At 39.4% G+C, this 72089-nt stretch overlaps 2 protein-coding genes across 2 annotated transcripts; both read right to left on the bottom strand.

The window, feature by feature from the left end:
- Positions 1-18670: 18670 nt before the first annotated feature.
- On the bottom strand, positions 18671-19989 carry LOC128737340 (two pore potassium channel protein sup-9). The gene is made up of 4 exons (XM_053831958.1): positions 19863-19989; positions 19510-19792; positions 19064-19442; positions 18671-18997 (listed from the first exon to the last, which is right to left on the bottom strand). The coding sequence occupies exons 1-4, from the start codon at positions 19987-19989 to the stop codon at positions 18671-18673; spliced, it is 1116 nt and encodes a 371-aa protein (XP_053687933.1).
- A 14806-nt stretch (positions 19990-34795) lies between these two features.
- LOC128738388 (1-acylglycerol-3-phosphate O-acyltransferase Pnpla3-like) lies at positions 34796-66270 on the bottom strand. Its single transcript, XM_053833472.1, has 8 exons — positions 66098-66270; positions 64822-65422; positions 44744-44976; positions 43893-44542; positions 37385-37490; positions 36994-37317; positions 36813-36933; positions 34796-36090 (listed from the first exon to the last, which is right to left on the bottom strand). Exons 2-8 carry the CDS (start codon positions 64991-64993, stop codon positions 35699-35701), a joined length of 1998 nt encoding a protein of 665 aa, XP_053689447.1. The 5' UTR covers positions 64994-65422; positions 66098-66270; the 3' UTR covers positions 34796-35698.
- Between the last annotated feature and the right edge of the window lie 5819 nt (positions 66271-72089).

The raw sequence follows: 72089 nt of genomic DNA, 5'->3' as shown, positions 1-72089 counted from the left end.
ACAACAACAACAACACCAACAACTCATCTTAACGTGCAGCATCCGCCCACCCACCGCCCACCTAGAGCTGGACGGGAGCGTAGTTTCTCACTCAATAGGGCCACTCATCATCTTAACGAAACAGCCACTTCTCCTATTCATATTTATGTATGCGCATAAAAATATGCAAATTGGATACTTGCAAAAGATGGAAAAGTGAATTCCTCGTTTAGTAACGCTGCTACATTGCATCGTGGCATGGGGCTGCTGGCAGGCTGATGGTTCATCGCAGAACCCAGGGAAAGTTCCACTTCCGAATGGAACGATGGTATCGGTCCCGGTCCCGATCCCGGTCCCGGTTCGGGGAAACGCATCCTTCTCAAGATTCTGCAACTGCACTACACAGGAGGAGAAAAAAAAACTTCTGCCAAGTCCCGTTCAAACTTTTCCACTAAGGGCCAATATTACCGCGCCGTTAGAAAACGAGCGAGCAGCAGACAAAAGTTGCTCCTCATACTCTCTGTCGGTGGCGTTGTTAATGAATAAATAAGCATAATATTTCATAGCTCGCCAAGCTCAGCTCAGGGCTGCGATGCGCTGCGTGTTTATCTTTGGTGTAGGGAAATGTTTTGGTGAGCGGCGAAGCTTTCGCCGCCGCTTTATCCCAAAACGGGGACGGAAGACTGCAATATTTGAAATAGTTAGAACAACGTCGGGAAAACAAATGACGCTAAATGGAAGCCAAATATGTTTGACAAATGAAAAACGGTTGTCAGTTTGCCTTGGGATTACGGTTTCTCGTAGCTTGCATCTTATTGGTCGATGTGTTTTCGTCATTTCTGTGCCTTTTGGAAAGTTATAGCAATTGGAAAAATGTAGAAATATTCATGAAGGAGCTTACTAATAGAACCAATTCGTTTTTCAATGTTTCCAGTAATGGTTTATCAGCAGTCAGAACAAAGTAGGTAATGAAAGTGAAGTAATAAAATACGGTTTTTGTCGATATAACTCTTAGGCATGAATGACCCGTGAGCTAAAGCATAGCATAGTATAGCCATAGCATAGTTTAACCGCCCGTGAGTTGCCCGCGATTGATCTAGATGAGCTGAGATTGCGCAAAGATCCATCAGAATGATGCTTGGGAGTAGCAGATCATTCTCATTGTGCATTTTCTGGTGATCTAATTCTTTGTGATGATCAACAGCAAAGCTGGCCACGCCCACGCAGGTCAATTTTGGAGGGAAAGGAATGTTAGTCCGCAACTTACTGCTACTAGAGACCGAGGAATCCTCTGCATCATCCACAAGTGTCACAGGAAGGAGTTGTTGTTAATAGAAAGGAATTGATCTGGAACCACCGACACATGTGGTGCGATCGCTGTTTCGATTCGTTCGAAATCGCACGCGGTCAGTTATTAAATACCGATAGACATTTGTTGCTATACACGAAAGCTGTCCTGAGACAAACGTGTCTATTTGGCAATTCATCAAAAACATTCACTGTGTGAAATACCTTTTGGAATCCTTCCAACTTAAAAACTCTGACTACTTTATTAGGAAGCTGTATAAAAGCTATCAAGCTTTTGATATTTGATAATCATAAATTGATAGAAATAACGCGCGATGTTCCTAGGTAACCGATTTTACGATTAAAATGCACATTTATAAGATTTCAATAAAAGTTCCGGTTTGTAAACGCACCATTGCTAAGTTCTGAAATGAATTCAAAATGGCCTTCTAAAACAACCACTGTCAGAAAAATACAACGAGCGAGACACGAAAGCAAACGATGCCAAATTACCATACGAAACGATTCTCAGTATGTAAGCACCGGTTGTATAAGACTTACCTGTATATTCGGAAATTTCCTTGTAAAGCCAGTAATTAAAAAAATTAAATAATACACCTTTTTTAATAAATAAGATATAATAGTAATGGTACTACATAATCAGTCATAGTTTGAAAATTTATATCAAGAAATATTATGCACATGCGAAATTTACGGTGGCTCGAAAACCTTGTGACAAACTTAAATTTATTAAAAACTAGCTGACCCGACAAACTTCGTATTGCCACAAATTAACCTGTGTTGTACATAAATCATGAATCTCGGATGATCTTTGTCACTATCTCGAGTTTTGCAAGCCCCCCAGTGGGCGGCGCTTCCGACGGCGGGTCACCGGCAACACTCGCGACCGGCTCGTCCTGAATGATCTAGTGTTACTATAGATAGTTTTTGTGGTCTTGTTATTGATTAATGTTTTATGGAAGAGTCTCGCATTTCTCGAATTTCTCGAGTTGGATTAGTTTTTGAGTTTCGCAAAAATTTCTGTTTTATTTGTATGAGAGTCCATATCCCCCTACCACAGGGGTGAGAGGTCTCTAACTATCATAAAATAAATTCAAGACTCAAAAATCTCCTACATGCTAAATTTGGTTCCATTTGCTTGATTAGTACTCAAATTATAAGGAAATTTGTATTTCATTTGTATGGGAGCCCACCCTCTTAAAAGGGAAAGGGGTCGTAATACACCACAGAAAAAAAATTCTGCCATCTAAAACTCTCACATGCTAAATTTGGTTCCATTTGCTTGATTAGTTCTAAAGTTATGAGCAAATTTGTATTTCATTTGCATGGGAGCCCCCCCCCCCCTCCTAAAAAGGTAAGAAGTCCTAATTCATAATGGGAAAAATGGTTGCCTCCAAAAACACCCACATGCCAAATATGGTTCCATTTGCTTGATTAGTTCTCGAATTATGAGGAAATTTGTATTTCATTTGTGTAGAAGCCCCCCCTCTTGAAGTGTGGAAGGATCCTAATTCACCGTAGAAAATATTTTTGCCTCCAAAAACCTCCACATGACGAATTTGGTTCTATTTGCTTGATTAGTTCTCGAGTTATGGGAAAATTTGTATTTCATTTGTATTGGAGCCCCCCCTTCTAATGTGGGAAGAGGTCCTAATTTATCACAGAAAAAATTCTTGCCTCCAAAAACACCTACACGCCAAATTTGGTTCCATTTGCTGGATTAGTTCTCGAGTTATGAGGATATTTGTGTTTCGTTTGTATAGAACCCCCCCCTCCTAAAGTGGGGAGGGGTCCCAATTCATCATTGAAAAAAAAATTGTCTCCAAAAACACACATATGCCAAATTTGGTTCAATTTGCTTGATTAGTTCTCGAGTTATGAGGATCCTCTTAAAGTGGGGAGGGGTCCTAATTCACCATAGAAAATTTTTTTGCTCTCGAAAACCTTCACATGCCAAATTTGGTTGCATTTGCTTGATTAGTTCTCGAGTTATGAGGAAATTTGTATGGAAGCCCCCCCTCTTAAAGGGGAGAGGAGTTATAATTCCTCTTATAAAGAGGGGAGGGGTCTCAATTCACCATAGAATAAATTCTTGTCACCAAAAAAAACACCCACATGCCAAATGTTTTTCTATTTGCTTGATTAGTTCTCGAGTTAGGAGGAAATATGTATTTCATTTGTACAGGAGCCCCCCCCCCTCTTAGAGTGGGGAGGGGTCCTAATTCACCGTAGAAAATTTTCCTGCCCTCGAAAACCTTCACATGCCAAATTTGGTTCCATTTGCTTGATTAGTTCTCAAATTATGAGGAAATTTGCATGGAAGCCCCCTCTCTTAAAGGGGAGAGGAGTTACAATTCCCCTTATAAAGAGGGAGGGGTCTCAATTTACCATAGAATAAATTCTTGTCACCGAAAACACCCACATGCCAAATTTGGTTCTATTTGCTTGATTAGTTCTCGAGTTATGAGGAAATTTGTATTTCATTTGTATAGGAGCCCCCCTCCTAAAGTGGGGAGAGGTTCTTATTCATCATAGAAAAAATTCTTGCCTCCAAAAACACCTACATGCCAAATTTGGTTCCATTTGCTGGATTAGCTCTCGAGTTATAAGGAAATTTGTATTTCGTTTGTATAGGAGCCCCCCCCACTTAAAGTGGGGAGGGGTCCCAATTCATCATAAAAAAAAAATTTGTCTCCAAAAACACACACATGCCAAATTTGGTTCCATTTGCTTGATTAGTTCTCGAGTTATGAGGAAATTGGTATTTCATTTGTACAGGAGCCCCCCCTCTTAAAGTGAGGAGGGGTCCTAATTCAACATAGAAAATTTTCTTGCCCTCGAAAACTTTCACATGCCAAATTTGGTTCCATTTGCTTGATTAGTTCTCGAGTTATGAGGAAATTTGTATGGAAACCCCCCCTCTTAAAGGGGAGAGGAGTTATAATTCCCCTTATAAAGAGGGGAGGGGTCTCAAATTACCCTAGAATAAATTCTTGTCACCGAAAACACCCACATGCCAAATTTGGTTCTATTTGCTTGATTAGTTTTCGAGTTATGCAGAAATTTGTGTTTCATTTGTATGGGAGCCCCCCCTCTTAGTGGGGGGAGGGGTCTCTAACCATCACTAAAACCTTTCCTGGCCCCAAAAACCTCTACATGCAAATTTTCACGCCGATTGGTTCAGTAGTTTTTGATTCTATAAGGAACACAGGACAGACAGACAGACAGACAGACAGACAGACAGAAATCCTTCTTTATAGGTATAGATGAGGCGCAATGAAGCGTGCCAATATAGTCCCTAAGTTGATAAACATTTCCTCCTATCAACACTAATATGCAGAGATATAGCGCCCTGCGCGCGTACCCGTAGGGTTAAAGCATCTATTAGCGTAAAAAGTTTATATACCGCCATCCGGGGTGAGATTGTGCCACGGGGGTGAGATTGTGCCAAAAACCAAAAATGTTAATTTGTGAAAATTTATTATATCTATAGAAACTGGTGACCTAAATTCAAAATGATGATGAACATAACATATTTATTCATAACTTAGAATGGAACACAGATAATATTAGCACACTATTTAGCCTAAACAAGGTTTCAAAGTTCGCGATCAAAAATACTCGGAAATAACGCTTGTAAACAATGTCCCGCATAAACCAATCCAAACAAGAAATCGCATCAACTTGCCATTTTAAAGGTATATAAACTAATCATTTACAATGTATTGAAAGGTTATTATGCGTTGGATAAGTTTTGATTACGAAAATAATATTTTTCGAAACTTTGTACTTTTCGAGCTTCACGGGGGTGAGATTGTGCCAAGCCAGAATGATCGATCCAATTTGTGAATTTCACATACACCATATAAATACGTCAGTATACACCAGTATACTCACATTCTTTACTATTGAGCACAATATTTTGACAGATTAGATTGCATCATCAATTTTGGAGTAAATAGCATCAAAGATCTGCTAAATAATTTAAACTATTTTTTACTTTTGCTTTGGAATGTTCAGATGCTTTGAATAAACACTCTAATATAAGACGAATATATTATACCGTGTATAAACTGCCAGTTTTAAGGATGGGGGAGGGGGGTGGCATAGGCCACATTTTCTGCGGCCGCGGGTTCTCGAACGAAGTTAATGGTTACTTTTGTTAAATGATCAAATAGGTATGCCCTCTTAGGATACACCCCTTAATATATCTCCCCCTTGTTAACCCTAGAAACGCTACTGGCTATATAAATGCTGTCCATTGAGTACGGACTCATTTTTCGTTATTTCAGAACTCCCCGGGCTATTTTCGTTCATACTTTTTGTATGATGCGTTGTTTTTGGCCGACCCCCTGCCCCTAATAATCCACTTAGTTCATGGACAGCCCCATATGAACTACTTTATACTGATATTTATGTGTACTGTATATAAACATGTTAATGTTCACTGTTTAGTTTTTAGCCTAACTTTATGTTTTTGGCACAATGTCACTCCCTAGAAGGGGTGAGATTGTGCCAAAGTTCATGCACTTCCAGTAAAATGAGGTTTCATTGTAACTAAACCATCTCTACGGTAGTTGTTAAGGCGGAACCGAAAGTGGCTAACGTTATTGTGTTAGTGCGACAAACACTGTTCTATACATCTCATGTGTTCGTTAAAAACCTAAACGTTTATTTGAATATTGTATCAGTTTTGGTAATATATGTCAAATAGCGGAGCTTGCAAACATAAACAGCTGATCCGCAGCCAACCGCACTGACTACAAACATCGCGAAAAAGTGTTTGTTTTCTTTATCAAGGCATTCCGATTCAATCAAAATTAACAGCAGCAACTGAATAATGCGTAGGATCACTAGGATGTTTAATTAATCCGCTTGCATCGGATTGCGTTTCTGATTCCTGCGTTTGCGTTTTGCTTGTTTACTTCACTCTAAGCTCATCGATGCGGCGAAAGTTGAAAGCTCTTTAAAAGCTCATTGATGTGACGAAAGTTTGATACTGTGTTGCTGCTTTTCCGGAAATCGCTAGTTCAACGAAATATGTGCGCAACCAAATATCTATTAACTAATTCCAGATTATACGTTTTATGAACACTTAATGATCTATATGATCAATTAAATTTATTTTCCATTAGCAATTATGTTTTGCTGAGCGTTTATTGAGACATAGCAGATCGATAAATTGAATTACAAGTTTTAGGAAATTATAACAGCGCTGGAAGCACTGATTACGTGGCGAAAGCGTGCTCTGCCAATACAGATGCATTTTTAAGGCACAAAACAATACATGCTTCGAATGGTAGCCATTTACCCAGCCATCTTTGAGCCACTTTCGGTTTCCCCTTAATTGAACAATTTAGTATACATTGATAGGTTTGAAATCAACTTAGTTCCTAAATTGCGTGTACACTGACCTAAAGAACAAAAACATATGCTTTTTTGGCACAATCTCGCCCCGGATGACGGTATTTAAGAGGATTTTGTTTTTTTCAGCCATTTTTTTTATCCTTTTGTGTTTTGTGCACAAAGCTCAAATTTCAAAGGTCTGCTCCAAACTTCTACCCACAAAACAGTTTAGTTTCAACCACTTCGGTTCATTACAAAATTAGGATCAAAATAAGCAACGAACTCTGTAGAATTCAGATCTGAAATATAAAATTGTGACTGTGGATAACGAAACGTACCTATTGTTACAAAACTTTTTTGTATCTTACGGGGCAGAAATTTTACACTGCAGCTAAACGGAAAGATGCCTAGATGCTGGAAATACAAAACGAAATTTCCAAAAAAAAATATCTTGGCATGCAATCAAAGCTATTGTCGCGCTCTTGGTCAAGACCAAGGTTAGTCAAGAGAAGAGAAGTTTTCTGCTGTTCAAATTTGTTTTTCACCCCTGCTGGGTTACCCTTGACGATCACCGAAATTTTGAAAGCGGAAACTGTTGAATGTATAAACAACGTCTATGGTTGCTAACCAATCATACCGCGCACTTCTGTTCTACAAGCAGTGAAAACTAGATCACCTATTTTAACCCTTTATAAGGCAGTGGCAACTATATTGCCACCAACAAACATTTTTTATTCTGCTTCTATAATTATATTTGTGTCATTATAGACGCAAAACAAATATTTTTCGTTGGTGGCAAAATAATTGCCACGGCCTTATAAAGGGTTAACTCACCTTGGTCAAGACCTCCTTCGTTTCTTAAATACGTGTTCCTTCCAAGTTTATCATTTTGGATAAGATTTAAAACCGCCAACCAAATTCTTAACCTGCGCTAAATTCTGGATCATATTTTCTATCAGATTTGGTTCCAAATTTTGTGGCAAATTTTAGAACAAATTAGAATTAGCTTCTAAACCAGATTTCGGACCACATTTTTGATCAGATTTTGGACCTGGAGCAGATTTTGAGTCAATTTTTTTATCAGTTAACCACCAACCAGATTTTGGATCAGGATTAGACCTAGACTCGATTACGAACCGCATTTTTTAATCAATTTTTGCCTCAGATTTTGGACTCGATTCGGGACCAAACGATATTTTGTACCACATTTTTAATCCAATTTTAGACCAGATTCTATAGCTGGACCAGATTGTGGACTTTGCTCCGAACCTAGACCACATTTTTTATCAGATTTTTCATCAAATTTGGGTCTAGATTCTGGAATATAAACCAGAATTTGAATTTATAGAACCTGAATCAATTGTTGGACCTCCATCAGATTCTGGACCAGATTTTGGACCACATTTTTATCAAATTTGAACCAGGTTTTGGATCATATTTTGGATCAGATGTGGGACCAGATTTTAAGCCACCTACTGGACCAGGACCAGATTTTGAGCCAGAACCTGATTTTGGAGCACACTTTTTATCAGAATTTGATACCGATTTTGGATCAGATGTTAAGCCTGATTCTGGACCTGAACTTTTATACATAATTCGTACTACTCTTTATATTCAATACTTCGATACACTCAAGAGTGCCTTACTGAGGCCCATACCGTTTTTGGCGTCCCCTAGAGCTAGTGCCTTTGATGGGGGCCAATCTAATCAATTGCGCGCTACGGCGCTGCATGCAATATGTTATGGTAAGCAATATGTTCGTGCGGGTTGAAATCATAAACTTTCGTAAAAGTAAATACCGAATTCTGACATTAAAATCACATAAAAATTAATTCAAAAATGACATAAAATGACGCATAAATATCAATTACAAAGAAATAAAACAGATACAAAAAGAGTACAAATGTAATTTACAACTGATATAAAAATTACTCCAAAATGGCACAAAAATAATTTAGGACGAATGTAAAACCTATATTTTTTACCTTTGTTATACTATATAACAAAGGTTTAGAAATTGGTCGAAAAACACGAAATTGATCCAAGGCCCGGAGGGCCGAGTCACATGTACCAATCGATAGGGTTCGACGAACTGAGCAATGTCTGTGTGTGTGTATGTATGTGTGTATGTGTGTATGTGTGTTCGCTCCGAATTTTTTTATTGCCTGTTACTCGGAGGTGGCTGAACCGATTCGACCGCTATTACTTTTGTTTGAAAGGTATTATTGCCTAGTATATCACTATTGAATGGTTTCATGGTGTGACTTTTCGTTTGAAAGTTATAAGCAAAAATGTGAAAACTACGTGACACGGTTTTCTCCGGAACCACGCAACCAATTTTAACGATATTAGTACCAAACGAAAGCTCTTACTATTACTAAACATTTTGCTAAGTTTTATTGAAAACGGACAAGCAGTTTAAAAGTTAGCCTTGAAAAACCTGTTTTGACTAGGTACAAATGAACGCCTGTTTCTCAGAGATGGCCAAACCGATTTACGCGCTATTAGTTTCATTTGGCAGGTAATATAGCCGGATAGATCACTATTGAATGGTTTTCTGATTGGACGTTTAATTTAAAAGTTATGAGCAATCGAATACACCACACCAAAATTAACAATAATTTATAATGATTTTAACCAAGATAATTTACCTAATTTCAATTTTTTTAATATCAAACAAGAGGTTTTCACACTACAAATATATATGCAAAATTTCATAAGAATTGGTTTACCGGTCAAAAGATATTAACCCTCGAACACTCGCGCCAACTTTTATAACACGGTTACTTGCGCGCACAATAGCCCAAAACCAAAGAAAACGTGCGCACTAGAGTTTTGACTAGGAAAACTTGGTTTTAAGTTTATCGAACCTTTGGAAGAGTTTCTTAAAATTGAAAGCTCTATCGTCTGGTAGAATTTAAATTTTGATTAATCCTCCCGAAAGTGAAATAAAAAAATTATTTTCCTTCAGTTTCAATACAACACATTGATGTGTTCTGCAAACTTTTAGAGCATATTGTTACAAGAAATTTTACTGAAAACAGTAACCTTCTATCTCTTCAGTGAAGGTAGAAAAATCTTATTTATTGTATATGAATTTGTAAAATCAGTTTTTCTATTCTAACTCTTCTTGTAATTGTTGTATGACTTTTCCATGTATTACAAAGTTGTACAAATAATAAAAATACACAACTTTGCTGAATTTAGTATACCTCTATGTTTGCTTGTTTAGGAACTGTAGAACTTTAATTGTAAAAAATAACCTGATTTTGACCCCGAATTACTCTATTACCAACAGACGGATACATCTTAAACATTTTACATTTGCTGGTAGTTTTGCTGCATACAAACACCATTTTTCCATATGAAGAAACGAGAGAAAATTCCAGTTGGGGTCAATTGCGGTACACCTCACATGCTACTTGATTCGTTTCTGTGATGTCGGTTTATGCTAATCTTGTTTCCTAACAATTTAAAGTATTAATGCATTGAATAATTCTGACATTTTGCTCATAACAAGTTTACTGAAGAATATACGTTAGTATATACGTAATATACGATTTGTAACTTTATAACAATATGGCATTCAAAAACCTACACATGTTGTACAAAATACAACAGCGTGAGTAACCGAACGTTAATAAAAATTGATGAAATTTATTCAAGAAAACTTTATTGTTGTGAATCAAATAGAATGGCATTACAAGAAATTATGCATTGTTTAAAAACTTATAAACTAGACCTTTACTACGCAATGTATATGTTAAAAAATAATATTTCATCTTACAACTTACTTTTACTTGCACTTACCCTCATTAGTAACAACTTACTCATCAATTTCATGAGAAAAGGAACTATCAAAATTTATAAGTGCTTCTGTTTGGTTCAAATTTTGTAAACTTATTCAATTTCCAAAAATTTCATGTAAACCAAACGTGTCGATTTCTATCTCAAATAGCAAGTAAGACCGTATAACAAAGGTTCCTTTCACCACTAGGTGGATTAAATCAGGTTTTTAAATTAACGTACAGGTTAAAATTATATAAGTAATGCACAGTATGTAAGCAATCAATGTATAATATTAAGTAATATTGAATGTAGTCTACTTTTGCTTGACGAAATAAATAAATCAAATAAACGGTTTGAGATAATTTCATAATGATTGTTGGAAAAAGCATGCTTGGGAAAGCATGCTACTTCTCATTGTGCAACCTTATCAGATCCTTGCATGCTTATCAATACCGACGCCGGCCACGTCCTCATGCGAGTCTTTATAGGATGGGAAGGAATATTAGTCCAATACTTGATACTACTAAAAACCACGGAATCCTCTGCATCTTCAGAACCGAAACCGCTGAAACGTAACAGTATCTACAATTGCGCGATTATCTTGTTTATATCGATGCTTTGAAATTAATACAAATTTGCAATTTAACTAGCAATAAAATTTCAAAATTGTATTCTAATCTAATCTCATAGTAACGTAGTTGATTCTTGCAAGCATCCTGGAGCCTTGGGTTTAAACGTCTTTCTAAGACTTGACCCTTCTTTCTCGACAGACTGCGCAGCCCTCCTCTATTGGGTACTCTTACCACTGCGTCCAGTATAGTATTTTAAACTGTTATGGAATGCCCCGTTTATTTCTTTTACTGTACGCTCCAAGCTTACCTATCACTTATTGAGGCAGTGATAGGCTGGTAGCTGGAGCGAGACAGGTGCCAATCAGGGATGACATGGTTCATGAACCTTGTTATCCTGTTCGGCGACGCAAACCAGATCTCCCTAGGCTCTAGTAGGCCCTTTTAGAGATACTGCAGTCTGCGTCCTATTGGTGCTCCACAATTGCGAAGCAAGTGTTCCGAGGATAAATATTATCTTATACGAAAACGAGATTCCGAAGATGATATTTACTCGGACAATGTCATGTCACAAGACTGGTTAGCGTGTAGAGTTCTCTCTTATTGAGACTCAGCAACTTTTAAGTACCGTGCAAGCACCATATTCAAAACAGTGCCTAATTCAGAACAGTTGCAAATTTTTCTTAAATATTGACAAAACTCTAGCTATTTAAACCATTTAAATAACATGAAATAATCAGATGTAGTGATTAAATTGTTTAAATAGCTGGAATTTTGTCAATATTTATGAAAAATTTGCAACTGTTCAGAATTAGGCACTGTTTTGAATATGGTGTTTGCACGGTATTCTTAATTCTCGACGTTATAGATTTTTTTAGATTGTTTGAGTGATTGTACGGCCATCTAATGACTGTATGGCTCTCCCGTCTTACTACGAGTCGGCCTATTCTCCTCTCCACCTCCTTCGTTTCTTTGCTTTTCGGCAGAGAAAGGATGCTCGGTAAAAAAAGATCCGGCAGTGATCGGCTTAATGCAGCAAAGGCAAATTACTATGGAGGGTGCAATCTAGTCTAGGTCCAATCCTGATTCAAAATCTGGTTGGTGATTAACTGATAAAAAAACTGACCCAAAATCTGCTCCAGGTCCAAAGTCTGATCAAAAATGTGGTCCGAAATCTGGTTTAGAAGCTTGTTCCAAAATTTGCCACAAAATTTGGAACCAAATTTGATAGAAAATGTGGTCCAGAATTTAGCGCAGGTCCAGATTTTGGTTGGCGGTTTTCAACCTTATCCAAAATGATAAACTTGGAAGGATAACGTATTTAAGAAACGAAAAAGGTCTTGACCAAGAGCGCAACAATGGCTTTGATTTCACGCCAAGATACTTTTTTTAGGAAATTTCGTTTGGTATTTCCGGCATCTAGGCATCTTTCGTTGAGGCAGAGTATTTATAGAACTCCCTCCACCATTCATCCCTCGGCACGGGTCGCGTCACACCTTGGATTAGGGGTTTATCCATTCAAGTCTTTACGTAATAGCCATGAATAACAGCTATTAAAACCATCCTCCTTTTAAGGGTATTGGACCCTCTGCCATGGTTCTCAGTAGCTTAAGGTTCGTTCGAACATGCCTCTACAGAGATTCGTCATTTGTAGGCGGAGTTCAGCCAGCTGTTGGAGTACAGGACAATTACGGGGCTACTGCAATAGTTCTACTGACTCTATCTATAGCAAGCACCGCCCAGCCGATATTCGAACATACGATAACCAGCATCGTACCGTGAAGCTTACTGGATGGTTTCTATAGAAATATTGAAATATTTACAGTCCTTAGGAGTATCTTTGCAAATCAAGTGAACCTCCGGACCCTCGGGTATGCACTAATGGCATTTAGACCAGAAAGCAGGCTGCAACAGGCCAAGGATGACGCCTTGTTTCGCTTTTTTGAAATGATTAGAAATACCAGCTACCAAAAATATTTGTTTAAAAAATATACGGAAAACATTTGAAAAGTCGTATAGTGTAGTTCAATGGTTTGCCTAAAACTGCAGTTGTAACATCAGGAGCTGAAAGCCCGACCCCGCACCTCCTTGCTTAGCTACTTAATTACAAATTGGAGTATTTTCACTCGCTATGTACTCGGTAAATAAGACTAATCTGAATATTCGAAAATTCACTGGCCATATGGTGGTTACGAAAACTAATATCTCAAATTTACCAATTTTCATAAACTTAAGTAACGATCCGCGAATTCCCCCGTTTGGGTAGAAGATGCGAAACACAACTACTTAAGCTCCCTTTCCTAATTTTTCGCTCTTTCCCCTTCACGTTTTGTCCCGTTCTGTTTGGACACTATTAACGCCTTTGTTTCATTACCTTCTACTACCATCCTACCGTCAATTGTAAAAAAAACTACCGTAATAAAAAATTCAGAATTCGTTAATTTGTATCGAAAAAATACTATTCTGCTAATATGCATATGCGCGATTTACGGTGACTCGAAAACCAAGTGACAAACATGAGTTCATGATAGCCGAAAATAGTCCCCAAGTTAATGAGCAGTTGCTTTTACCAGCGCTCTTATGCTGAGATGTAGCGCACCACACGCTTTGTTTTTTGTTATCTGAGAGTTATGCCAGGAAACTCGATTTTCCCAAAAAAATACTGATTTTAAAAATTCATATCTCGGGAACCATGACCGCAGAGTAACTATTCTTGCATGAAAACATAAGTAAATTTTTTGAGCTATTCAGAAATAATATTATCTGGGACAAAATAACAAAATTTTTCCCGGTGATTAGTGTTTTCACCATTAAGATTAGAGTTTTTATTTTATTTTAAAGCAGGTTAAAATTCATTATGTTTACACAACTCATACAAAGCTGAAAAAAAATAATTTCAGATTGAAGTAAGCTTGAGATAAGTGCTATAAAAATAAAAAATATTGCAATGTCGGGACAGTATTCAAAACAGAATCTAAACACACATACAGGAGTCCCTCGAATAAGGCGATGGGTGGTGCTGTACGCCCATTGCGATATCTCAGCTGTCCACTAACCATTAACCACTAAAGTTGATTTTACAATGTAAGTATGAATATAGGACAGGTTCAATTCGACAGCTTGCTTTCAGAAAAAATGCATGTATTAGAATGTGTAAAGCCACACCGTGGACATTAAAAGTGCCTAAGGATGAAAAACAAAGTACAACTATTATAGGAACATTACCACAACTATAGGAATACAGATAATTGACACAAAAAGCAATATTTCTATTATGTTAACTAACCGAATGATATTTTCTCGGTATGCACTTAAAGATAACATGACGGAACACCATATTATTAAATGTTTTAGATGAAAACCTGTAAATTACAAGTTGCTATTTTAATGCTATGCTGTAACATAAACCCACTATTACTACAACTTACTTAAGTGGGTTGCCGTCCTAAGACAAAGCCTGTTGAACAAGGTTACTCGGTTGTGGGCGACCGCTCTCCAATTCCTTGGACGCCGAGTACTCTCCGCCAGATATCGCTACACCTGGTCTAACCATTTTGCTCGCTGTGCTCCTGGTTGTCTTGTTCCTACCGGAGATGGCGAACACCATTTTTGCAGGGTAGTTGTCTGGCATTCTTGCAACATGCCCTGCCCATCGTATCCGTCCAGTTTTAGTCACCTTTTGGATACTGGGTTCGTCATAGACCTGTGCGAGTTCAAAGTTCATCCTCCGTCTCCATACTCCGTTCTTCCGTATGCCGCCGAAAATCGTTATTAGCACTCGTCGTTCGAAAACTCCGAGCACTCGCAGGTCCTCCTTGAGCATTGTCCGTGTTTTATGCCCGTAGAGAACCACCGATCTAATAAGCGTCTTGTACAGGGTGCACTTTGTACGGGGACTTAGTCTGCTCGACCGCAATTGCTTGTGAAGCCCATACTAAGCACGACTTCCGCTGATAATACGCCTCCGAATCTCACGGCTGCACAGTGGTCCAAACAGCGAAATACGTGATCGTGTGATATAGCGCCAAAACGTGAAGTTTTTCGCATATAGTGTCTTTAGGAACATTTCTTGGTATAATAAGCCCCTTCTTGTGAGAGAAATCTTTGGGTGATTAATTCCCTTAAAAGTGAGATACGAAATTTATTTTCTCGTAAATTCGAGATACAGGTTTGGTACTTTCGGCAAAGTTGTAGTAAATATCAATACAAACAACTTTGTCAAAAACACCATATTTGTATCTCTTCATGGAAATTATCTATGAAGCGTTATTCGTGGACAAACCCTTCAAAACAGTTTTTAAACCCTAACTTACTCTGGTCAAATTTTACGTGTTCATAGTGTTCTAGAAAGTTGTTTATCTTGCTAAAATCAACGTTTTTGTAGAACATTGTTATACATGATTTTCTGAAGTTTCGGAGATTTTGAGCTTTTTTGATGAAAAATAGTACTTCTTTGAGTTTAACTAATTCCCAAGGTGGCAAATGGTGGCAGATCAAACAACTCGTACTTAAAAGTACAACAAAAAGACGTGTTGCTTATTTTATTTTTGGTTTGAGTAAAGTTAATTGTTAACTGCTTGTTAATTCGTGTTTTCTAACTAAATAGTTATTTAGTCATTCCGAGAAAATTCGGCCTTCTGTGAATGTTGTTGAAATTCGACCATTTGGATTTCAGCCATTCGTGATTCGACAATTTGTGTTTCTGCCATTCGGTACCAGCCCATCATGAGTACGATCTTTAGAAAAGACACCAATCGAAGGTATTGAACAAAATAGACTTAAGTTAGTTATTTGGAAACCTTACTCTTATTAATTGCGGCAAATAATTTTAAGTCTACATTCATTTTCGACTCGAAAATAGGCGAAAAAATTGCTGGTAACTCAACTTGTTAGAAAGAGATTGTCAATGTAAACAAAATGGCGTTTATTGCATCCGAAGTACATTTTAATTGTTCTATAAACATGACTGAGATGGATTTTTAAAACAACTATAACAGACAATTGACACTTGCTTTTAAAGGTTTTTTGTTGTACTTTTAAATACGAGTTGTTTGATCTGCCACCATTTGCCACCTTGGGAAATATTTAAGCTCAAAGTAGTACTATTTTTCATCAAAAATGTTCAAAATCTCCGAAACTGCAGAAAGTCACGTATAATAATGTTCTACAAAAACGTTGATTTCAGCAAGATAAACAACTTTCTAGAACACTAAGAAGACCTAAAAGTTGACCAGAATAAGCCAGGATTTAAAAACTGTTTTGAAGGGTTTGTCCACGAATAACGCTTATAGACAATTTCCATGAAAAGATACAAGTATGGTGTCTTTAACAAAGTTGTTTGTATTGATATTTACTACAACTTTGCCGAAAGTACCAAACCTGTATCTCGAATTTACGAGAAAATAAATTTCGTATCTCACTTTTAAGGGAATTAATCACCCAAAGATTTCTCTCACAAGAAGGGGCTTATTATACCAAGAAATGTTCCTAAAGACACTATATGCGAAAAACTTCACGTTTTGGCGCTATATCACACGATCACGTATTTCGCTGTTTGGACCACTGTGGGCTGGTATCATTGTCCGCCATTACCAGTGAGTCAAGATAGACAAATTCGTCGACTACCTCAAACTCATCGCCGTCGATCATTATACTACTGCCCAAGCGGCGTCGGTACAGCAAGTATTTACTTTGTTTTAGACGTATTTACCTTTAAGGAAAAGCTCGTCAGAGTCCAGTTGCTTTTTTACTGATTTTAGTACTTGCTGCCACTATCGTTTTGTTGAGAATAGAGTTGCTAATAGAAGGTAATAACCTGTTATGAACAATTATGAAACGTCGAATTACTTATTTTTGCTGTTGAACTAAATCCGATAGTAAAATTGTCACATAAAATGTTGTTTGCGGTGCATTTTATAAATATATTATAGACAATTGGTCAATTTCATGCTCAACTGTTTACGTTGGCATCACTCCATATAAACGTCCGTTCCCTTGGCAACGTACAACAACGACGGTCGCGGATTCGGAATTGCAATCGAAACGAAGTAAAGTTTTTCCTATCAATTCAAGTGAACAGTTTGGGCAAAATCATTATAATATCTTACTAAATTACTGTTCCGCTGGAAAATTGAAGTTTTCTGTGCCTCAAGTTAAGTTTCGCGAGTGATGTGACGAATGGAACGGCAGAAAAAAATTAATGAAAAATCGACGGCGAAAAAGTGAAAATATAGTGATGAATTTTAATTGGGCAGAAACCTCCATATTTAGTGTAATTTATGCCCCAAAAAGTAATAGAACCTATAGAATGCAATGTTTAGTACTTTGAGTTGCAAGATCTTATTACGGGTAGCAGGTTAGTTGAACTGATTTTTTTTTTGTGATGGTTTCCCGAGTCTATGGGAGCATGTTGGTACACTGAAGAAAGGATATTCGTGGCCAGTGATATTCGGTGCCATGCTGACTGTCATATATGTACTCTGATGACCTTCTCGTTAATCCTATCTTTTCGCCTTCGCGCATTAGTCCGGTGTGCTGCTCAGCCACCACCACAAATGTTCTTCCGATAATATCCATATCGTCGGCAAAGCAGACGAATTGACTAGATTTATTGAAGATCGCGTGTCAACCGCGTGTTGATATCCACTCGGTTCATAACACCTTGTAGCGCTATGTTGAACAGCAAGCATGAGAGACCGTCACCTTGACGAAGCCCTCTGTGTGATTCGAATGAACTCTCCCTTTTTATAGCTCGGGCAGATAGCCCCATCTTTTCACTCCTCCGGTAGCTGTTCCGTATCCCAAATTCTAACAATTGGCCGGTGCATACAAACGGCCAGCTTTTCTGGCCTATTTTTCGTGGTGGCGGCTTGCAAAGCCTGCTACACACCAACCTCATGTTTCGCCGGAGGGCCACCGAATCTCGAAAGAGCCCCCCTTCCCTGTCGGCATACGACCTTTGCTTCCACCGGGGTTGGTTACCCTATCTCCACCAAACTTGCTCGTATGTCGGCTGGTACCACGAGGAGGTAGGGATAAGTGTTGCTGAATTAGAGACTATGAACCACTGCAGGGTCTATTTTATGCCTACAGGTGCACAAGGCATCGGTGTACTGTTATACAGCCGTTTACAGCCTATTAACAGAACATATACCCTAAATAAATAAGATGTTCTGGATATGTATGTCGAAATCGATCGACCCTTCAGCCCATGTTGTACAACAATTTTGATAAACTCCTATACCAACCGCAATTTATACATTAAAACTTGGTGAAGTTTGGATCAAGCCGAATTAATCTTATGAAAAAAGCAACGAAAGCAAGTATTTCAGAGAAAATGGATTTTTTCACTCACACTATCACTTACACTCTCAAAAAATCAATCAAAAATCGAAAACCTGCATTAGCGAAATAAAATACACAAATTATTTAAAAGAAATGCCATTTATACGATTTTCTCAAGTTATTGTTTAATTTTTTGGACCTTCGATGATATTCAGCAATTTCTTAACATATTTTATCGCGAATTTTTATTTACGGAACCGATCGCCTTCAATCGCTTTTACTGAAAAAACTTGACAATAATTGTTTCTTATTAAAAAATTTAGACCCCGGAAATTCTGTAAGCTTAATTAATTTTATGTCTACACCGAGCTTTCCCTCGATTGCTATGCTTCCTGCTAAACTGACGCCCGTCCTCGGTTAGGCTGAAGATCGTACCGCAACGGACTGGCCAGCGCTTCGTCGTCCGTTTCCTCCAGTTCGAACGCATTGTAGTTCAAGCCGGGCGACCGCAGCTCGGCCATTTCACAGTCCACCAGCGGGTAACGGTAGCTGGGATCCATGATGTAACCGATGCTGGTGTCCGGTCCCTCGTACTTCCGCGGCAGGCCCGTGAAGCTGCGGGTGGGACCGGAAATTGACATTCGTTCATAGCACTTACGGTCCGAGTCACTTGAATTGCCCGTTATGATGTCACCATCTAGTTTGACAGCTATTTGCATTGCCTGGAAGAAGGAATCGATTCAGAAGTTTGAATTAAGCTAATCAGTTCAGTTGTTTCGTTTGGCTACCTGAATTGCTTGGGCCTCGTCTCGCTTTTCATCTTCGGTGTTCATCGTGACGAAACGGAGCACCAGTAAATTCAATGACGCTGCAACTACTGCCAGGCCGAAAAGAATGAATATCAATGCGAAGGCTACGTACTCCGGTTTCTGGTTCAAGGCATTGTCCTTCTGCAGGGCGACCATATCTCCGAATCCGATGGTGGTCAGAGTGATGAAACAATAATAGACGGAGTCAAAATAAGACCAGTTTTCGAATTTACTGAAAGCCGCGGCACCACCAGCAATCGTCAGCGAACTCAGCGTGGTAACCACCAGGATTAAATCCACCTCCGAGGCTATCGCTTTCTTACAGTTGAAGGATGTTTTGACTGCATGGACGATTACGCTAAAAGAAGTGGTAAATAATAATTAAACGAATTCAAATTAGGTTTGTGCTAAAAAAAACTACCCACCTACTCAATCGGTTTACTCTTTCTCCGATGCTCTGGAACATAACCAATCCCAGCGGGATACCGATAGCTGCGTAGCACATGGTGAAGATCTTCCCACTAACCGTAGACGGTGTCGAATGGCCGTACCCGATAGTGGTCAAAACCGTGGTTGCGTAATAGAATGCACCGGAAAATTTCCACTGCTGGCCTGCCTTGTGCGGTTCCGATTTCATGATTACGGTTTCGATCACCTTGAAGTCTTCCGCCGATATGTTGTACCGATTGATGAGAACATTTTCAACCGCTGTATGTAACAAAAAAAATTTTAAGTCCATCGTCTTACAAAATATTGCTAAAGTTTATAAAGTATGTACCGCTAAGCGCCTTCCAGCGTTTTTTCTCCGTTTCGGACTCCAGAGCATCGAAGACGGCAGCCCCGATCAGAAGGTAGGTGAAGGTGCACACGATTAGTGAAATGGTCCGGACATTTTGCTTTTTCATTGCTTCTTTCGCTAACTATAAACGTTCTTAATTAAATGATAACAAGCAGTGGAAGTGGATGAGGGTGACCTACAAGAATACCGAAAAAAAAGTCATAAATTTAATTTTTTTTTTTCATTATGAAAACTCGCTTACGTCGTGATGCAAATGAAGGAAGAACGGTAGTACTACTCGCATAAAACGCAAGCTAATTCCTCGCATTCAATATCCTTGGCCGCCCTGAATGGTGAGGAAATAATTCGGCTTTAGCTCAGCATTGTTGCACTAAAGATTTGGCTTTTGGTTTGGCTAGGTAATAATTGGCACAAAAGGACACTCAATTTTGGCACAAACTTTTGCTTTCAGCCACCAACTCACACAGTGTCCCGACACAGTGGCTGAAAATTTGGATTGCAGATGAAGTTTATCGATCGGTTTCCATTTGACAGTGAGTAGTGACAAAGAGCCAGTGCTGCTGACGTTTCACTGTGATAGTCCTTTTCGTCCTGCTGCTTGTAAAGGAGTATATTATCAAGTCGATTTCCCGCGGTTTTCTTCGCGAACGTCGAGAACAGAAAGCGCATGCGTTCGGGCTCGGGCGACCACGCGGTGGTTGTAGGGTGTCAAAATCATATGGCATGCGGAACATGCGGAAGCAATGCGAACGTGAAGAAAAACAATAATACAACTAATAGGTTGTAGAGTGTTTTGCGCCAATAGCCTCGGCTGACCTATAGCAAAGAGTGTCTATACTTAGCTGGCACAATGTGTTTGAGAAAATTCCAGCAAGGTCATAAACAATTTTTTTTCTACGACTTGAATTGAGAGTCTGGAAATCCTTAACTCGGCAGCGACATACCACTCCATGGCCTTTGTTCCGTTATAGCCACTTAATTGCCCTAACGTCTTACGACAAAGCCTGCGCAGTATAATTTCTCCATCTGTTTCGGTCCATGGTAACTGATCTCCAGTTCCGCGGGCACCCAGTGCTCGCCAGATCTCGCTCCACCTGGTCTTGCCACCACGCTCGCTGTTCTCCTCTTCGTCTTGTTCCTACCGGATTCGATGCGAAAACCATTTTTGCAGGATAGTTGTCCGGCATTCTAGCTACATGTCCTGCCCAACGTATCCGTCCAGCTTTAACCACTTTCTGAATACTTGATTCGCCGTAGAGACGCGCGAGCTCGTGGTTCATTCTCCGCCTCCATACACCGTTTTCTTGCACTCCGCCAAAGATGGTTCTTAGCACCCGCCATTCAAAAACTCCGAGTGCTCGTAGGTCCTAGGTTCTAGCAGTGTCCACGTTTCATGCCCGTAGAGGACAACCGGTCTAATTAGCGTTTTGAACAGTGTGCACTTTGTACGGAGGCTCAAATTGTTCGACCGCAAGTGTTTGTGGAGTCCGTAGTAGACCCGACTTCCACTGATAATACGTCTTTTAATCTCACGGCTGGTATTGTTGTCATCTGTTGCCAGTGAGCCAATGTATACGAACTCGTCGACTACCTCGAACTCATCCCCGTCGATTACCACGGTACTGCCCAAGCGGGTCCTGTCGCGGTCGGTCCCACCCGCCAGCATATACTTCGTTTTAGACGTATTTATCTTCAATCCAATCTTCTCTGCTTCGCGTTTTAATCTGGTGTACTGATCTTCCGCCGCCTCAAATGTTCTGCCGACAGCATCCACGTCATCAGTAAAGCAGATAAATTGAGTTTATTTATTAAAAATCGTGCCCCGCATTTCGATCACCGCTCGTCTTATAACACCTTCAAGCGCAATGTTGAATAGCAGGCAGGAAAGACCATCTCCTTGTCGAAGTCCTCTACGAAATTCGAATGGGTCCGACAATCCACCCGAGATTCTCACACAGCACTGGATCCCATCCATCGTAGCCATGATAAGTCTAGTAAGCTTACCCGGAAAGCCGTTTTCGTCCAAAATTTTCCATAGCTCTTGTCGGTTTACGCTATCACATGCGGCTTTGAAATCGATGAATTAGTGCTGCGTGGGTGCTCGGACTTCGCGGCACTTCTGGAGGGTCTGCCGCAGGGTGAAGATTTGGTCCGTTGTAGACCGACCCTCCATGAAGCCGGCCTGGTAACTTCCCACAAATCTATTGGCTATTGGCGATAGTCGATGGAAGATGACTTGGGACAGCACTTTGTAGGCGGCATTCAGGATAGTGATTGCTCGGTAGTTCTCACAATGTAGCTTATCACCTTTCTTGTAGATAAGGCAGATAACCCCGTCTTTACACTCCTCCGGGCCCATTTTAATAAGTTCTGCTCCAATGCCATCCTTTCCCGCTGCTTTGTTGTTCTTCAGCCGCCGGATGGCTTCTTTAACTTCGCTTTTCGATGAGGGTGGCAAATCTCCATTGCTTGCTGCGCCAATGAAGTCACTTCCTCCACTATCATGGTCTTCCGCCTACACGCCATTCAGCTGTGTATCGTAGTGCTACTTCCACCCTTCGATCACCGCACGGTCATTAGGCCCAAGGTTGGTTCGAATCGGATCAAAACTCACTCACTCCCCGTTCATTTGCCGATTCAATACATGCAGATCACGGCACGCTTGTATCTTCTTGCGAAAAGAGAACCAAAGACGCAAAAGAATGAGGCGAAAAAACAACACGTGAACCTCTATCGCCGATAAAGCTTTGTGTGTGTATCGCTGCTTGCGTGTGTCATATTTGATTCTCTCCGAGTGAACGGATCGGCGATAATTATCGTTTCCCGATACGAGTGAGTGATGAGTCTTGAACTTCCGATCGAATCACTTGGCGATAATGCAGTACAGCGATCGGAATAAAATTTTATCGCAAGCAGCAAACACAGGAAACAATCCACGAGCGGCGGGTACCTACGCATAATTTTGAATTGAAATTGGCAAATAGAAGCCGTATACCACTAGCACAGCTGTGTAAACACTAAGATGACCGTTATTACGTAAAAATGAGCTTGATAATTTTGACGTAGGACTACGTCTTTTAACATAATAGACTTCATTTTAAAATATTTTACTAGGTTTGAAATTGCTATCTTAACGTGTGATTTGCCTTTGCAGGTAGATTTCTATCGAACCGCGTTGGCGGATGCAAAAGAAGAAGAGATGACAATTGAATTTTGAATATTTCTAGTGTGATTTGAGATCACGGATGATGTGATTCGGTTCAGGTCGTAAAGTAGTCATTCCCTCGACGGCAACTCAACCCGGCTCAAAATTTTTCGCCAATGGGCTTACAATGGGATTTCGAATTTGGCATGGTTCGATTTTGGCATGCCTCGATTTTGGCAACAAAAGTATCCATTTTTGGCAACATAAAATATTTTACTTCCAAAAATATGCTTAAATATCAATCAATTTCCGCATACATACTTTAAATGACGAAAAATTATTGCCCTAAGTGTGTCCATGAAAAAAAGTTTGCGATTTCGAACAATAATATTTTTATTGCCGTAGGACTACGTTTAACGCACTAACGCACTTCCATTAAATTTTTTCATCATAAAAAAGGGTCTCGATTTTGGCACGGTTTTGATTTTGGCAACATAGGTGACACGCATTTGTTGCCAAATTCGAAATCCAACTGTATTTTGCAAAACAGTTACAATACAGGCTGCGATTTATGTTCAATGCGGAAGTGTAATTGATGATTTTTATTTACTTTATATGAGCAATCTGCCCTTTAAAACTTTAAAAGGACGTAACTAAATACAACTTACCTATACTTACTCAGCAATTTATTGTAAAAAGGATCTACCAAAATTCAAAAGTGCTTTGATTATGTTCAAATTTACTAAACTTTTTCGTTTTTAAAACAATGTTAGATTTGTATTTTTTTCGTTTGGCGTTTAGGTTGGCTTTTTCTAAGGCCCTCTCCCAAAAATCATTGTTTTGCCAAACTTATTTTCAAATAACTTTTGGACAACCAAATCGATTTTAATGATTTTACTGCCAAATAAATGGTTTTGTCATTCTTTATATTTAAATGTCAGTCCAAGTTATATGGAATAAATTGTAAAGCGTCAACTAACAGTTGAATTATGTTCCCAAGATGTTTCGAGTTTTGTATCAAATAACATGTAAGATGGTATAGCAAAGGTTCCTTTCACCAGCAGGTGGATTAAATCCGGTTTTTTAAACGAATTTCGGAATTTACGCGGTTTACGTGATTTTCGGAACTAACGTGGATGTGCTCAAAACGTTTTTTTTATACGTACCTAGGTTTGAAAATTACAAGGTTTACGTGGTTTTTACGCGAATTCACGCGTTTTACTAATCGAATTTGGCAACAAATGCAGGTGCCCTATGTTACCAAAATCGAAACCGTGCCAAATCGAGACCCTTTTTGGATATGAAAATATTGACTGTAGATGCGTTAGAAATTGACTAAATATTATTAATCAACGATTCCAAGTCCGCCAAGAGTTATCCATCCGGTGCAAGTAAGTTTTTGGCAACCTGCGGTAAGACGTACGTCCTACGGCAATAGAAAGAATACTGTTCGTAACATTCATTTTTTAGTCATTTAAGGCTTGTTTGCGGAAACTGACTGTTATTTAAGCATATTTTTCGAAGTGAAATATTTTATGTTACCAATACGGATTATTTTGTTACTAAAATACCAAATGTGAAATCCCACTTATAATGGCCCTAAATTCACAGAGGTGGTGATATGGATAACCAGAATAACAGTATATTGTATATCAACACAACTGAGTACGCACAGGGTGTCGATTTCCTGGAAAAACCTGGAAAATCAGGGAATATCAGGGAATTCATTTTTGGATCAGGGAAATCAGGGAATATCAGGGAATTTCGAAATTCAATCAGGGAAATTTTGTTTACCCGGCAATATTGTTGATCAACTTTGGAATCAAATCCATTTTCGTGTAAAATATACGCAGATTGATCGGTTGAATTAAAACTTGTTACATGTCTAGTGGCGATTCGATTATCTTTCAGTTTGCCGTAAATTTCTTATTTGTTTTGCGCCGTACAATTGTCAGACTTCACTCGCTGTAGTGCTCGAAATCGGCAATGGCAGGCAGGGATACAGACTGTTATTTACACGCGATCCACAGCGTTTTCACCAATTGCAGAATTCTACACTCAGAAGCCCCAAGCATCTTCCTTCAGTGTCCATGATTCATGTCCGTTAAGGGTTACCGGGAGCATTAACGTTCTGTAGAATTTGCGTTTATGCGAGTTGGCAACCTTCGGGACTGGTTCAGCTGCTTACGTACTACGCAGAAAGCTTACATGTTTCTCTGTTCTGACGTGATTCGCAATGAGCATGCGACTCTTGGTCTGGTTCTTCTCATCTGACATTTTCTGGCATTCGACATCAAACAAGCCGTTATGTCTTCCCCACGTCGTGCCTATCACTTCCCTCGTAGTTGTTGGCGCCATGGCGGATCCTCCACAGCCTACTTATGTCTTATTCCCTTTCGTCATGCTGTTTTGCGATTCGTTGATCAAGCTTTCTGGTGTACTCCACTGCAACGTGGAGTGGATCTGCGTGGATCTTACGACGAGATAGTGGTCAAAGTCGCTAAGAAAAGACTGTATATTGTGACTTCCAAAAAGTATTGACCGTTAAACAGGATCGATCTGGGAGCTAGAGTCTTGAATTTTCAAGTCGTGCGCACCCCATAAATCCTTTCGAACCTGTCATAGAATTCGTCTCTAGCAAAGCAAAGCAAAGTCTTGAGCATTAACCGTCACTAGACATTATCCTTCTTTATCGACAGACTTCGCAGCCGGCTGTTAGAGTACAGGCAAATTACGGGGTCAGTGCAACCATCCTACTGATTCTATCTAACAAAAACCGGCTAGCCGAGATTCGAACTGGCGAACAACTGGCTTGTTAGATCAGCATCGTACCTCGAAGCTAACTGGGCGGTTCAATTCGTTCCTAGTATCATCGAATTTATGATTTGTTGGTGACTATACGTTGATTAAGCTGTAGTTGAAGAATTTGCCTTAATCCTCAACACCCATATACGGTCATCGGAACGAACGGCCGGCCACCGAACTACCTTCGAGTCATTGTTGCTCTCAAGCCTCGATAGTTGCAATCCGAAATCATGACACACAGCTTTAGTCTTATAGTCTTAACTTCGCATACTGTCCACCTCAATGGTTAAAATATTTGCCATTTGGGCATTTTCTAACAATATATCTAGCTAAAGTTTTGCCGTACCTCGAAGCCAGCAAAACGCACATTTTTGTACCAAAAATCTTTGAGGAATCATCTTCTTAACCCCATACTTTTTGCAGCAAAGATAACAAGCTGGAACTTCCAGGAAAGTTTTGTTTTAGTTTAACTGAAAACCCGCAGACATGTGTCCACCTTCCAGCGGCAAAGTTACTAGTTTGAGCTGACTGAAAATTAGCAAGATTTGTTATGTTTACACGGCTGTAATTTTGTTGTATGTAACATCTAAGCTTTGTGCAAAAACAGGTCGATTAGATTATTTCTCAATCTTTGTTTCTTTGGATTCAAGTTGATACCTCAAACAAAACTGTCCCTAGACTCGATAGAAGAGGGCGTTTTCGAAACGCTGGTAAGAAATAGGTTAAGAATCTTTGATATGTGTTCTTAAATCATGAAGAAATCTAGCTTTAGTTTTCAGCAGCTCGCATAAGTCATGCTAAAGGGTTAAAAACTTAAGCCAGAAATCGCCCAAATAAGCTTGATATTCGAGTTTTGAGGGTCAGGGAAAAATACTTGAAGCATCAGGGAAAGTCAGGGAATTTTATTTTTGGATTTGAGTCGACACCCTGACGCAAAACGGTTTTATAAACGTGCAGTGCCATTCAAATCTTTGCTTTCCACGCGCTGCCTCGTTCTTAAATTGCAAAACTTGCTGAACATTTCTTTAATTCAGCCATAATGTTTTTTGCAAACATTTTATTAAACAGCAAGTTGCCTGCCTTGTATTTATATTAAAACAATATTAGACATCACCATATCCTCCATTCGCCAACACAATTGCAGCAAAAATATCCATTACCGAAAAATCTTACATTTTTTGCCAATCGAAAAAAGAACGATAATCATCCAATGATCGCAATCCTTTCTCATCTGCGAAAATTATCGCTTGGCGATCCTTTTCCGTGATATTTGCACACAGAGCGAATCACGAGAGAGTGAATCGCATTCCCCATGGCGCGTATACGTTCAGGATACAATACAGAGAGAACTAACTCACAGGATTGCCGATTGTGCTCACACACGGAGCAGCATCGTACGATGAATATAGCAATACACTGATAGACGATGTCGTTTCATATACCGAGAAAAAGTCGAATGCCACTCGCAGTTTTCTCGCGGATCACCAACATTGATTAGGCCGTCCCTTATTTTTAAAAAATGGACCTCGCGATGAGCTCAATATCACAAAATATTCGTTTTGTTGTGCAGAGTGCCATTATGCCATTAAGGTCCCTACAATAACGTAAAGTAGTCCCGCAACGGACCTTAAGATAAAATTATATGAATGACCGGATCCTTCATGCAATAACAAATACGCCACTATAATGCATACGCTTGGTCATCCTTTATTTAATTTTAGTGATGAATTCAATATCACAAAATGTTCGGTCCGACGTGCAGAGGAAGATGATATGCTCTTTAGGTTATATGATAACGTTAAGTGGTCCCTAACTTCAACATAATGACAAGTACGCTACTGTAATTGTACGTTTTAAGTGTCAATAAGAAAATGCAAGCACGAATAGCCCGTGTGTATCTGTGTGAATGAATGAAAATAAGTTCTTTGATCTGATACCGCTCTCACTAATACAGATATCATCACATGACACCTGATATCAAATCGAACTATTTCTTCGGCGCGTGTGTTTCATTTTCGCTGCCGTTGCCAATATTTCTCGAAATATTTTGAGTAGTAACAATGTCGCATAAGCTAAGAAGTGACAGCATTGTGAAATTTGTTGGACCTTAATGCGAATTTATAACTGGTTCCCACGATACACCAAGTATTAGCTGCGTTTTATTACCAGCTCAGATCGGCAAAACTTACACTTAAAGTGAGTGCGAAGAACGCCGTTAAGCAAGTGTTGTGCTACTGGCAGTGCATAAAAAAAAGAAAGGGGAAAGGGATCAATAGTGAAGCAAGCTCTGTTGGAGGATATACAATTTCTGAAGGATCAGAAAGAAGGTCGTCGTGTATGTACTATTTCTGGTGTCGATTGAGTTCTTGCTGGCAAAATCCAGGAGAAACAGAAAACAGAGGAGCGTAAGAAGCAAAGACAAAAGCTGTTGGAAGAACGTCGTAAGAAGAGCGAATACCAGTCAAGGATAGGTAATAGTTGTTAAACACTTTTAGGGTATCAGGCTATTTTGATACCGGCTCTCTTCAGCAGATATTCTTCGGCATTCATTTTGGAAACACATGGTAAGCCGAAGAAAATACACTGAAGATGGACCACTGCCAAAATAGCGCTCTATCTTAATAGATTCAAAATTACAACATTTTTAAACTGCAGCCAATACCGTGGTTCTCTACACATCTAGTGCAGATAAAGGCTCTGAGAATACAAGCGATAGAGACGAATATCGCGTATCGACAGAATCTCCACAAAGACGCAGAGGAACACAGATTGTTGTGACCGCTGAATTGGCACAGGCTCTCGACGCTGCAAAGGTTAGCATAGATTCTGCTCCAGTAATCTTGGTAACAGCTGCCAAATCATTTGGTGTCGATATAAATAATACAAACATTAACCAATAAAATTAATGCAAGACTACAACAGAAATGTTACTCAAAAAGAAAAGGCTTTTCAGAACTTGCTGCTGAATATTGAGGATTTTCGGAAGAAACTTCCAAACAAACAGAAGGCATATCTACATAACTTTGTAGGATCGTAAAATGAACTAATTGACTTACGTTTAAAATAAAACTAATTGATTTGAAAATGACACATGTGATGACTGCCTCGAGTTTTTGCTTGCTAGACCCTTTAGAACGCTTACTGCAGTAAAGAGCTTGTCATTACGTTGGAGGTCACTCATTAGACTACTTACGGAGCGTTGGGGGACCACCTATTGTTATCATAGGGGTCTTAAGAGCATATAATCTTCTTCTGTACGGCCAACCGAAAATTTTGTGATGTTGAACTCATCACTAAAATGAATAACGGATGACCAAGCGTACGCACTATAGTGGCGTAGTTGTCATTGTGTGGAGGATCCGGTCATTCACATAATTTTATCTAAAAGTCCGTTGCGGGACCACTTAACGTTATCGCAGGGAAACAACACGTCATTTTATTCTGCGTAAAAAAACGAACATTTTGTGATGTTGAGCTCATCGCTAGGTCAATTTTTTAAAAATAAGGGACGGCCTAACAGTCATCAGTCAAAATACCTCCATCTTTATCTCTGCACATTTCGACCCGCGGCACAGAGCCTGTGCAAGATTCATTGAGTCTTTCATAGAACTTCCGTGTATCGTGAAAACTTGTACAACTGCTCGAGTTCTTCGCACTCCTTCTCCTCCTGGTGTGGCTTCTTGTCCTGGAAGAGTCGGGTTTGCTGTTCGTATCGCTCCACATTCTGACGCGGTCGGGTAGGGATGGGAACCTTCATTAAAAATCGTTACTGATAGCTATCAGTAGTTTACAGTACGTTACTGACAACTATCAGTAAATATCAGTAATTTTACCCATCACGGCATTGAAGCAAAAAACAAGGTAATTGTAATATTATAACTGCGTAATTTATTGTAAGTTTAATTTTAAATTTACCAAGCAGGCTTCATGGGGGCTCGCACAGCTGCGGACCAGATTTTTGCCACCCGGCAGAAATGACGGGAGTACACTCCCGTGCCCACGCATCACATTTTGATTTCAAAGCAGCATACGATACAGTCGATCAAGACCAACTATGGCACATAATGCACGAACACGGTTTCCTAGATAAACTGACGTGGCTGATCAGAGCTACATTGGATCAAGTGATGTGTTTCGTGCGCATCTCGGGGACACACTCGGGTCTCTTTGAAACGCGGCAAGGGTTGAAACGAGGTGACAAGATGACTGATAGCGTTGACATGCACCTTGCGACGGCGGAGGCAATCTACGCCACTTTTATAGCGGAGTCGAGGAGGATTGGGGTAAAAATAATCCAGCCGTTTATCCACCAACTTAATTGGTTATTCTATTAAAGTTTGTGTTCAAATTTACTCTCGCAGTGGTGTTAATTTACTGAGATGAAGAATCAACTGTGCTTTGCCAGCTTGGAACAGACGGGGTAATTTACTTCATAGGATCCCCTGGTACTATACAGACTTAATGTGGTCCTCCCCCTTAGGCATACGTTCTTAGGCACAGATTTATTTCATTTATTTATTTTATTTATTTATTCGCTTAAGATTCATCTGATGTTGTTGTCTACATGAAAAACACTTACTTTATAACTTATCTAAAAGCAGTAGTTGTTGCTTAAAATTACGACACGAAACAGAGAAATCGAAGAAATTGTATACGCTATTAAACAAACAACACATAACACGAATGGGCTCATTCTGGCCATACTCGGTGCGTCTGAAGTCCCGTCGAAGAAACTCTCTAATCCGAAGAGGGCGTAGGATGGGACTGACGTTGATTTGAGCCAAAATTGCGGGGCAATCCAATTCGCCGACTAATACCTTCCCAATGAATACGACCCTTTCAATTTTTCGCCTTCTCTCCAATGTGTCCATATTCAACAAACGACAGCGGTCTTGGTACGGAGGCAGATTAAATGTGTTTCTCCATGGGAGATATTTAAGCGCGTGTCGAATAAATTTGTACTGAACGGCTTCCAATCTTGACGACCAGATACCTGTGTAAGGGCTCCACACCACAGCTGCATATTCAATTACGGATCGCACGAGAGAGTAGTAAAGAGCGCACAGGCAATATGGATCCCGAAATTCGTTGGTGACTCGAAATATAAATCCCAAATTTCTGTTGGATTTTGCAATTATGTAAGAGTAGTGCACACGGATCGAGAGCTTTTCATCAAGGTGTACACCGAGGTCTTTGATAACGGAGACTCTATCCAATGACTCACCATCGATGTTGTAGTTCCATATAATCGGACTCTTTTTGCGGCTGAAAGAGATGACCGAGCATTTACGCACACTGATGATGACCTCGTTTGTTTTGCACTAGTCGACGAAGATATTGACAACCCGCTGGAGCTCGCGACAATCTTCAATGGACTTAACACTGAGGAAGAGTTTCAAATCGTCTGCATACAAAAGTCTGCATCCTCTAGGTAACACTGCGCATACATCATTGAAGAATAGTGAAAAGAGCAAAGGTCCCAGATTGCTCCCTTGTGGGACACCAGATCGATTACAAAATGAACTTGACTGTGCGTTTCCTAGCCTCACAGAAAGACGCCAGTTAACTAGATATGATCTTAGCCAGTCTACAAAGTTAGACATCGCACCCATGTGCTTTACTTTAGCCAACAGCAAATCATGGTCCACACGGTCAAAGGCCGCCTTCAGGTCAGTGTAAACAGTATCTATTTGAGTACCGTTTTCCATATTTGGAATACAGTATGATGTAAGCTCTGTGAGATTTGTAGTAGTCGATCGTCCTGGAAAAAATCCGTGCTGGTCACAGGAAATGTGACGCTTAGCTTCATGAAATGAAAGCTTATTTACACGAGTCTTCAGTAGCTTAGATCCTGCGCATAAAGAAGTAATTCCGCGATAGTTTTCTACAGCTGTGCGATCGCCTTTTTTGAAAACAGAAAATAGAAACGATTCCTTCCGATGTTCCAGATGTTATGGAACTATCCTAGCTCCAGATAGTTCCATAACATCTGAAAAAGTTGACTGACTCAACGACAGGTTGTATATTACGGTTAAGGGTGTACATAGAGATTCTGCACAGTTCTTGAAGATGATTGGAGGTATACCATCCGGTCCCGGTTGCAATGACGGTTTTAGCTTCTTGATTGCTGCTGCAATATCTGTTTCGGAGAAGCGAATATCCCGCATCTCAAGTATTTTCTCTGGAACATTTTGAAGAGCTTCGTCGATTATTCGTGTAGCAAGTTTTTCAGTCTTAGAGGCACTAGAGAAATGATTTGCAAACAAGCAACAGATTTCATCGACAGAGCTCGCAGTGTCTGCCCCATGTGACATTACCGATAGGAGGCCTCACTCTTTCCGTTTTCCATCCATAAACGAGCAGAACTGTTTGGGATTCCGCTTCAGGCTTTGTTGAGTACGCTGCACATGTAATGTGTAAAGCAATTGATTGTAGGTTCTGTAGCAGTTACTGGCTAACACGAATTCTCGTCTCGTATATGGATTGCGATGGTTAGAGTAGTGCCGAAGCGTTTTAGCACGTCCTCTCTTCAATTCTCGTAATCTCCGATTGGCCCATGGAGGTTTCTGTTGTGGACGAGCGACAGGCAAGTAAAAACTGAACATTTCATTTAACGTGTATAACATATAGTCAACCACTTCATTGACATTGTTGACATTGTACAATGGGGCCCAATCAACCATCATTAAGGAACGGTTCAACGCAACAAAATTAGATCTTCGGAAGTCGAACTGAAATTCCTCCTCAGGTTCGGCAAATGAAGCAGGCATGGAACAATTCACGGTGGTTGTTATAGCTGGGTGATAGGAATCAAGGTCTACAAGCGGTTCAACGGCCTGGAGTACAGCGCATTCACGGACGACATACTCATTTACAAAAACTAAATCAAGTATACGATTTCGGTTGTTCACGACCGAGTTCATCTGCTTCATGTCTAATAATGACATACGGTCGATAAGAACTGAGCTGGGACCGCTGAATAGAGATGTCGATGGATCTGGGAACAACCAATTTTCAGTGCCTTTTTTCCAGACGAGACCTGGCTGGTTATAATCAGATCGCATTACGCCGAGGATTGGAATCCTCCTTCGCATTTCACGCTGAATGATGCTTACTACATTGAGAGCAAGTTCTTTTATGCAATTTGCCGCGAAAGAGAGTAGCTCAGGATAGTTCCATAACAAGCGAACGCAGTGACACTCGGAACACTCCTCTTTTATCTTGGGTTGGGACAGACAGCTTGGATCCCCATCAAATTTCCTCATCACTAGTTTACTCTGGTGGTAGTTAATCAGCAAACATCAGTCTCGAGGTCGTCTGCGAAGGCTAGGAGTTGGCTACTCTTGCTGAAGATCGTTCATCTCGTTTCGATGCCCGCTCGCTGGATCACACCGTCAATAGCGATATTGAATAACAACGTTCTCGTTCAACTGTATCGTATGCTGCCCTGAAATCCACGAAAATATGATGCGTGGGCACGTTGTACTCCCGACATTTCTGGAGGATTTGTCAGAGAGTCTCCCATAAAGCCCGCCTGATACTGCCCTATGTATTCTCTTGCTATTGGGGATAGACAACGTAACAAAATCTAGGAGAGCACCTTGTAGGCGGCGATGACCAACGTAATGCCGCGGTAATTACAGCAATCTAGCCGGTCTAGCTAGCTAGTCTAGCTAGTACTTCATAAGCATTGTTTGTGGTTTGAACTGCCGTTTGAGTTTGTCTAATGCCCAAGATTCTTTTTTAAAATTCGTGGCATTATGGCATTCGATAAAACGCGATTAAAATTTGACTTGGTGAGCTTGGATTGGCTTTCGGGTACAGTAATATAGGGTCTTTTCGATCGCATGTGATTGAAGATATGATGTAGTCTACCAGGAAGTAGTTTTAGTGAAGAATTCGGTTTGTCTTCCATTGTTGTCACGGTCAAAAAACCACCTCTACAACAACTACTTTTTATGTTGACTGTTATAGCAAAAAGTCTGAACTCAAGCAACTAATCAGACCAGAATTATATAGAAAAATCGCAGGGTAAATATCAGACTTACCACTATGAGCAATGCGACTAATACGATGGGACTCTAGATCTCTTTTCCTACGTTCTTCTAGATCTTCATGGTAGTTGTATGCTGAAGCTGTTCGGGATACATACCACGCGAAATTACACGAAAACGGTTCTTTTCAACAACCCCACCGTAACCGGGAGCAACGGATCCCAACGAGCGAAATGGCCCGCCCAGGTCGTAAGCGATTTGCGACTTCTGAAACGCCTGGGAAATTACCGACGAGTGGCTCAAGATGTAGTTGAATGGACAAGACTGCTTAAAACAGCACGAGCCACCCCGGCTCTATGCTGAAGACAACAATGAGCTATAACAATCTAGCTATTTCAAAAACGCCGGTGTTGCAAGTCTTCCAGCGAGACAGTCATGTGATGAACCAACGTAGGACAATCGCTATACTATACATATATACATTGCATATTTACATAAAATAGATCTGTTAAACACAGAGAAAATAGAAATTTGGTACATTATAAAGAATACTGAAATAAAAGGCGAACCAGCCGCAGGCTGAAAACCTCTCTAATATAGAATAAAAAAAAGAATACTGAAATAATCATCAGTTATACTCTATTCCTAATAAATCCAAATAATTTCATTTCATTACACCATTTTTTCAAAAGGAGGAGGTGTAACGTACAGAATTCGTGTTACCAAAATAATTTTCATTGGCATCCTAATCCCGGAAAACATTCCATTCATACATATTTCATTTTATTAGTACCTTTTATTTTGTTTTTTACGGTTGTTTTGGGCCTTATTTATATACATTTTATGTTGCCATTGTCTTAATATATTGCGAAGAACAAGCCAGCAAACGAAAATTCGAAAGTGGTATAGATTTGCATTTGCAGCACATCCAATTGAGAAATAATACACAGGTAATTAAATACATTTAAAACCTTTTATTGTTCTTTAAAATATCGTTTATAAATATAGGAGCTTCGGTTACACTACTGTAGTCGATGATAAATAGTATGGGCGTTTGGTTTCTAGATGGAAACTTTTCCACATTATTATCTAAGCTATTTTCAAGGTAAAACATCGGAAAGATAATGTCAAAGGACACAAAATTTAAAAAAAACACTTAGATTACTCTTCGCTAACCGAGATAGTTCAGTCCCTCTAAGCCAACAAGGTACAACAGTGGAACGGTGTCAATCGGCTTCGATTGAAGAAACATTTTCTTATTGCACAGCCAGGAAAACCTTTCAATGCGTTGCCCCTTCGTTTTTCACACTGCTTATCGTCACTTGATTTCTTTCTTTTTTTTTTCCTACGATATTGTATTCTACTTAAAAACATCACAATCAGTTCGCTAAAACAAATACGGTTCTAAAACTGATAGTTTTGATTAGAACGTTTACTCTATGATATAATCGAATAGCTAAAATGGTCATAATTGGGTTTCGCTAAGCGTGGAACTTGTCCTGAACAGTATAACAATAAAGCAAATCTTTGCTGTAAAAGTTCAGTTTTGCATAGGTTCCTGCCTATTCTGTTCTTATTTTTTTGGTTAAATATTTGATAAAAATTGCCCTAACATACTGAGAATGCACGGTCCTCGCACTTTACATCGTTTGATTCCATCATACATACCTAACAGAAGGTCACACACGCACAACTACAAACAAAAAACAGAGAGAATAAAATAGCACACCATTATTCGGGTCACTAGCATGCAATGGTAACTGTACGGTTCTTTTCTAATATCAACGTAACTCGCATCACAGACTGGTTATGTGAGCGGTACTGTTTCACTAAGAGAGGAGTCGGAATGCTTGACAGGGCCTCGCGCTTGCTCACACCTCCGTAAGCGAATAGGCCGACGAAGATTGCGGTTTACCCAGCAACAATGCTGCCGCCTCCGAAATCAACGCCTGCTGCTGGTCAGCTTCCGGTTGCAGGTAGGTTTCGTCGTCGTCGTAGCCGTCAGCCGACGGCAGTTCTTCGATCTGGATCTGGGAACACTGCCACTGTAGTCCGGGAAGAGTCCGGGTACTGCCGTCGAGTAGCTGCTGCGGCTGCGGGAAAGGTGACTGGTATTGCGCCGGATAGTGATGCTGCTGCTGCTGCAGATGATGGTGATGCTGCTGGTGCTGGGGCGGATAATTCGCGTAGAGCATCGGATCAAATATGTCATCTAGATCAATCATATTGTCTCCGGTGTACGATGAGTCGTTAAAGAGGAAATCTGAAAGATACCGGTTTGGGAAAGGTTAGATGCCGTACACTAACGAGGTAAATTGAACTAACTTTAACACACAAACATACAAATCAAACAGTTAAATGTATCTTTCCTAGTGGTGTGAATGATCCTTCCTTTTGCGCTTTGCTTGATGTGTCGAATCATTATATGCATCGCACGTTAGTTCGCCTTTCACAATCTGTAAAAAATACGTGAAAGCTTTTGTTCCAATCGAAGGCTTTTTGTATCACAACAAACCATGCATGCAACAATTAGACGGTCCACTTTTTTGAAAATAACACTTATAATACGATCCAAACTGTTGAAAAATTTGTTTGTTTTCACCAATCGCACAATTTTTCAAGTCCAATTGTCGTTATACATGAAAAGTGATCACTTTTACATTGGCTGAGCACGATTTTTTTGTAGATCGTAAACTGCTAAGCTTCGTACAGAATTGAAAAAAAAACTTGGAAAACAAAGAAAAGAACTAGCTTTGTTCACAAAATCAAATTAGTTCACGAACATTAAACCAAAATATCGTGAAAAATAAAATCCAGAAGAGTAGAAAATAATGGTTTAGTAGAGAGGTTAAACAAAGCTACTATCACAAGCTACGAAGTTAGTGCCATGAGAATGAGAGATGAGATGAAAGTGATAACATACACACTGAATCATCGATGATGCCCAACTATGCATTTTTCGCGCCTGATCCAGATCGTCCATACCTGGCTGTGTCGTTTCCCAATCGTTATCGAATTCCAGCTGTTGGTTCAGCTCTCGCTCCTGCACCGTTTGGATGGCCGGACTGGCGTCCTCCGTCATGTCGAAGATTTCCGTCACCTTAACCTTCAACGAATTGTTGATTGTTATTGACAGTTTATGGTTCACAGCAGCCGAGCGGCTTACCTCGTTGTTATCGTCCATGTAGTAGTACGCATACATTGCATCGTGGTGAGAAATGGCCTGCAGTATGTGATTGAAGGAATCGCAATCCGGATGGTCTTCCTCGTGGTGCGTCGGGTCGTATCCCTTCAGTTGTGATTGGTGGTTGTGGATATGCTGAAGATCGACTATCTCATTGTTGTTTTCGCCGGTTATGACCGAAACCAGTTCATTTGCATTGTCTCGTCGCAGGTCCAGCAACGATCCGCCCAGATGGCTGTGACGTTGCCCTCGCGTGCTACCGGAGTATTCGGTGTAAGCTATTTGGTATTGCAGATTGGCGCTGAGCTGTAACGGATAAGAAAGTTCATGTTGTTGAGTTCTGTAAAAAATATTTTGTAGTGAAGGATCATACCTGATGGCGTACGCGCATTTTAATCAGGATGGTGTTGAGCGTCTTCAGGGCGAATTGGCTGACCGACCACAGCTGGCTGCCTATTGCGGGAGTTGCCACTATTAGCCTGAAAGCGTAAAGGAATACAAAATTATAGTTTCGGAAGTCAAAAAACAAACACAATAGAATGGAATGGAATATTTACAAGATGTGAAACCGTAGAAAGTTAGTGAGGTTTGGTCAGTTTAGAAAAAAATAGAAGATAAAATCGAAAACAAAATTTGTTCAAACAATATCAATATTTTCGAATATTTTAAGTTTTACGCCAATTTAAATTTTGTGGTAATGTAAATGATTGACACAGTATCTAGTATTAAATTGAACGTACTCCTTTCGCGCATTCAAATTTTTATGTGAAAAATTTGTACATGACAATGACTGACGGGGAAGCAGTTGTGTGGTCTCATTTAATGTTTCAATTTGGGCTTGGGTTTGGCATGGTTTTGTACAATTTTCAAGGACACAACATCTAAAAACAAATCGACTGGAACGAAGACGAAATGTTGCAACAATAACGACTGTACCCCCATGACTGTAAACTAGAGAGAGATGGATGTACAAGGATGTCGTTGAATATGAACGGTCAAACAAATGGAAATATCAATATGATTTGTTATTTTTGATGTTTTTTTATTGATAGATTAATGCTAACTGATTGCAGTCTCACCAAATCAAGGTTTATCTACAAATCTCTAAATGGATAAATATCGAACAGACTCAGCTTCTCTAGCATTTTTACGTATGGGCCATCAATTGTAGATTTAAATTTAAATAGATAGATAGATTTAAAGTTGGACTTAGAATTGAACTTGGACTTAGGATTGGACGTGGGCTTGAGTTTGGACTTTGACTTTTGGGGCTTTGGCTTAGGCTTGGATCTGAGCTTGAACTTGGGCTGACGGTTTTCCAGGATTTGACCTTAGACTTGAATTTAGATTTGGACAAAGAATTGGGCTTAGGATATAGCTAATTTGGGTTTGCACTTGAATTTGAATTTAGACTTAGGCTTTTGGGCTTAGCCTTAGGCATGGACTTGAAATCGGGTTTGAACTGGACTTGGATTTGGGGATCTCTGGGATTTGGATTTGGACTTAAATTTGGATTTGGATTTGGAATTAGGCATGGACTAGAATTTGAACTAAGACTTGGGGTTGTGGTTGCGCCTTTATTTGGACTTGGACTTGAATTTGGACATAGATTTGCTTTTGGACTTGGGGTTAGGCTTTTTGGGCTGAACTAGGACTTGGACTTGGACTTGAAATCGGACTTGGACTGGACTTGGGCTTGGGGTTTTATGGAACTTGGGCTTGGACTAGAATTTGGACTAGGATTTGGTTGTGGACTTGGACTTGAACTGTGTTGGCTTAGGCTAGGATTTGGACTTGTGATTGAATTTGGGTCTGGATTTCGAACTGAATTTAGGCTTGGGCCTTTGCTTTTTGGTCCCAGGCTTGGGCTCAGGCTCGAGCATGAACTTGAATTTGGACTTAGACTTTGAGTTGGATTTGGGCTAGGCTTGGGCTTGGGCTTAGATTTGGGAGATTTGGTTTTAGACTTAGACTTAATTTTGCGCTATTCCGGGGTTTGGGGTTGAACTTGAGCTAGGGCGTAAGCTCGCAATTGGACTTCAACTTAAACAGGAATGTCGTTTTGAGATTAGACTTTAACGTGGACATAACCTTGGTTAAACGATTAATGATCGATCTCCATCTTTCCCAGCAACGGTAACCACTGCACAGTGCACAATGGGCAAAATCGAGCTGCTAGTCCCAATAATTAGAAGCCGCTAGTTTGGAACAAGTTACAAGTTACCTATTCCTATGTAATAAAATGCAAGGAATCGATTGGTGATGATCCCATCTTGTTCACACTTCGGGAAGTGTAAATTTAGCCCTTTTATCCGCACAAATCATAAAAACTTCGTTGCCGCCCGTGAAATGAACTCAAACAGATTCCAAATTGTTGTTAAAACATCAGGAGCATCGAATCCCATCCTCTACATACTGTGCAAAACGCAACAGTGGTCTATTTTGCCCATTTTACACCCTCAAATACATAGTAAAATCTAATCAAACCAATCAAAATGAACTCAAAGATCCGGAAATAAACTTGAATAGTACCAATTCGTTTGAAAAACATCAGGAGAGTTGAATGTCATCGATTTCATACCACGAAGCATTCACAAAAGTTCCACTTTCCTCGATTCTCCCCTTGGAGGCAATGTTGCCAACAGGTTTTTTCCCGAAAATCTGGAGAACACGAATAAAAGTATCTGGCAAAAATCTGGCGGTCAATTAGTCCGATGCGGAGGCGTTTTCCTGAAAAAAATCTTGCTATTTTTGCTCACCGTAGATGCAAAATTTCGTCCAAAATTAGAAATGATGACCTTTTTGCAAGACAGTGGATCGGAAATCTGGCACATTGCCAAATATCTGGAAGATTTTGAGCTTTGAGGTTGGAATAATTTACAATTATTTTCGAATAAGTTTTGATACAATTCAGAAACCAACGAGAAAGTTGATGGAAAATTCTATTTAATTCTACTACAATAAATTTACAAGAAAATTAAATGTAATCCTACCCTTTCTCGTTGATTGATAATTGGCTTGATAATTCCTTATTGTGATCTACTACCAACGGTAACACGAGCGGTGCCACAGCAATTTTAATTTCAATAATCGTCACATTGAAAACTTGTCTGCCGTGAACAAGTGGTAGCAATTAAAACCAAATTAAACACTATTGGCCGCAATAAATGCGCAGGAAAACACATTAGAACTAAGCCCAATGTTTTGTTGTAATAATTATTACTGGTCCAATAAACTTTATTGTGATCAGCGGAGAACAACAATCTTTTATATCCTCATATAAGCAGTATTAGTATAAGCAGTTTTAGTGACATCTTTTGCATCTTCATAGAAGAATTTGTTCATTCTAAAAAGAACGGTTTTCGGTAATTGAGGAAACTTAGGGAACATGGAACTTAGGGCTTTTCACTAGGTTTTCTTTAGCAACACAAATCTATCCATCACCAATGCCACAATAATACGTAGCGTATTGGTTCTTTGGCAGCAAAAGCTGAACGGCTCACTGGTAACTTTGCTCTATTGTTTAGACTAAAATTGAAATACTCCATTTTCTTCAACGTAGATGATGGAATGACGAACCACGAAAAATAGGCGGAACCAATTCTTGTCGCTTGCTCTGGTACATAACACGAGGTAAACCAGCGAACATTATTCAAACGGTAGCTGAGCTACTGCCAACATCTTACTGGCATGTCTGGACGCGACAAAGGAGAAAGCATCAAGGGCAAGCGAAAGTCACGCTCGAGTCGTGCACGTCTGTAGTTTCCGGTCAGTCGTATTCATCGGCTGCTGAGGAAAGGAAACTATTGAAGCTGCAGCTGGCTGCCGTGATGGAATAATTAACTGCGGAAGTGCTGCTCACGACAACAAAAAGACCAGAATTATCCCACGTTGCTTGCAGCTGGTCACCTGGACTGGTATTTCATCGTGACTCATGACTATACACGAACATCTTCGTCTATCGCATAGCAGGCTTTCCGGTTGGTTCGTTGCAACAAGCCGTGCCCAGTTTGCGGTTATCTGTACTTCAATTTACCGAAAAGAAAATTACGTTAAGTGCGTTAGTGCAAGTTTATTGCAAGCTGGAGTTATGATAATCAAACAATCGGTTCTTTTAAGGTACACGCAACAATTGAAGAATTTATTATATTTTCTTGTCCTGTTAATACGATAATAACACATGCAACGAGGTAAAAGTTGAACTTTTCGCCGTTGCAGACGACCAACAAATGGCGGGAATAAGTTTTCTGGTCAACGATTTTTCATATCTGAGAAATAGGATTTTTCTATCTTTGCTGAAGAGATAGGAGGTTGCTGTGTTCAGCAAAATTTCTTGTAATAATATGCTGTAAAACTTCGCAGAACACATCAATGTGTTATATTGAAACTGAAGAAAAATATTTTTTTTATTGTACTTTTAATAATCCAACATTAAAAATTTGAATACCGCTGGACGATAGAACTTTTAATTTTAAGAAACTCTTCCAAAGGTTCCATAAACCTAAAACCAAGTTTTCCCGCTCAAAGCTAAGACGCACCAAAAAAGGTTTTGAACCAATGTGCTGTGCCCGGTTCATTGAGTTTTCGGTTGACCAATAGAGGGTTACAATTTAATTTTTAGTAGAAGTCTTCGATATTGCAAGGTCTTAAGTCTTGAATTTTGAACAAATTTCAAAAATCGGAACATTACTGTAGCACAGTTTTTGAGATATTAGGCGGCATCTATGATAGACCCCTAAAAATCAATTGTATCGGTATAATTTTAAAACTATACAATGTTCTACAGATTTATGAATATCATAAAAATACACCATTTTGCAGCTGTATTTTGCGACTTTTCAGCGGTATACAAGTACAAAAAGTGCCATTTTTACACTAAATCTTTCAGTAACTCAGTCTGAGTTGAAGATACAAGCTCGCGGTCTTCTGCAAATTGGTATATTTTTATGATATTCACAAATCTGTAGAATATTACTGTTGTCTAAATTGCATAGTTTTGAATATATACTGATAAAATTGAGGTTTTGGATACTGCCATAAATTACGCCTAATATCTCAAAAACTGTGATAATTAGTAAAATGGTAACTTCAGCAAATATTTTTGCAATAAGATTAACTAAAACTTTTCCGAAGAAACCATAGCTCCGTATAATCCGTATAGATGATATCAGCTTGTGTTCTAGCTTCAATTACTGTCAAACGGTGATAAAACCATGCTTCCTGGCTTGTAGAATCCAGTTGCTACTAGGCGGAGGACAATAGGAATGCCACCCGGTCCAGAAGCATAAGTTCAGTTCTGCATCAGACGATTGTCCGAAGAAATCGTACGATTCTACTTCACTCTTTGATTGTCAGCATTGCGGAATTGATTTAAATTTCCTTTTAGCATTTTTAAAACCCTAAAAGCATTTTGGATCCCGACACAAGCCAAGCATTTTACCTTGCTTTATTTATTAACCCTTAAAGATTTATTAGCCCTCAAACGATGCTGCCAATAATACTAGCGTTGACCATGCTCCAGTGTACGGAAAAGAGGAGTACTCCAGAACCGTGAAACTGGTTTTTCTTTTCACAGGGACATCTTGCATTTAGCACGAATCTTCACTAAGAAGAATTTCCAATGCTTTATTTTCAAACTTCTCTTGTTGATGAACGTTTGCCACATGTGGAGCAATGCAACCACTCAAAATTGAGTGAAATTTATTGTTTTACTTAGGATCAAGATTCCAAATGCCATCAATAAATGACGAACTAATGATTATCTATAGGAAATTAGTACCATTTTTCGAGATTACAAATAACAAGAAACTCAACATCAGGTCAACATAATTATTTATAAACTAACCTCGTATTTGTAATGAGGTCAGGCATTTAATTAATTTTTAATAGCGGTAGTTTTTTACAATCGAAGGAGGGAACGGTAGAAGAAAGTAATGAAACAAAGGTGTTGGTAGTATTTCAGAGGCGACAATGCATGAAGAAGAAAGCGCGTAGAATTAGCTGAGAGAGGGTCATTGAAACAACGCTTATTATGTTTGTATAACGTAAAAGTAAAAGGGAAAAACTTAATAAGTGTTGCTTCAATGAATCATAAAATTTTCCGCTCTGTCCCTTTCACACCTTGTCTCCCATGGGATACTATCAACACCTTTGTTTCATCACTTTCATTTGCCGTTCCGTTATAAAAAATAATTGTTTATAATTTATTTACTTTGTACATGTTTATTTATAACAATCACCAATAAAGCAATACATTGTCTGTTCATAGAAGAAATTTTGCTACAAACTTCCTGACCCCAAAACAAATTAATCACCTGGAAAAATCGCAGTAAAATCCAACCTACTGTAGGAGAAAACCAGTACCACCACCCTACAAAAACGGGACATCAGACATCACACAGAGACAAAAGCGCAACCCAGAGAAAATTGTGCCGCAACACCTCCTTACCGTTGAAGTTTCATTTCTAGGCTCCGGATTATCGTCACCGAAGGCATTCTCGGCTGTCTGTCGAGAAGGATGTGCACAGTGCTTCTACTATTGACCAGTGCCCGCTGCCTACGTGCAAGGCACCGTACGCAGTTTGGATTGAACGTTTCGCCAGCCCGCACGTCATTGGCCGGTGGGCAGATTATGTTACCCAGAACCTTGTACTGAAACTGACGTTGCTCAACGTCCGAACCGACGGTGCTACGATTAGTCGGTTGCAATGTTAGTACAAGCGTGTACAATATATCACTCACAGATGGACAAATATCGTCGAAATGGTAGACACGCAACCCAGACAACTCGAGACGAGTTTTTGTTTTTTATCAGGTAAACAACAACATATGACCCTAGGACACACAAGACTGGAGACGAAAGATAAAAACGGAAAACTTACTTCGTTAATGTGGCGCACACGATGTCTGCAGGTAAAGTGGCCGGTAGTGAAAGTGCCTTTAGCAGTTTGGCTCCGCGATGACGGAAAATCCAGTTCATTAATCCTTTGTTCGCTTGGTCCATGTAGGTCTGGAAAACGGTTAGCACCGTATCCGGCATGCTTCCGCTGACGGCATTCTCTCGATGCTTGGTGCATTCTTTGCACTCACTGCACTCCGGATCGTACTCCTCCAAAAGCTGATCTTCCAACTGTGTCGGCTGATCGGATACGCAGAAAGTCGACTGCACCGACAAGCACCGAGTGCAACTGATCAGATTATTTCGATGTAGGAAATTCAGCGCATCGTCGAACCCTTGCTGGCAGAAGGACGACAGAATTTCCGGGCGCGGTGGAAACAAAATACGTCCGAAGCGGTTAATGTTCTGCTTGGACAGCTCGATGCTGGTGTTGGCCCAATTGACGTGGAACATCTGCGAACTGTTGTCGCGCGGGCAGATGTCCGATTCGCCACAGAACGGGCTCACCGTGACAGTGTTCTCGTCCAGCGTCGGTAGGTTGTCCGAAAAGGCTCCGTCCATGTAGCGCACCCCATGGAACCGGGGTGGCAGTATGCCGGAAAATACCGGAATGAAGCATGCGCACAGTAAAGCCTGAGGAAAGGTACATAGAATTGGATTAGAAGAAAGTTTATGGAGACGCACGGTTTACGGTGGCATGACGCCGCGTCGTGCCGCTGTGAAAAAAGTTTACGGCTTAAATTAGAGGTACTAGAGGATCAAGAGTTTGTGTCTTGGCTAAAATTAATCTGTTCCGTTTCTCTTATTCTAGTTTAGTCAGCTAGCAGGACCTACCTGGAGCAAATCCTCCCGACTGTTGTACTGCGATACGATTACGTTTTTACCGTCATAAACTCGGGTAAGCGAAATGTGCAGCTTGCCGTTCACGCGTTCGTGTGCATCTTCTGGCAGGAACTTTTGCAAGCCTTCCAGCAGGCAGGTTTGAATATTGAAGCGAGGACTGAATGGGCCCAGCGAGTGGCTACGTGCTTCGTTTACAACCCGGAAAAAGTCAGACGTCATTTCACCTGAAAACAAAACAGAAAATAAAACGATTATTACACTAATGTTCCGATATAATGACTCTTTTTGGGAAATTTCCATAACGATTAAAAATTCATAAGACATAAAGCATAAAGTCGCGCCAGTCCCTAACACACTTACGGTGCGACCGTTAAACCTATGATGCCCTTGGCGGTAGGTCAGTGGTAAGACGTCCGTGGTTGACGTCACGGACACACCTTTTTCTCCCAGCAAACGAGCCTCCAAAAACTGCAACGAAGCAGACAAAGCATAAGCAGCATAAATATCGGAGGGTCGATTTCCTAACGTCTGTTTCACCATCGACATCATCCGATGTTGCTCTTCGTTGGTATTGGTGGATAGAAAATCACGCCACCTCGCCTAGGGTACGCATTCGTAAAGCCGGGACACGACAAACCCATGCGATCGGCGTCTCTCAACATAGCAATAATGCTACACACTGTTGAACATATGTATTGGTCGGTCTATGCTGCACCGCCAAAAGGGGCTGCAATGTGCGAGCGAAGAAAAATAAAAAGACTAGAAGCGAGAAGAAATTTCCAGAAATTAAAGGCCTGTGATCGCTAATGCCAACAGCATTGGAGGCCCGTCCCGGGCTCGGCAATCGTCGACATGTATACCTACTCGAAACCGACACCACGTGCAGTGAGGGTGTGAGGGACTTTGAGAAGAAAAAAAACGTTGGCTTATGTCATGCGCTGCGTGAATAGGAAACCTGCCATATGGCTTATGCTCAACTAGCATACATTGAACAGATACGCACAAACATTGCGTGAGTGATATAAATTAAGTCGCAGTAGATAGTGGGGTATGCGAGAATGTTACGAGGTCAGCCAGTATTCTTTCGGAACAAACTGATAAACGACTCGTGCCCCCTCGTGTACGACGAATGAGTAATCAAATCTGCTAGTTTGTTTACTTCTCAAAGCTGGGCGTTAATCCATAAGTTGAACTATTCAAGGCGTTTTCACGTTCAATGGCTGGTTGAATGCACCCTCTTACGATTATGAAGTGGAAGTCAAATAAATAACTAATGGAAATCACTGAGTAAACAGATCTTGGGTTAAGGTAATCAAGGAAACATAGGTAGGATATTTTTAGTTCAGCTGTCCACAGGTAAGACAGTGAACGGCGTTCTAAAGGGATGCTCAACATTTTTTGATATATTTGTGAAACAAGCAGCTTTTTTGAAAATTACCCACCCTTCATCTCTTCTGTTGTAGTGGTGATGGATTAAGTCATGGAAATTTCCGTTGCAAAACCAAAGCAAATTTTTCGCTTTTGTTTTACATAAGATTGCGTCATACGAAAAGATAAGGGTAAAACCAAATTTTAAAAATGAAAAAATGGTCAGCTATTGGACACTTCTAACTATTTTATTTCATTACGGATTAAAAGTTTTTTTGCATCAATCGATCAGAAATTCTTTTACGAATTGATTCGCATGGAAAAAGATCGTAGTTCAAGTGATTAGCAGTAAGTTAGAAGGTATATACTTTCCATACATTTTCTTTAAGGTTTAAATTGACAACATGTGGCATGTAACATTTTCTAAACTCTTGTCCGATGTGTCCATGCAACTATGGCAACGTATCACAAGTATTCAGGAGGCGACGGAAGCAACAACTAGCAACACGTCGCATTCCACATGTTGCCAAAAAAATTGCCCCCTCCAAACCCATCTTTACGATATCCCATCTTTGAGGCAGGTCCTCAATCATGATCGCAGCAGGAACTTTGTTGCCGCTGTTTTAAGCCGTAAAAAGTGACTTTTCATATGTGAAAAATCACGAGAAATTGATCGGTGATGACCTCAACGCGCGGAAATGACGACAAGTAACCCAGTTTGCCCCATTCACCTCTATTTTCCAATAGTTTTGAAAGAATCATGTACAAACATTCTCCAGTTTGAGATTCTATGGTAAGAAAAGTAGAAAAATTGTAGTAAAAAGGTATACGAACAATTTTATTTTAGTACAACTTAATCTAGTAGTCTGATTTGCCTCATTTTACTCAAGGATTCTGTACTACAGGTAAAATTTCAATTCGATACTTTTACCAGAGATTTTCAAGAGGCATGCCTGTTGTGTAGGTTCAAAAAGTCAGAAGATCGAACGACGATCAAGCTTCTCACTAAAATGTTGTGTAGGGGAATGTTAAGCAAAAATATAAATGTAAAATGAGATCTATGTCTGTTAAGTTTATTTCACACTTTCGATATTTTTCGACATTTAAAACTAATTTACGCTTCCATATTTTATTTTATCCACTCAGTTAAATAAAATTTCAAATAAAATCATTTTTATCGCAAAAGCTTAGGGGAAGGGCGGTGCGGTAAAGACGGACACTGCGGGAAAGACGGACACTTGTCATATTTCATAAAGAATATTTTTTGAAGCAAATCAATGATGGGAAATATTTCTATAGACTGAATTACACTTTTGAATTAAACTGCTGATTTTTAGCAGCGCAGCTGTCAAATTTATAACCAAAACAAAGAAAAAATGCGTATATACGCTAGCCGATGTAATTTTGTGTGTGAAGAAAAAAGCTGGTAAATCGTTAAAACAACATATTCATGCTAAACCGACGGCATTGCGTTAGTTTGATCCACGGTAGGGAAAGGCGGACACATAGATTTTGAACCCATTTTGCCCAACAATGATTTAAGATTGCAAATACTTACATATCCTATATGTAAAAGTAACCAGAAGTCATATAACAGTTGGAATAGGCCAACTTTTAGAAACGATTAATTCGTCACCAAATAAAATATTGAAGGGAACCATTTTATTTTCTCGCTCAAAGGGAGGATCGGGAAAGGGATTTTCCCAATTTTCCCAAAATTCTTTCCTAAATACATGATGAAATATGTTAATCTTTCTTAATACTGATAATTCGACGACGCGTGACACCCTTTTGCGAGTGTCCGTCTTTCCCGCCCATGCATAGAAACTCTGATTTATACATGATGTTTATAAGATTAATAAAAAAAAGCATAAATTTTGGAAGAAATTTTCCAGCACACGTTGTAACTTTATTAGACAGAGACTTAAAGGTTCATTTTGTACGAAAGTTGCAATCAATACAGTCATATTTGAGTAGATATTGAGTCTTTACCTTAAGGTGTCCGTCTTTACCGCCCTTCCCCTAAATAAAACAGGGTGTAAGTGAGAAAAAATTGAGCCAACCTAAGGTATACAATTATGTAGTGGAGAATTGGGGAGCTCCGTAACCGCAAGTTTGCCGAGCCTGCTTTGACAAGCGAGTGGCCATGGATTCAAATCAGGGTTGCTGCGATCAATTACCCTCATTGCACTGTACGGCCTCATAGAAGCAAAATTGGTAAAAGTTATGTCAGTGACATTTGTAGAGTTGATCTCTAATCTAAAAAAATTTTGATTAGAGTACTGTATTATTTTTGAATTTAGGCTATTGTAAGATGATAACCCTTTTAATTGGCAAACGAACGTTCATTTAACAATGATAAAGTCTACAGACCTTTAGCAGCAGAAATTAAACAAATAATGCAGTACTGCACTGAGAAAGATAATAGATTACACTCAGCTCTACAAATGTTACATAGACTACTTTCACAGATTTTAGCTTTAGCTCTTCTATGAGGCAGTGCAGTAAATCGCTTATTTTGAAAACTCATGACTCTTGAACCACGAAAGCGTTTTTTATTATTCTGTAGTTATGGCCGGAAAACTCGATTTTCCGAAATATGTACACTCAAGTCGCTTTTTACGAGAAGGATGCGCTCCGCGTAAATTTTAAAATTCACGTAAATTCCGAAATTCGCGTAAAGACCCGCATAAACTCCAACATTGACGTAAAATTTAAAACTACGCGTACCAATAGACGCGTAAGGAATATTCGCGTATATTCCGAACTTCAGAAATTCGCGTGAAAAACCGCATAAATTCCAAAATTCCCGTTAGAAACAAACCACGTAAATAGCGGTAACTTCAGTGTATTTATTTACTTCAAATAGGTATTCATATCTCAGGAACTAGGACTAGACTAGGACGCAGGAACTAAACATTATTTAAAGAAAATGAACGTATGTTTTATCAGCAATCGATAGTTTTACGGACTTTTCTTTTGAATTTTCCTTCGCCGTAGTAAATTTGGTGACAAACTTCAATTTTGTGATAGTTGGTTGGTTCAAGAGTTATGAACTTTTAAAATAAGTGATGTTCGAGAAAATCGGAAAATTTCCATTGTAGTTTTCGGGGAATTTCTTAAATATTGTTTTCATTAATCTATATATAAGCGTGTAGGGCGCTATATCTCTGCATATTAGCGTTGATAGGAAAAAATGCTTATCAACTTAGGGACTATATATGTTGGCTCGTTTCATTGTGCCTGATTTTTATTTTCAGGTATAATAAATTCAAGTTTATCACGAGGTGTTCGAGCCGCCGTAAATCTCGCATGTGAAATGTTTTTGATTCAAATTAACAAATTATGGTTGATTAAGTAGTACCATTACCATTATATTAAATTTATAAAAAGGTGTATTTATGATCTTGATTTTAGTAATTACTATCTTTTCAAGAAAATTTTCGAATATCCAGGTTAGTCTCATGCAACCAATGCTTACATTTTGATGCTTGGATTTTGATGTAATTGCCAAAGATGCCGTTTGTCTCAGGACGACTTTCGTGCATAGTAACAAATGTCTATTGGTATTTAATAACTGCCCGCACGCGATTTCGAACGAATCGAATATGTTGATAGCACATTATTTTTAGTGCGCTAAACTGATTTCTCATAGTTTTTTCTTATACCGGTATTTCGGATTTCCATTACATGTTTCGCTATGGCCTCGTAACCAAACACGTCATCAAATCGTACGCGAGCTCGAATAACAGTGGTCACACCACCTGCCTTGGTGGATCCAGGATTCCTCGGTCTCTAGTAGCAGCAAGTGTCAGACTAACATTGCTTTCCCTCCCAAATTGACCTACATGGGCGTGGCCAGCTTTGCTATTGATCATTACAAAGAATTCCAAGATCACCAGAAAATGCACACCGAGAATGATCTGCTACTCCCAAGCATCATTCTGACGTGCGATCAAACTATGCTATGCTATGCTATTGTTTTCATTAACCTATGTATATAAAAGTGAGCGTGAGTATGTTTGTATGTTTGTATGTTCCACCATAACTCCAGAACGCCTTGCCCGATCTCCACCAAACTTGGCACACATATTACTTGATATACGGGCATCAGTTCTGGGGGGTGTTGATAAGAGAGGGGGTCGTAACAGGGAGGGAGGGTCATAACTCCGAAATGCCTGGACGGTTCTTCATCAAACTTTTCAAACATGTTCCTTGGCATAAGGGAATCAGAACGCGATTTTCATACAGCAAACCGATGCATAATTAGCTACGTGACAGAAGGGAGTGCTGACTGGGAAGGAACTGACATAGAGGGAGACGAGGAACGTGAGTATGAATGTATGTTCAGCCATAGCACCGGAACTTCCGGACTGTTCTTCATCAAACGTTGTTTGTCAAACACATGTTTTTTGGCTTGATTCTTTTATACCGGGGGTTCACAAAAGAGGGAGACGGCCTATTACAAGGGAAGAGAAAGGTTCAAATGAGTAAAGCGGTGCGTTTCTCTTGCATTTAGAACGATAGCAGTTGTAAAAGTTGTTTTTTTTCTGAAAGAGGGAATAGGGTGGCCATTAAAAAGGGGATGTTTAAAAACGTAAAAAAGGCTTTGTGCCGATTTATCCATAAAATATGCGCGTATGCAAGATTACATGAAATTCTGAGATCCTTCGGTTCAAACCTGTACGATAATTATGAAAAAATTTCGTTGAAGCAGCTAGCTGCTTAAAGCTAGAAATTGTTACCTGAGATGTACCTGTGTATCACTTCCAACAAAGTTTCATTCATTCTGCTCCGCCTACTACACCTCATTAGGAAGATGTTTTTCTCGACCCATAACGTATTCCATTCATGACAGCACATACATCATCTAATTAGATTTTCTAAGAAATCCCCTCTTATGAAACGCGTAATAAATCTTAGTTCCAGCGCAATATACGCTCTGCATCCGATTAATTATCGCTTGTTTGTTTACTGCTCAGCGTAACCAAATCAATGGGTGGTGATGAGAAAACACAACACACAGTGTTTTCTTTCGCGTCTAAAATACGTCGCGCGCATTCCACCTCATCAAAGAAATGTGCATTCACGAGTTCGCCATGGAACGCTCTTTCCTAATCAACAAGTTGTTTTTGTTTACTATTTTGCAGCGATTGCACTTTTTGCCATTTCCAGTTTGCGAGCATTGTAAACCCACAAAACAAAAGCTGAAAAATACAGCGGATTTTGACCTTGCCTGCTGTTTGCCCGCTGTACACATACATTCATACTGGCGGGTTGGCATGGCACGCTGCTGTAACTGTTTCTCCATACAAATTTACTTTTTCAAGTGTGTACGAAGTGCAGTCGGCATGGGGATCTGCCTGCTTTTGCAATTACTAGACATTCCTTGTCTGGAAATATTTTCATTGCCGCACTCTTTTCCCTCTCTCTATCTCTCGCACACTCTTTTACTGACTTTTCCTTCCGCAATCTAACCTGTTGCACCACCACCAAACACGTGACGTGACTACTGTTTATCGACATCGCTTCGTTTAGAAGTGGTTGGTGAAAAACAAAATCAATCACCTATAACTTTCATTTTCAAGCTTCGCAGACCAGAGAAAAGATGTGCCTTTAAAACAGTATTTTTCATGAATCATGAAGCAAAAAAAAATAAAACGTTTACGAAAACTGCCTGCAATAGCTGAAAGTCTACTGCATCAGACAAAAAACTTAACGACCAATTAAAAAACAGATTGGCTGCAATAGTGCAGCTACAGGTATTACAGCATACACTCGACACTTTACCTTGCCGTTCTAGAAAAAAAACACGACTGGGAAATGTGGGCCAAGCGGGGTTGGCATAAATTGTCTTTGTCGCAGCAAAACCGGCTTCCTTGCAACGTTTGGCGCAGCAGTCAATATGGTAGCTAACTCGATGGCAGGACAAAAGGGTTGTCTTCAACACTACAGAACGGTCTTATTTGAATACATATTGAACGAGAAGCTGAATTAATTACTCCGCCATACGTCAGATTGTAAAATAGCAGGCCAAGGATATTGAAAATACACTAGAAGTTTACATACAATAATCATATCTTCAACATCAAAACGAGTACAAAGTTTTACAAAGACCTTCAATTCTGTTCGATGGAAAAGAACAAACGTGCTTGTTATCAAACAATGAAAATTCAATGGGCTCGTCTGCCAGAAGTTGGAGGGAGATAGCAACTCACCAAGCTTCGCAATAGAAAGGTGAATTGGATGATCAAATAGAAAGGGACTGAAAAGTAACTGACGTAAAATCAACGCTTTGAAAAGCGTTTGTTTTAGGTATCATAGATATGATACTAGGGGGGTTATGAAATGGAGAGAGTTACCTGGAAGGAGCGTCAAACATAGCTCTGGCTCTCTCAAGCTCCCACCTGGCGCCCCCACGCATGTCTAAGTCAAATGATGACGGTCGATAGCCTTACCTGTAAATGCTTCATGTACTTACTGAAGCAGCTAAGCTAGGAGGTGCGAACTAGAGCGTCTGTCCTCCAGGTGAGGACCGGCTCACACAACGTCTGTCTCAAAACGGGCGGTTGAATATAAAATGCTGTATCCCGCAAGCTATACCTAAGATGGCAGACCCATCAGCGGGATGTAGGTATCGCGACCCCGGTGAGATAGTATACAGAAAACTCAATTACCACAAACAACGAAGAAAGAAGTTCAGATACGATAAGACTGAAAAAAATTTATTTGCATTATTTGCATTAATCAGCCCCAGGCCGTAGTTTCCTCTGCTGTACGAAGAAGTCGTCTCCATTCCACTCGGTCCATGGCCGCAATTCGCCAGCCACGTAGTCTGCGTAGAGTCCGCAGGTCGCCTTCCACTTGATCAATCCATCTTGCTCGCTGCGCGCCCCGCCGTCCCGTTCCAGTCGGATCATTATTGAGAACTTTTTTAACCGGGCTGTTGTCCGACATCTTCACGACGTGCCCAGCCCATCGCTGGCGACCGATTTTTGCGGAGTGAGCGATAGGTGGTTACCTAAGCAGCTGATGCAATTCATGGTTCGTTCGCCTCCTCCACGTTACGTCTTCCATCTGCACTCCGCCGTAGATGGTGCGCAACACCTTCCTTTCGAAAACACTTGGTCGTCCACGAGCATAATCCATGCCTCATGGTCGTAAAGGACTACCGGTTTAATAAGTGTCTTGTAGATTGTTAACTTCGAAAATTGATTTAATGCACTCGAAATCACATTCGCCAAATTGATACGCGTAATCGAATAATATTGGAACAGCAAAATGATAAATCGTGTGAACGATGGCTTTTTACAAGAAGGTTTACAAGATTACACACACAATATAAAATATTGAAAAGAAGGCACGAAAATTACAACCATTTGCAGATGAAAGTCGGGTGATGGACACAACACAAATCGAACGAAAGACAGACGGAGAGGCGTAAAATCTCATGTGAAATTTTGCTTACGCGAGATAAAAGAAAGTCATTTGGCTCGAGCTTTCGCTTGGGCTTGAACTTCAACATGAACTTGGCCTCCAACTCAGATCCATGAGGAACAGATACGGCAAATGCCAAAACCGGCCAAATATTCAACTGCATTTTTCGTCATAACAATCCTCAAACACATGTTATTCCGATAAAAACAAATGCTTCTAGAGTAGTGACTCGAAAGTTTTACTTAACCCGCCGTACTCACCACACTTGGTACAGTAGAATTTCATTTTTTCGTAGTTATTTTTGCTATGTAAATTTTTGAAACGGTTGAAGTTAAAGGTAAACATTGAAAATGAAGCAACATCCGTGTTTTTATCAAAACGTTAAAACACAAGAGGAAAACAACATTATTTTTAGCCCAAAAACATGACTTACACAATTATCTTATATGTTTGTCAAAAATAAAATACGCTCAGTTAGATAAAAAGATTATCATTTGATTGATTTGTGATTAAAAAAACAGTAATTAACAATTATCACTACCGATAAAATCCTATCTAGTTATTAACAGAGTAAAGTACGAAGTTCGGATCAGCAGTATTCTAAAGAAAGAAACTCACGCGCCTTAGTATGTACGAAGTGACGTAAACCGCACCTTTCTAGAGAACTACGGGCACACTTCCGACGAGCCCCGTTGGTTTCGTTATCGCAAAAAATAATAAACCGTGCGCACCGTGCGCGGAGATAAAGTTTGATAATGAACGCATTCGAAGGCCATCCGGAATCAGTAGAAAAATAACCCCTCTGCCGCTCGGTTACGTATGAATGAATGCTAAAATTGACGCAATTACACCTCGTGTCGCCGTTTCTTATCAGTCAGTGATGTGGTTCGACAATCTGCCTGGGCAAATTTACAAGCAAATGGCGAACGGACGAAATTAAGCTCACCTATTTTCGCCAATTCAGCAAATTGTGCTCCTGATCGTACGATCTTTTCTTCCCAGTCTCCCAGTCGAGAGAAGAGAGGACATGGTCTGACCTATAAGTGATCTGAAATGAACCAAGCCAGCTCCCGGTTGGTCATTCTTACTTCACCCTACTTTTCAGTTTCGTGTAGCAGAAAAGGGTTTCTAACACTGGTGAACTATTTCCGATAACCCCGAACCCCCAGCTCGCGAGGTCAAGTAAACAATCTGGCGTACAAATATATTGCTAATGACTGCACTGCGTCGTATCAGTTACACTCGATGCGGTGTCATTTGAAATCGGCTCCCTTAGAAAGAATCTCTCTACCACCAGTAGTGGTTCTTAAACGCTGATTACAGCGCAGCGTGCTCTTACATAGGGTGGTTCCATTCACCAAAATCAACCCAATTAATAGATTTAGCTGAATGCTCCTATCGCACTAGTTGTGCCTCCTTGATTACGCTATCCCGATTTGCACTGCCTATGTCAGCAATCGAAAGGAGCTCAACAAGATTTCTACACAACGGCTGGCGTGCTTTAGAAATAAAAAGCCCCGCAATGACGTCAAAGAACTTGCCGCCAGTTATCAGTTGAATGATTCTTCATCAAAACAATGCGAACACATGCGATGACCGCATTTCAATGACAACAGTCGTCAGGGTTTTTATTCACGCGTAAAATATACCCAATTAGGAAATCAGCCAAAGTAACAAGTTTTATTCGCCACACAAAGCACTTAAGACAAAGCCTGTTGAACAAAGTATATCCATATAACTCGGTTGAGGGCTACCGCTCTCCAAATCCTCGGACATCTGCTTAATGCAGGTAATCATTAAAGTAGAAAATAATTATCTCACAAATCAAACCACACGTTGACGATTGAATAATTTTATTTCATTAGACGACGTGTGCGTCATCGCATCAGGCGAGTGTCTGCGTCTATGCACAGAGGGTCAAGAACGGTGACCCCTTTTCCCGTTAGCTGCTCCCGGCTAAGATTAAATTGCGTCTAATGCAATTTGCTAATGATAATTGGTGAAGAAAGTCACGTGTTTTTGTTTGCATGATGGTTTCTACAACACATTTCCCGGAGGAATTGTCTCCAACAAAGATCATATCATCTTACTGTAAGAGGGCAACTATCCGAACGTCTACGTCTATGTAGCTTTCAACCGATCAACAATGTTGAACTTCCCGGTTCACGGAATGTCCCAGTCGCGTCACAATCACCTAACCGACAACGATCAATCACGGCAACCGCAATCATCCTGTGTGGGAGCTGTAATGATAAACCACGCGAACGCACAGGTGCTACAGTGCTAGCGAAGGTCAGTCAAATAGAGAGACGTTAGACGGTTATCAAATTGCTGCTGGAAATAGGTATCGATTTCGGACCTTATCGCGCAATGTTACCACTGACAGTCGGGTCGGGACGGGAATAATGCATAAATTGATTGGAGAGTGCTTGGCGTGCGTCACACATCGCACCATGTCACACGTTCCACGGCACGTGGCTTGCATTTTAAGCAATTTTCGTATCAAAATTGTTGAGCTATGTATTATATATGTAGGTTAAATGACCATAGGTAACGAAAAATATCCGAAATTATGTCCTAAACTATATTTAGTTTTCTGATTTTTAGCTGGAGGAAAAGATTAACCATAATTGGGAGCTAACTGGTACATTTCGTTTTCCAAGTTTAACTGATAGGAGAATGAATGAATGAATTTTTATATTGATTGAGTTGTTACAAGATAAGCTAGACGCATTTATAGACTTTTTGGCGTATTCTTAGAAAACACAATACAGAAATCAGGTGCGTAAGTAAGAGATAGCGACATCAGCTGGAATTTTCTTGTTTAGTGAACAATGTTTATTGTCGTAATAATCGTAATTTAATAAAAGTTGTTCAGAAACCAATAAAATGTTTTGTTTTTCAACAATATCAATTTCAAATAATTTCTAAACCCTTATCTTTCCAATTTCTTATATTTTTCCATTAATTATTTAGGAACATTCGCACAATTTCATGCTTTATGTTAAAAAAACGAAAAACCGAACTTGTTTTGGGCTCACTTTCATACGCTTTTTAAAAAATATTTCTGATTTGCTCATAATATACATTTTTCAAATTCAATTTTTTGTCAACTTCAAATTTTCTATGTGGTAAAAAAAAACAACTCCGGTAAAGTTACCCGACGTTTCGATCATTTTTGATAAACTTTTTCGGAAAAATTTACGGTTTCTTCCCTTTTGACAATTTTTAAGTGCCGATTTTCCTTCACTAAAGGGTGTCCCACATCAAATTGCACTACGGAAGAAACACTGTAGAAAGTTACCCATTGTGTATTTTCTCCTGAAAAATGGAGTAGAAGTAGTTTAGAGTGTATTGTTTACACTCTATTTTTATCGCGGTCAGTTTTTCAAAAATTGGGAAAAAATGGCGTCACCCGAAAAGCAACGTCGCGAATTTATTTTGCGCAAGCACCTGGAAAATCCTCAACTTTCTCATCATGAATGATGAGACTTACATCAAGGCGGACTTCCGGCAGCTTCCGTGGCTACAGTACTTCACTGCCCAGCACAAGTTTGATGTTCCAGAGGGAGTAAGGATGCAGAAACTTCTATAGTTTGCCAAGAAATACTTGATTTGGCCAAGAAATACATCCTGTGGCAAACGAAGTGCGCCGTTCGTGACTACCGGGACTGTAAACGGGCAGATCTAGATCAAGAAGTGTCTACAGAAGCATCTGCTTCCTCTGTCGAAGCAACTAGAGGGCCCTACGATCTTCTGGCCGGATCTACCTTCGTGCCAATATTCAAAGAATGTATTGGAGTGGTACGAAGCCAACGGAGTCACTTTCGTACCCAAGGACATGAACGCCCCCAACGCGCCGGAACCAGTGGCGACTCGTGGGGGTTCAGGTTGCTTGTTCAGCCAGCGAAAAATACAAATCAACACTATATTTTAAGCATCAAACAAACATTATTTAAATAACAGAATACGACGGTTTACTTTACCAGCAAACTCGTCGCTGAATTTTAAATACGAACCGAAAACTTTTCGTTGAATTTACCTATTAAACCAAATTCAAGAATAATCATCAATCAAGTTGTTCAATGCTAAAGATGAACGAGTTAATGAGAAAATTTTACGAATAATGCATGCCAACCTCGCTCTATTTTCAAATCCCCTTCGTACCAACACATTGTTCCTGGTGCTAGTATCAACAATAAGCACCGGGAATAATGTGTTGGTCTGCTCGTTCATTGAGATCTCTAAAGCAACGTTGAAACATCATGTTGAACGTTTTGCTCATTAGGTTCGTAACTAAACAAAATGGAATCAAAGCGCTGGCCAAAGGGATATGTGGTAGTAAGTTGTTCAATGCTGAAAATGAACAAGTTAATGAGACAATAATGCTCCGGCGCTATCGAGTATAGAAGCTGTTTGGCATTCTCTTTTTATCTCCTTATTCGTACCAGCACATAGTTCCTGGTGCTAATTCAGTATCAAGAATCAACACCAGGAATAAGTGTTGGTATGCTTGTTCATTATGATCTCTAAGCAACTTTCAAACGTCGTGTTGAACGTTTTACTCATCAGCTTCATAACTAAACTAAACTCGTATTGCCTATGCGTCTGTGCAAACGAAATCATGAACGAATGATGCAAATAATTTTGTCGGGTTGAATTTTGTTGCCTGTCCTATGAACAGGTTGAACATGCGGACGAGTCGCCACTGACCGGAACTAAGGCCCATCGAAAATACTAGGCTATTATGAAGCAGGCACTACGAAAGCATCCCAAGGAGGTCAAGTCTGAGGAAGACATGAAGAAAAAGTTGTTTTCCGTACAAATGAAGCTGCAGCTAGGTTGTACAAAAGTTTTTGAGTGGACTTAAGCGTAAGGTGCGAGCATACGGTTATGGTATTGAAGTTGAATGAAACAAATACGCAAAAAGCTTACGTTATACTAACGTTGTAGCATTTTGATCCTTACCTTACGCTGCTCCAGATGATCGTTTTAACATGAAAATCAAAACCTGAGCTTCTTTTGAGCGTACTTTCATGAAAAAATAGTCGCTAGTTTTATCGCATCGTTTTTACAAATATTACCCGTTAGAAGTTTAAATCTAAATAAGCTGAATTCCCTATAATAGTTTCTGCTGGTCGACTACGGCCAACCTGAAATTGAACTACAAAAAAGGCTTTCATTTAGCTAGTATTTAGCTCTCATGCGCTCGCATCTCTTTCTTTTTCTTAAGGTTTTCCACTTTGCTTCGATTAAATCATAATTAAAATTTCAAATTCATGATGTATGAACTTTCCAGTTTTTTATATCTTCTTATATATAAAAATGGATTTCTGTCTATCTGTCTGCCTGTCAGGATGTTCCTTATAGAATCGAAAACTTCTGAACCGATCGGCGTGAAAATTTGCATGTAGAGGTTTTTTGGGCCAGGGAAGGTTCTTATGATGGTTAGAGAGCCCTCCTCCCACTAAGAGAGGGGGCTCCCATACAAATGAAGCACAAATTTTCTGCATTACTCGAGAACTAATCAAGCAAATGAAACCAAATTTAGCATGTGGGTGTTTTTGGAGACAAGAATTTTTTCTATGGTGAATTGAGACCCCTCCCCTCTTTAGCTGGGGAATTATGACTCCTCTCTCCTTTAAAAGGGGGGCTTCCACACAAATGAAGTACAAATTTCCTCATAACTCGAGAACTAATCAAGCAAATGGAACCAAATTTGGGATCTGGGGGTTTTGGAGGCAAGAATTTTTTCCATGGTGAATTAGGACTCCTCTCCACTTTAGGAGGGGGGGGGGAGCTCCCATACGAATGAAATACGAATTTCCTTATAACTCGAGAACTAAACAATCAAATGGGACCATATTTGGCATGTGGGTGTTTTTGGACGCAAGAATTTTTCTATGATGAATTAGAACCCCTTATCTTTTTAGGAGGGGGGCTCCCATACAAATGAAATTCAAATTTCCTCATAACTCCAGAACTAATCAAGCATATCCCAAGTGGCAATGTGAGTTTTATTATGGCTCTTATGGTGGTGTAATAAAACTTAAATTGTTATTTGGGATGGAACCAAATTTGGCATGTGGGTGTTTTTGTAGGAAATTTTTTTTTCTACGATGAATGAGACCCCTCTCCTCTTTAGGAGGGAAATTATGACCCCTCTCCCCTTTAAGAAGGGGGGCTTCCATACAAATGAAATACAAATTTCCTCATAACTCGAGAACTAATCAAACAAATGGAACCAAATTTGGCATGTGAAGGTTTTTGGAGGCAAGAATTTTTTCTAAGGTGAATTAGGACCCCTCTCCACTTTAGGAGGCTCCTATACAAATGAAATACAAATTTCCTCAGAATTCGAAAACTAATTAATCAATTGGCCATATTAGGCATGTGGGTGTTTTTGGAGGCAAGAATTTTTTCTATGATGAATTAGGACCCCTTACCTTTTTAGGAGGGGGGGCTCATATACAAATGAAACACAAATTTCCTCAATACTCGAGAACTAATCAAGCAAATGGTACCAAATTTGGCATGTGGGGGTTTTAAAAGACAGGATTTTTTTCTATGATGTACTGAGACCCCTCCCCCTTGTGGTAAGAGGATAAGGACACATACAAATAAAACAGAAATTTTTGCGTAACTCAAAAACTAATTGAACTAGAGAAATTTTAGACTCTTTCATAAAACATTAGTCGATAACAAGACCACCAAAAACTATCAATAATAACATTAGATAATTCAGGGCGAGACGGCCACAGGCCGCGAATGTTACCGGCGACCTACCGTCAGAACTGCGGGGGGACAGACCCCCGTAGAGATCACCTCTATCTAGGTTTATTTATTTTCCTAGATCTACTGATCTCTTTTACTTTCCTTCAGTCGGGGCACCCCTGCGAAATGGTACTTTCTACGAAAAGATTTTCCGTGAAATGGTATATCCCGCGTAAGATTTTTCGTGAAATGGTATTCTGCGAAACTCTATATTCCGTTATGGTCAATCAAGAATTGGTGTTCCGCAAAATGGTATTCGGCGAAATGGTTTGTAATGATGGCGAATATTTAAATGCTATCTACTGTATTTTATCAGGCTAAGCAATGGGGGGAGTTGTTTTCTATTTTACTGTGAGGAAAATTTGTATCTTAAAACACCCATGAATTCCTCAGGAACCTGCAAAACTCGAGTTGTTGATAAAGGTCATCCGAGATTCAGAATTTATGTACAACACAGTTTAATTTGTGGTAATACGAAGTTTGCCGGGTCAGCTAGTTACTGATAACTATGTAACATAAAAAATTCAGAAATTTATCATTTTGGTACGACCAAACAGTGGTACAATGACAATGGCGTCACTACTATTCCCAAGGAGTGGACGCCGGTACCCGTGTACCTTTGAGCCACAGAGGCGCTGGACTGGTGTAGAATCATCGTTTCAAAAAAATATTAAGAATAATGTGAATAAAAAGCCTAATTTTACTATAACAAGATTTCCCATTTGTTTCCTGGCTATATTGAATTAAACCTTTTAAACAAAACAATGTTGCAAATCGAGCGAGAAGCAAACGATGCCGACCCATACGCAAGCGAATGTGAGCAGCATAGCATCCAACGCTTACTCCACTGACGCAAGCGTACGACAAACAACCACTGGTGATGTGCGTGTAGTGTTACTGCTAGCGAGACAGTCGCGACTACCGTGGCTGATAGGTAAACCCACCCACGCAAAAACTCGTCTCAAAGCATGTCTCAAAAAATAAGAAAGGGAGTCCAAGAGAGTCTACGATCGACTCGTTATTCGTTAGAATGCAGAGTTTAGAAAATTGAATAGATTCACCGAGAACACACAGAGAAGCAAATGGTTCAATTCGCCTTTAACTAATAAGGCACATACATTCACGCTTCGTTACATTGCTGAATATAAGAATACCGAGTGGATCACAAAAGTGCGAAATAACACATTCTGCTGCTTCTAAAGCATTTATCACTACTGTAAACTATTCTCTTTTCATGTTGATACTATTTTGGACCCTTTTGAGGCATCCCCAGACGTCCTATACCCACTAAATCGGCCACATTCTATGTTCAATATTCAATTTTTGAGCGGATTCCGATCTCCGATGTTCACAGTGAGGCTAGGTTCGTGATAAAATCAAAAGCCGATGCATGCATTATAATCGTCGTGGTAGCCGAATAATGAATGTTCATGAAAGATGCTAAACGATTCAAATAATCATTTTTTAGCGAATTCTTCAACCTTCTTCTTAGAATGAGAACGCGTGTGTGAGAAAATTATACTACACCAGTATGGGCTTCGTAACACTGGCCATAAACAAAAATTTGCTAAAAGAAATGTTCGACGTTTCGGTCGTTTCTGATTCATTTTCGGAAAACAATCGACTAGGTCTTTATCATTAATTTTGAAATGGAACTATAACTCAACGAAAGAAAAAAAAAATCTATTTCGTATTGTTATCGGCGACGAAAATTTTAAATTCAAAGCACAAAAAGCCGTACGTGAAACCCGGTCTTCCAGCAACATTTAGTGCGATCAAAAGCAACCCATCCACCATGCGGTGAAATCAAATCAAACCACAACGGGAGAGCTGAACCAACAGCAATTAACTCGTTTACATCATGACAATAGTGGACTACGTGTTGAATTACTCGCCGTAAAACTACTATTGAAATTAGTGGTTTTAATGTTTTACCCAACCTGCCATATTTACCAGACTTGATGAAATGCAAATATGATGGTACAGATTAACCGCTGTTATATATTCGCCGGGACAGAGAATTGAATCAACAGTTACAAATTATGGAATCAGAAATCGGTGCCAACTCCTGTAATGAGCAATGACACGGAAAAAAAGCGTTAAAAGGGCTCTGTAGCCGCAAGGCTATCGGGACTGCTTTGGCAAGTGAATGGCCATGGGTTCTTAGTAGAATCAGACCATTCGATGGGGATTCTTAGTAGAAAAAGTTAACTGCTTTAAAATTATTTAGTTGCCACAACAATGTTCGAAAACAGCATATGATATTCACAGAAATAGCTAACCAAAGGAGAAAATCATTTATTGCTAATCAGGTGAGCGGTGATGATCCAAAATTTTAAATTTTTGTGAATATAAATTTTAATTTTCAGAGAACTGATAAAAGTGTTTTTTAGAAAAGCTCTTTTATTGCTATAAACTGTTTGCAAAAACTTTAAAGTAAAAAGTTGTAAAGAAATAACACTAATCCGTCAGATTAAAAATAAAAGCTAAGAAACTTGAAATTAGGATTTTAGACCTAGCTAAACGATTCACAAGACAAAGAAGCTTGCTAAAGGAAAATCTTCTAATCGACTGCGGCAAATGTAGAACGAAATGATAATCTTTTGCATAAATCAAATCGGTGACGAATTTCATTAATCAGAACCGCATTTCATCACATCATTAACTCATGAATCATTCTCCTATAAACCGATTGACTATTCATTAGAAACCTTCGCCCCCGACTGATCCTTATCAAAAACCTAGCCACCTAAATCCAAAACAATCGGTAACAAAGAGAACCTCTTTACCGATTCTTCCGTTTACCTCATCTTTCTCAGGTCATTGAAAAGCCAATCGATTTTGGAAGGCAAATGTAAAGTAAGTTATTGAAATATCGTTTGTAATCTCATTGTCAACATTTGTTTTTAGAGCTTCTGATGTTGTTCGAAGCCATCAGCAACGGCCAACGTTCGTCGCATGCACAGTACTGAGGACCCAGCAAGGTTAAGCACGTGTCCTAGACCGTCGTCGTCTGTCCGTTTTATTCGGCTCCAGTCACGGTGTCTAGCCCGGCCGAACGTGGAAGCCTTAGAAATTGTAAGCAACTCGCTCGTGTGCCCATCATGCCCGGTTGGCTCCGTCTAGTTCCTTCCTCAGTAGTGTCACTGAAGGGGTTTTGATAGTAAAAATCAATATTGCGCACAGCTGTTTTGATGTCCTCTTAGCACCATTTGAAAGCAGGTAGGTATCAAATTGAGAAATGGGATTCGGGTGCAAATGTTCCCGCAGTGCAGAACACAGAAAGTACAATTTCTTGTCCTATCTCTCCCGCACGATAGGAGAAATACCATCCAAAGTTCACTTCGGGGGTTCGGGTTTCTTTGTGCTGAAAAACCGCGCAGAAGATTAATAGCTCTGCTGGCAAGTGGCAAGTTCAGCAGACGGAGCCAAACAGTGCAGTGCCACAAAAAGGTCTGACAACACACAATCAGGTCTGGACTTTGGTCGCTACCGTCATTTCGACAGGTGTTGAGATCATCCACGGCAGACACACGGCTACAAACCGTCTAACGAGCACGGCTTGAGGTGATGTACATTGCAATTTGTCAGTTAGTATCAAGTGTGCGATTAAATGAGGTAAAGTAAATGCCGGCTAGGGTGAACCCGCCGATGTTGAGCCCAAAAGATAATGTTAGAAAGCATCATTTGAAGATGCAAATTGAGTTAGAAAGGTTTCTGTCTTCTGTTTTTTTGCAGTGAAAGATATCTTATCACTTCGGTTTGATTATATTTATCCTAAAAAACCGCGCAGTGGCGAACATAGAGCTCGTAATTTAAAAAAAACAGTTTTTATTAATTTTTAACGATCCTTGACCTTAGCTCAAAAATAGAAAAATCGTACCGGTATCAACTAAAACCACGCACCATACAATTGTTCTTATCAAGTTGAAAAACAAACCAAAAAAAATTGAACAAATGAAACAATTTTCAAACCAGCGACTCTGCTACTATCGTATATTTACAGTTCTCGGTTCAACAGCTCACACAATAACATTCGTCACAAAATGTAATCTTACTTAATTCGGAAACCGTCCTGTTGTAACCCGAAAACCGGCAGCCAAAAAAACCCCTAATCTTAAGCTTCAATTCCGTTCACCCCGGCTGCGCTACACTGAACACAAAACTGAATTCCAAAAGGAATCGAAAGCGGCATCGACGGACATGACTGGGCATGTTCGGCATCCAGTCAGTGTTGTGCAAGCAAATGAAGGTGCTTTCAAAAACCTGCCGCCGCAAAATGTTTCAGATATATCCGTTTGTGGGTGGATAATTAAATTTCAAATTTGTGTGAAGCCGAAAAATGTTCTATAGGAGATAATTATCCGACCATCCCTTCTTGAAAGAAGAATGGAAAAACTAGAAGAATTTTTTCTGTGTTAATGAATTATTGATAATTTCCTAAAATAAGTCAATGCGAGATAGCAAATTTTCCGATAAAAATGACTTACCTAATGGCATATCGCACAGCAGGCAACAAGCGGCCAGGGCTCCTGCCGAAGCTCCACTAATCCGGTGCAACAGTAGATGGGGGGCATACTTCTTGAAACAAACGGCCACTCCGACGTGATAGATTCCCAAAAATCCGCAGCCGGCAAACGATAGATTCATCTTAGCAGCCATAAAGGCGGAACACCGGAAAACTAGTTTGAATAGCAAGCGTCTCGGATGAACACAAAATTACACTCTCCGTTTATAGCTTCCAGGAGGCAATTAAATCCTTTCGCGTTACTTGTAGGCTGCCTGGACGGTGGCTGTTGTTCGGTGGCTCAAAGATAAAATTTTCCACTGCACTTTTTAACTCAATCTTTCACACACACGCACACTGACTGTCGATAATTGCGATTTGTTCTCTCTTTCTGTCGTCCTCTAGGAAGACAGGTAGATAGGCAGGGCACTTAAGAAAGACAATAAACCCAAATTTTCGAAATTTTCCGTATCCCACTGTACGGGCGATGTATTTCACTGGTTCACTTTTTTCACCGAGCTCGTAAAGTAGTTTCTTTTCAATTAATTACAGGGCAACTGGTTTCCAGCACTGTTTACATGGTTCTGAAATGGAAACAAAGGTGAGGTCAGTAAATAAATGTGCTTGATTTATTTTGAGGATTAACAGAATGGGAAAATAGACAATGAAAATTTCAATAACCGTATTAAGTAATCATAACTACTTGAGAGAAACTAAGGATAATCCACTACAGAAAACACCGTACTTGTATACAAAGTTTTACTTGAAAGAACAAAAAATCAATCTCTTTGGACCACAAATGATTCACTAAAGTGCAAACCACTCCGTAATCAAATCCAGAGAAAATAATGATTGACTCTTATGATAAACCATATCAGTGCAAGCTTTTGTTTTATAATTTCTCGCAAAAGCTTTTAAAGTGACTTAATCAATATGAAAAACTGAAATTATCAGGATAAAATCTGAGTTGCAAACAAATTTTTGCAAATGGCCACGTAATTTGAGGCTTTGTTCACACCACTAGTTCAAGCGCATCAAGTTATCCTGGTTTTCTAAGATTCTATTTTAAAGAATGAATTAAATTGATCAAAGTTCGCCATTATATACCTCACTGTTTACACAGAAAACTATAGTAACGGAGTGTCAATTAGCGAAATTTGCATTTGCGAAATTTGTTCACCCATCAAAAAACACGGTAGCGCACGACTGTACCACCTATCACTAAACCCACAAAAATGAAAGAAAATTCAGTTTCTTACTTGATTGTATCGCAAACTGCCAAAAAATTGCACTTTTCGCCAGTTCTTCCAGCCACTCGAGCAATAAAAAATCAAATTGGCACAATACTATTTGAATGCACTCTTCTTAAGAAATCAAGGAGCACAAAACCGCAGGACACGAGTTGCTTGCTGAACTGAACTACGGACGAGTGCTTTCTAGACCAGCTGCTGGAAGTGAACTGAAAGTCCCTTACGGTCAGACGGTGTCATTTTATACTGCCTTGTCAGCTAGGAGCCAGCCAATCGAGCGCGCGAAGACGATGGACGACGACGACGAACGACCGACGACGACGACGTCGCGCTGATGTTTTTTCGTTGGTGAATGAGGACCCGCGTAAGTCGTCCGCGTACCGTACACATACGCGACTGGTGCTGGTCGCGGTCGCGATAGTGATTAGACACTGTGCCGTGCTGATTGTTGACAATCGCCACCGTACAGGCCACAGAAACAGATCACAGTCAGCTGGCAAACGTCAGTGCCGCGCGATACAAAAACATACACGCATACACACAGCCTGGGCACGACTAGTATTGTAATCTTACCCGACCATTCAAGTCGGATTCAAGTCGCTTGTGGTGCCCGGTTATCAGCAATCGTAGCCCTTTATTATTATTCTTATTTCGTTTAATCTACATTGATTGTTTTGCAACTATCTGGTGGGTAACGCTTGAGAAAAAGAAATCCGTCAATTTTCTTGCTAGAAACTCAAACTTCGTTGTACACACAATTTCGTTTGGGTTGCTCTCAAATCAGGGTAAGGTCAAATTTTTGCCAGAGCTCAGCGAAAACTAGAAATGATCACCGCAGTTCCGGAGATAGTCGGAAGCGACCATCTTCTTGAGCCAATTGTAAGTCAAACGAGCACGTTTTAGGTTTGCCGAAATGTGTTGATTGTAACGGCTGGGTTTGTGTCGATTTCACTCAAGCGATGTAAGAAGAATAAAATATTAAGCAAACCGTATCCGTATTTTGCGGAAATTATAGTGATAATAGAGGAGTTATCTGTTTGATTGCTGTAAATGTTTCTTGCATTGTTGTTGGTGAGCACAGTATGAAACTTGTTTGTCCCGAATATATTTGATTGAAATGAAATTTTGATGATTTATTGAATACCACGCAAGAACTCAGTTTCCAATAAACATATTTTTTGTCAAGATTAACTTGTCAGATTTTTTATCAAACAAATATATCCAGAAAACTACTCATTACATCAAAATGACATCAAGAGAAAAGTTGTAATTACAATTAATTGTACACTGAATGAAAAAAACTTTGTAAATTCATGATATAAATCATAAAATGTTAATTTACTCAAAACTATCACCCCCGATTTGCTTCATTTTAAAAAAAGCATAAATTATGCCCTATAATCTGGTGAAGAATTTCTTATGGACAGTCTTTCTGTATTTTTAAATCTTTGAAATTTCATACATTTTTCAAAAATATCCAAATTTTACATTCAAAATTAAAATCAAATGCAATGCACCATTTTGAACAAATTTTCTTACATAAAACAGTTTTTTAGACATATCCTAAGTTAGGCTGAGGTAAGTTTCACTTTCCATACTAAAGAAGGTATAATAGATAATGATTTCCTGTCTTTAGTAAAATTATTTGTAATAATTCTGTAATTGTCCTGAAGAGGTTTTTTTCCCTTTCCTGTAGAGCCATATTACAACTACGTCCGTTGATAATGAATACTGTTGTACGATCCACATTTGATTTGGTGCTAGTTAGATATCCTGTCACATTACTGCGACCAGTATAGTTGATCTATTGTAATATCGCTTGAGTGTTTGCTGTATGACCTGCACTGTATTTCTTTTTGCTATAATCGCTATTGAGTGAGCGATATGCTTATCAAATTTTATTCGTGCTTGTGTGTATAGGGTTTTACCCTTCCTTCAAAGATAGATCTACTTTACCCACTTATTCCTCGCTGCCAGTTTTTAGCCGTCCTTGGCGAGAACTCCTTCCTTCCTCTGACCAGTACACTTAACTATATGAGGGACTTTTGCACTGTCAAGAGGCTTCAGTGGGTAAATATATAGAATTCAGCATGAAGGAAGGGTAAATGAGGGGCCTGATAATAAACCCATGCTAAAGCCACTTGACAACGAATGGCTTGATTCTACTAAGATTCGAACCCTCGACCACTCACTTGTCAAAGCAGATTTGGTAACCTTGCGGCTACGGAGCCCCCATTAAGGTATGATAAATAATGGTTGACACAGCGCACCCCGATCAGGAGGAGCTAACAAAATTATTACAAGTTATGTTACCAATGGACTAGTTTCTTACCAACTTTTCTAACAACGGTTGTTATAAATTAGATAAATAATAACAACTTTTGTTATAAATGAGCTACGGTTAGTGGTTAAAATAACAAAAATTCTAACTAAATTTATTGTAGTCAATATCTGATTTTGAACAGGCCTTGATATGATTTTATCTAAATTGTATCACATTTTGTTAAGAATTATTTATCAAAATTTCCAGATATTTCAAAAGTATGCAGTAAATAAAAATATTTTAACAAATACAATAACTGTTATGCGACGAAATTCATTTACTATTGAAAAAATCATATTAATAAGACTAATTGTTTTGCGAAAAACATACCGGTGTTAGATTGGTGATAATTAGTATGTTTAGAGGCGAAATTCATATTACTCATTTATATCTAAATGAGTTACAACTATCAGAATCTGCAACAAATTTAATTTTTTTTGTTATTACTTCTTCATCAATTTGTTCCCAATTTGTAACAGATTGTGTTATAAATATCATAATGTGTTTTAAAACTGATATAACTTTGTTATGGCCTCCTGATCGGGACGGTTTCAGTTAGGCACGACTCGTTTTATAAAGTCAAGTACCCAGTAGTGATGGGCAGTGACCAGTCAACAGACCGATAATAACCCGAAGATCTTTTTTGCACAGATTTAGTAAGACCCGAATTTATACTGCACTTGGTTTTATGAATCTTTTAGCTTGTCCTTTGCTCCGTGGCGTTCCAATTTGATTTTACCATGAACGTTTCCCGTGTTCTTATTTCGGTCCTCAGAGCACACTCCGGGACTCCATAAAACGTTTCCGGAATCGGAACCAATGAAATTTGATGCAAAACCTTCTCTTGCTAGACGGTTTGCTTTTTCATTGCCTCCAATGCAACAGTGACCGGGCACTGAATATCACTTAATATTTTTTGAAACGGTAGTTCTACAATTGATGAAGTATGCAGATCTTTGCAAATTTGTACATCCTATTTGAACAGATATTTGCACATTCAGTAATGGCGTGAATTTCTGCTTGAAATACTATTGGACTGTGGCCCATTACTATAGCTTTACTGACTCCAGGGCCAAAAAACCCAACTCCAGTATTTTTACCCATCTCCGATCCATCGGTATAGAACACAATCGAACCTGGACGCAAGCTTGGTCTACCAGACTCCCAAGCCTAACGGCTTGTTTTAACCACTTTGAAGGTAACGTCATGGTTTATCTTCGTTGTAATACAAATTTTCAATTGTAGCAACATCTGCGTTTAGCCTGAAATCCTTAAGGATCCATAAGTGTCCTGTCAGATCACTGTCTAAACCATTTAAATTGCAGAGCACTTTCCACGCCCTGTCGCTTCACAAATTGGTGCAAAGGTGAAATGTAACCTTAACGTGGACGACGGGGTATCTTTGTACCCATTTTGATATTTAAATACTTATAAAATCATGTAGGTTATGTGTATCAGTACGAAACTTTCTGACATCTTCTAAGAGGTCAAGATGAACAATTAAGTGCAAGCTTTAAGAGATTTGAGCGAAAGATGGAATAACAATGGGTCAAATATAATTTATGCCGCGTAGAAGGGCGACGAGGTACTTATTATATAGTTTAAACGACACAATAGAATTAAACAATGTTTCGCAAAGTGGTAGGTTTAGACAAGAACTAAAAAAAGTGTGCATGAACTTCCAGATAGAGTTTTCGTTGTGCCGCAAACAAGTTCCGAAAATCCCTAAGAAGTGACCAACTGTCCAATTCCAACAAAAAGTAATCGGGTTACATATCAAAAGCAGGTCAATAGCTATAAATCAATTCGATAAAATGATAAAGGTTCCGGAAGCGCATATCTTGGGTACTTTTTCATTTCGACGTATCTGCAAATCTTCGTGTCACCTCTCTTCCGCTGTTTACATCAGCTTTGTATGAATCGATTGCCGGAGTCACTAGCTAGCCAACTGTTTTGAAAATTTTCTTTTCAATGCATCTAACCTTTGATAGAATGTAGCCCACTGGCATTTAGAGATATTGAAATAAAAAGCCTGTTTTCAAAAAATACCCAATGTGCGTCGCTTTGAGGCATTCCGAAATGGTATAATGTTTTTTGACTGAATTGTGTGATTTCTTATGCAGATCCCTTAAAATATTTTTTGTCTGATTATAGTCACTTTAACATCTTGGGTTATTCGTGACTTTCTGCGGTGTTGGGATTTGAACCTCGGCGTGTGTGGCGTGAATGCTAACCACTACTAAAACGCAAAAGCATAACCTAAACCCAACTTGAGTACAAACTGAAATACAATTTTGCTTCAAAAAATATCTAAAAAGTTAGGAAAATATTCTTAAAATAATTTTATAAACAACCTCACAGAGCCCACTCGAAACCCGACGCAAGTGAATATTTCTAAGCTACAGGTGACGTAATACGCATACAGTTTGTATGTATGTAGGCACTAATCAACACTGTACAACGATACTGTCATCATGGAATAACAGATGCTTAGTACGGTACCATCTTTAGCTATGAGCTGCGAGAACCTTGTCCTTGCTCGATCTTGAATTACGTAATCTTCGCTTTAAGTTTTGAAATTTCAAAGCCATCATGCACTGTCATTTGTCGTTATTTTTACGGTTACTACTCAGGAACGAAAAAACACTAATTGGTGGATCGTGGATTTAAATTTTTAAATTTATAAATTTTTGAAACACGTGAACTAAAATCCACGTTTTAGTGGAACTTCGTTATACGCTATTTTCTAATCTTCCAAGATATTGAGCTTTTTCGGTGAAAAATAGTATTTCTTTAAGCTCAAATATTTCTCAAGGTGGCGAATGGTGACAGATCAAAGAACTCACACATAAAAGTATAACAAAAAAACCTGTAAAAGCAAGTATCAGTTGTCTGTATCTGACTGTACCCTCAAAAGCTATTGATTATTGACACAAATAGATTTTTAAGTGCTTTTTACAAACAAATCATTATATTTCGATAACCGTAAGAAATAGATAGTTACAATATTCGACAAAATTGCTTATTTTAGTATATTATACAACTTTTATAAACACATCGTATTTTTGGTACATATTTAAAACTTTAATCACCCTAATGTGTGAAAACAAGACCACCCTGATAATGCAGATAGAACATAATGCATTAGTAAACTTGGCCTACTTTGAGCAAAACAAAATTTCTTACGATTAGAGTAGGGCGGGGCATAAGTGCGATGTTTGAAGTTGTCATCAATTTTCGCGAGATATAAAGAAGAACTACAACAAAATATATTTTATAGTGATGCAGCTACTCAATGTCTTTACATTCAACTATAAATCATCTGGAATAATAGTGTTATTGAAAATAAATTCTTCATTCTTCTGAACAAGTGCCGATTCGCACTTTTACCCCACTAGCGGGGTAAAAGTTCCATTACCGCGGGGCAAAAGTGCGAAGCTCGAATCCATGAAATTAGCACAGCAGTTGCTAACAAAACCATATTATCGTCAATCTGCGGTATGTTTCGGTAAGGAATATTCTGAATTTACACCTTTCCTATTTTCCGCTGGTGTATTGCAGCCTCCGACAGATCGAAACTTTCCCAAACGTTTGTTTTATGTTTCATCAGCGGAAAAACATTGTTTTCCTTAGACCAACATCTGTAGAGCACAGTTTTCTGCAGATCTTCCATTTCTA

This window comes from Sabethes cyaneus, chromosome 2 (assembly GCF_943734655.1).
Source record: "Sabethes cyaneus chromosome 2, idSabCyanKW18_F2, whole genome shotgun sequence".
Lineage (NCBI taxonomy): Eukaryota > Metazoa > Arthropoda > Insecta > Diptera > Culicidae > Sabethes > Sabethes cyaneus.
Note: the sequence above shows the minus strand (reverse complement) of the source record. Positions and strands in the feature narration are given on the sequence as shown.

Coding starts and splice junctions, on each gene's coding strand:
- LOC128737340 (XM_053831958.1), bottom strand. CDS start 19,989: ATGAAAAAGCAAAATGTCCGGACCATTTCACTAATCGTGTGCACCTTC. Junction 19,793..19,862: donor ACGCTGGAAGGCGCTTAGCG/GTACATACTTTA, acceptor TGTTACATACAG/CGGTTGAAAATGTTCTCATC. Junction 19,443..19,509: donor AGAGTAAACCGATTGAGTAG/GTGGGTAGTTTT, acceptor CACTTCTTTTAG/CGTAATCGTCCATGCAGTCA.
- LOC128738388 (XM_053833472.1), bottom strand. CDS start 64,993: ATGGCTGCTAAGATGAATCTATCGTTTGCCGGCTGCGGATTTTTGGGA. Junction 44,977..64,821: donor GCTGTGCGATATGCCATTAG/GTAAGTCATTTT, acceptor TTTTGTTTTCAG/GTGAAATGACGTCTGACTTT. Junction 44,543..44,743: donor GTCGGGAGGATTTGCTCCAG/GTAGGTCCTGCT, acceptor ACCTTTCCTCAG/GCTTTACTGTGCGCATGCTT.